Consider the following 72,089-nt stretch of genomic DNA (forward strand, 5'->3'; position numbering starts at 1 on the left):
ATAGAATCAAAGACAAAAAACACATGATTATCTCAACAGATGCAGAGAAGGCCTTAGACAAAATTCAACAGCGTTTTATGCTAAAAAGTCTCAATAAGCTAGGTATCAATGGAACGTATCACAAAATAATAAAAGTTATTTACAACAAACCCACTGCCAACATCATACTGAATGGGCAAAAACTGGAAGCATTCCCTTTAACATCTGGCACTAGACAAGGATGCCCTCTCTCTCCCATCTTATTCACTATAGTATTGGAAGTTTTAGCCAGAGCAATCAGGCAAAAAAAAAGAAGTAAAAGGTATTCAATTAGGAAAGGAGGAAGTCAAATTGTCTCTATATGTAGACGACATGATTGTATATTTAGAAGACCCCATCGTCTCAGCCCAAAATCTCCTTAAGCTGATAAGCAACTTGAACAAAATCTCAGGATACAAAATCAATGTGCAGAAATCACAAGCATTCCTATACACTAATAACAGACAAACGGAGAGTCAAATCAAGAGTGAACTCCCATTCACAATTGCTACAAGAAGAATAAAATACCTAGGAATCCAACTAACAAAGGATGTGAAGGACCTCATCAAAGAACTACAAACCACTACTCAAGGAAGTAAGAGAAGACACAAACAGATGGAAAAACATTCCATGCTCATGGTTAGGAAGAATCAATATTGTGAAAATGGCCATACTGCCCAAAGTAATTTACAGATTTTTTTTTAAGGCTAGTAAACAAAAAGAAATCAGTGGAAGTCAAATCAGGACTGTCACATGGATGCTTCATGATTTACCAATGAAATTCTCACAAAATTGTCCTTGCTGATGGGAGAGGTGAGCAGAGGCATTGTCGTAGAGGAGAAGGACCATCTATCTGGTGAAGCTTTTCTGCTAAATATTTGACTTTCTCAAAATACTCTTATTATTAACAGATGTTATCATTCTTAGGCCCTTCAGAAAGCTATCAAGCAAAATTCCTTGAGCATCCCAAGAAACTGTTGCCATGACCTCTGCTCCCGACTGGTGTGGTTTGCTTGACTGGACCACTTCTGCCCCTTTGTAGCCATGGCTTTCATTGTTGTTTGTCTTGAGGATCATACTGGTAAAGCCATGTTCTATTTCCCATTACAATTACTGAAAGAAATGCCTGAGAGTCTTGTTCTCACTTGTTAAAATGTCCATTGAAAGCTCTTCTCTTGTCTGCAGCTAATCTGGGTGCAATAGTTTTGGCATCTGAGTGGAAAGCTTTCTCAACAGTAATTTTTCAGTCAGAACTGTGTAAGAGGAACCAGTTGAGATATCTGTGGTGTTGGCTGTTACTTGTGCTAATTACTCATCAGTCCTCTTCAATAGAGCATGAACAAGATAAACGTTTTTGTTCACAAATTGATATGGATGGTTTTCCACTGTGGTTTTCATCTTCAACATTGTTGTGTTTTTTTCTTAAAATGAGTTATCAGTTTGTAAACTGCTCACTTCTTTGAGATATCCCCATAAACTTTTCATAAAGCATTAATGATTTTTACCCATCTTCCACCCAAGCATCACCATAATTTTGTTGTTTTCTCTTGGTATAACATTAGCAGAATTTCATATAAATTTGACAAGGGCTCTTTTCAAACTGATGTCTTATCTTTCTTAGTGCCTCAAATTAGATCTTGTTTAGATGTGTTATAAAAAGGTAGTAAGAGTTAATTTTGGTGCAATTTTTTAATATATGCATATAATTTTTTATAGTGAGTATTTTCATAAACTTTTTGAAAACTCCTCATAATTGTCAAAAAAAAAAAAAAATTCAGCAGGCCAGGTTTGTTCTGGTCAAGAGTATTGCCTGAGTCCTCCATTTAACCATTACACCTTGGAGACCAGAAGAAACCACGATAAAAATGGACTCACATTCTCTGGTGTTCGAAATCCCCAGTGGATGAATCACCTTGGGTCATTTAAAGATTTTCCGAAACAGAAAATTTGACATTAGGTCTTGCCAATTTCCAAACTCACAGCACACATGAGAAGAATAAAAAAAAAATTAAACACCTCTAATATTTGAAGTTAATTTTTAGTAGAACAACATCCTATTTCCATTTTCATATTATGATATTCACACAATCTTTAATTCCAGGTATTTCTAGGGATATTCTTTAGAATAAAAGTTCACATAAAGATCTACAATTAGCATTAAAAAAGAAAACTGTAGGTCAATATCTCAGATTAATATTGATGTAAAAATTCTCACAAAATGTTAACAAACTGAATTCAACAATGCACTAGAAAAATTATCCTACACCATCAAGTGGTATCTATCCCAGGGAAGTAAGAATGGTTCAATATATGCAAATCAATCAATGAGATACATTATATCCACAAAATAAAGGAAAATCCATATGATCATTTCAATTGATTCTGAAAAAGCATTTGATAAAATTCCAAACCTCTTCATATTAAAAACCCTCAAAAAACTGGGTATACAATGAACATACCTCAACATAATAAAAGCCATATACAATAGTCCCACAGCTGGCATCCTACTGAATAGGAAAAACTGAAAGCTTTTCCTCTAAGATCTGGAGTGACAAGGATGCCAGCTTTAACCATTGTCATTCAACATAGTAGTGGAAGCCCTAGCTAGAACAATTAGACAAGAGAAAGAAATAAAAGGCATGCAAATTAGAATGGAAGACGTCAAATTATCCTTGTTTGCAGATGATATAATCTTACATTTAGAATAACATAATGACTGCCCCAAAACCTATTAGAAGTGATAAATTCAGTTAAATTGCATGATACAAAATCAGCATACAAAAATCAATGGGATTTCTATATGCCAACAGTGAACAATGTGAATTTTAAAAACACCCATTTACAATAGCTACACATAAAATTAAATACCTAGGAATTAACTAAACCAAATAAATGAAAGATGTCTGTAATAAAAACTGTAAAACACTAATGAAATAAATTGAAGAGAACACCACAAATGGAAAAATATTCCATGTTAATGGATTGGAAGAATCAATAGTGTTAAAGTGTTCATACTATCCAAAGCAATCTACAGATTCAATATAATTTTTATAAAATATCAATGACATTCTTCTCAGAAATAGAAAAAAAGTTCTAAAATTGATATGCAACCAGAATAGTCAAAATTATCCTAAGCAAAATAAAAAAACTAGAAGAATCACATTACCAGATCTCAAATTATACTACAGTGGTGTAGTAAACAAAACAGCATGATAATGTTATAAACCCAGACACATAGACCAATGGAACATACGGGGAACCCAGAAACCAATCCACATGCCTGCAATTAACTAATTTTCAACAGAGGTTCCAAGAACATGCATTAGGAGAAAAGACAGTTTCTTTAATAAATGGTGCTGGGAAAATTAGATACTCATATTCTGAAGAATAAAACTAGACATCTACCTCTCACCATATACAAAAATCATATCAAAGTGGATGACAAACTTAAATCTAAGGCCTCAAACCATGAAACTCCTACAAGAAAACATTATGGAAAATCTCTAGGACATTAGTCTGGTCAAAAACTTCTTGAGCAATACCTCAGGAGCACAGGCAATAAATGCAAGAATGGACAAATGGGATCATATGACATTAAGAAGCTTTTTCACAGCAAAGGAAACAACCAATTGAAGACAACCCACCGAGTGGGAAAAAACATTTTCAAACTATGCAACTGACAAGGGATTAATAACCAGAATATATAAGGAGCATAAATAACTGTATAGGAAAAAATATATAATAATCTCATCAAAAAATGGGCAAAAATTTGAATAGATATTTCTCAAAAGAAGATATACACATAGCAAACAGGCACATGTAAATCTTCTTAACCTCGTTTATTATCAGAGAAATAATACAAATCAAAACTACAGTGAGATATTACCTCACCCCAGTTAAAATGGCTTATATCCAAAAGATTGGCAATAACAAATACTGGTGAGGATGTGGAGAGAATGGTACCCTTGTTCATTGTTGGTGGGAATGTAAATTAGTACACCTAATATGGAGATCAGTTTGGATGTTTCTCAAAAAAAAAAAAAAAAAAAAATAGCTCTACTAGAGTATCCAGCAATTGTATTGCTGGGTATATATCCACAAGAAAGGAAATCGGTATATTGAAGACACATCTGCACTCCTATGTTTGTTGCAGTACTGTTCACAGTATCTAAGCGTTTGAAGCAATCTACATGTCTATCCACAGACTAATGGATAAAGAAAATATGGTACATATGCACAATGAAGTACTATTCAGCTAGAAAAAAATGTATTAGATCCTCTCATTTGCAACAACATGGATGGAACTGGAGATCATTGTGTTAAGTGAAATAAGCCAGGCACATAAAGACAAACCCCACATGTTCTCACTTATTTGTGGTATCTAAAAATCAAACAATTGAACTCATAGGCATAGTAAGTGGAAGGATTGTTACCAGAGGCTAGAAAGAGCATTAGGGGGTTGGAGGGAAGGTGGGGATGGTTAATGGGTACAAAAATGTAATTTAAAAAATGAATAAGGCCTACTATTTGATAGTACAATAGGGTGACTGTAGTTAATAGTAACTTAAATGTACATTTTAGAGTAAGTAAAAGAGTATAACTGGATTGTAACACAAAGGAAAAATTCTTGATGGAAACATCATTATCTATGATGTGATTATTACATATTGCATTTCTGTATCAAAACATCTCCTGTACCTGATATGTATACTACTATATATCCACAGAATTAAACAATTTTTAAAAAGATATACAATAGACAAATCTTTGACACAATTATTAAACTATAAAGCCTAATCCAAATCTCCTTCTAATATTTCCCAAACACAAACAGTGGATCCTAAAACATTTCACTGCTAGAAGAAGCAGGGAAAAAAAAAACAAAAAACAAAAAAACAACATCAATGTTCCAATCTGCTGGCAAGTATGGCCTAATAACTATTGTGAAATCAAATTTGATGTCCTCTGATTTGTAATTCTCTTTCTTAGTGAGGACATAACAGAAAAGGACTCCTTGACAGAAATCTAGTCACAAAAGACAAAAATGAACAGCCTATAACAGTATAAAATAGACAGAGGAGAGTTGGAAGAAAGGCCTGCCAACGGCCCTAAAAACAATAAATTTAGGATTGGGTTCCTGGAACTGTCATGCACTGGTATAAATTCAGAGTGCTTAAGGACGGAACTATAGTGCAGGGTGATTCATCAAATGACACAGTTGAAGGAGAATATCTTTAAATTTCCGTCTAATGCCATATATCTGTGAATCTAGTTTTGTGTCCTGAAGTCCATAGGATGATCTGTCTACAACAATACAGGATCCAATATAGGATATGTTTCTAACAACTATGTGGAGTGCCGTGTTTCAGATGTAAGTGGAAACACAACCGAGAGTATTTTATCAAAATTTTTTCTAGTTCGGTTCTCACAGCACATAGATACTGTAGAGACATTTCAAATGTTGGTGTTATTTCTTACCGTTCCTTGATTTTTGTCATTCCCTGTGCTTACGTGCAACAAAGCCAGAGTGGCAATGACATGTCTTGTCTTTAGAAGTCATCGAATGTCTTATCTCAGGCAATCTAATATGGGATTTATGAATCATGTTTCTTGGCGGTATATTTTAATGGTATCAGTAACTGCTGATAATCCATTAGCATGTGAGCACTTGATTTAAGACAATAATTAACCTATCATTCTTATACTAACATCACATGTGGTTAGCATCTTTATTTGGTGACATTTCCATCTGGTAAATGTAGAGAGAATTTAAACTGAAGTCAAAGAGATTATAAACTGAAATCAATTTCTTTTATTTGAGATGCTGATATATCAGATAGCTTGAAATATGAAGGAAATATTTTTTAATTTAAAATTTACTTTGATGTTAAAAAATGAGTTCAGCTTCAAAATGTATTATAGGTTAAGCTTGTAACACAGGTAAGTGGTAAACCTCTGCTGAATCAGACGCACGGACTTCCCACATGGAAGCCGTTTGGTAAAGTAATCTTCTTGTTGTTCCAAAGATAAAGTTCACACCAGGAAGCCTAAATAAATAATGCCACATTTGTAACATGCATTCCAGAAATTGAACTGCTTTATTATCGACTTCTAATATTTAATAAGCAACAAGGTCTGAATGGCATATTTGAGAAAAAATTCAACGTGGAATTAACAGAGCTGGAACAAATTCCTAGACATTACCTAAGTGTCTTGACAAAACCATCTACTCCTTCTGAATTGACTCTTCTATTAAATAGTAGATATCAATTTAACAATTAAAAATTTTCAATTTATAAAAATTTGTATAACTGTCTCCTACAGAATTTTAGGATTAACCTGTTAACTATAGAAATAAAATAAGGTGACAGTTCATCAGTGTGTTTTATCCTATACTCTGAGAAAGTTTGAAAATGAGTAGAGACTAGAACCATTGTCTGTTAGCAACAGAGTACGTTTCCCAAATAGAATCCAATCCACAAGTTTTGCACTGTTTCATGTAATTTCATGAAATATATAAATTCATTTTCTGCATGACTACAGAAAGAAGACAGTTGCTGAAGCTTCATCAGAGTAAGACTTTGATGAAGATTAAGTTGTAAACTTATACACTTATAAGGTAAAATTTTAAAAATATGGTGCTAAAGGTCAGCATAGTGGCTCACCCCTATAATTCTAGCACTTTGGGAGGCTGAGGCAGGCAGATCATGAGGTCAAAAGATCGAGACCATCCTAGCCAAGATGGTGAAACCCCATCTCTACCAAAAACACAAAAATTAGCTGGGCATGTTGGTATACCCCTGTAGTCCCAGCTACTTGGGAGGCTGAGGCAGGAGAATCACTTGAACCCAGGAGGTAGAAGTTGCAGTGAGCTGAGATCGCACCACTGCCCTCCAGCCTGGTGACAGAGTGAGACTCTGTCTCAAAACATACACACACACATACACAGACACAAAGCAATGCTGTTAAAGGATGGAACCTGGACGCATATTCAAATAAACTTATCCACTTCTTCCAGCTTAGACAACTGAGGAGTGGAGTCACTTTGTAAAGTTATGTGAAAAGAACCAAATAATCTGAAGTTAAATATTCATGGAAGAGAGGAAATATTAAAAAAACAATGGGCTTTGGAATAATTCAAATCTTTGCACATATTCAGACTCTGTAGTTGATTAAATGTGTGAGTTTGGACATCAAACTGATCACTCTGAGCTTGTATCTTCATTTATAAATTGAAAGTCTAGCCTTCATCAAACATACCAGATCTTATGGATCTCATCATTAATTCCTGACCCAAAACTGATTAAAATTTTAATTTAAAAAATCACATTTTAGGAAGACTTATGCTAAAACATTGTGATGCAAAAAAATCTAATTTATCTTTATTGCTTGTTACATATGCAATGTTTTATCTTTTTAGTAATATATTAGTTCAATATTTTATAAAGTAATGGTAATTTATGAGTATTTTTATTTTTTAAATTTTTATTAATTTATTTTTGAGACAATGTCTTGCTCTGTCTCCCAGGCTGGAGTGCAGTGACCATATCATGGCTTAGTGAAGCCTCAACTTCTCAGGCTCAATAAATTCTTCCACCTTAGCCTCTCAAGTGGATGAAACCACAGATACACACCACCATGTCCAGCTAGTTTTTAAAAATTTATTTATTTTGTTTTGTTTTGTTTTTGTAGAAGTGGGGTCTCCCCATGTTGCCCAGGTTGGTCTTGAACTCCTGGGTTCAAATGCTCCTCCTGCCAATGAGTGCATATTTAAACATTTAAAAAGCATTAACAGGGCTAGAACATAAGTTCTAGCCTTGGGTGAAGTTGTCTCTCTCACCCAAAGCAAACATCATTAAAAAGTTTCTTGACAATCTTCCTTCAAAAAAGTAATAGTCCAATGTATGCATGTATATTTTTATTTACATAAATAACAAGGTGTAATGCACACTGTTACGCATCTTACTTTTTATATAAAATGCTTAGAAAATAACTCTCTTCATCAAGATAGTTTTTATAGTATTGGTAATTATTTGTACAATGTTTAATTGGGTCTCTTATTTTAGATATTTTGAAAACAATGGAAACCATTAACAATATGTTTAATCAAAACAAGCGTGAGTCAGTACTCAGTATTTTTTATTTACTCAGAATTATGATGGAAAGTAGGTTCTCCACATCTATTGCTTAATAAAGGACTGCTGGTTAAGGAAGCAAAAAGCACAATAGACTGAATTCAAACCACATCTCTGTCACTTTCTTTTCTTGTATGTTGAGAAGATATTATACCTCCCAGGCCTCAGTTTTCCCATATTTAAGAAACTTGAGAAGACCTACTCAATTTTTGCTTTCAAAGCAAGCTACAGAGTTGGATAATGTATTAGCAAATCACATATCTGCTGAAGTTCTAATGTTTAGAATATACAAAGAACACTCCAAATGGAGTAGCAAAATAAATAAATAATTCAATTCAAAAATGAACAAATGATATGAAAATACATTTCACTGCAGAGAAGGCATAGAAGGGAAATAATCAAATGCAAATATTTTCAGTTTCATCAGCTATTAGGGACATGAAAATCAAAATCACAAAAGTTATCACTACATTCTTACCACAATAGCTAAAATGAAAACAAATTTTAAGTGGCAATCCAAAATGCTGATGAATGTGAACAGAAATTGGACCATTCATATATTGTTGGTGGAAATGTAAAATGATGTAGCCACTCTGGGTGTTTGAAAATTTCTTTTTAACTAACTGTTAAAAAGTTTTGTGTATTAATTGTATGCAACTACCATGTAACTCAACATATCACTAATGGGCATTTATGCCAGAGAAACAAACATGTATGCTTACACCAAAGTGTTTATATGAATGTTTATACATTATCAGCTTTACTCATAATGGCATAGAAATATAAATAACTAAAGTTCTTCAATAGTGAGTAACTCTGACCACACCACAGAACAGTAGTCCGTGATAAAAAGGTACAAACACTATCGATACACTCAACAGCCTGGATGACCTCGAGGAATTATGCTAAGTAGAAAAGGCCAAATCTCAAACCTACTCTGTGTTTCCATTTATGTAACATCTACAAATGACAAAAATACAGAATAAAAGAACAGATTCATGGTTGCTGGAGTTTAATGGGGAGTTAGGTTAGGAGGGAAGTGGGTACAGCTGGAAAAGGACACACAGAGCATCCTTGTGCTGGTGGGAATGTTCTGTATCTTGACTCTCTCAGTGTCAATATGCTAGTGGTGATATTTTACTGTACAGTTGAAACCTGTTGCCATCAGTGAAAAGTGGGTAACAGCAACATGGTTTCCTTAGGATCTTTGTGTACTGTATTCGGCAAGTGATAAAATTACCTCAAAATAAAAAGGTTAATTGTAATAGCATAAACGACTCTGCTGCACTGTCTCATATTTTTTATTTTATTTTATTTCATTTCATTTCGTTTCATTTCATTTCATGGTTTATTTTTTTTGAGACGGAGTCCTGCTCTCTTGCCCAGGCTGGAGTGCAATGTGTGATCTCGACTCACTGCAACCTCTGCCTCCTGAGTTCAAACGATTCTCCTGCCTCAGCCTCGCGAATAGCTGTGGTGTAGCCCACAACCACACCCAGCTAAGTTTTATATTTTTTAGTAGAGATGGGGTTTCGCTATGTTGGCCAGACTGCTCTCAAACTCGCGACCTCAGGTGATCCGCCCGCCTCGGACTCCCAAAGTGCTAGGATTTCAGGTGTGAGCCACCGCGCCGGGCGTTCCTATTCCTTACTCCATTGTTTTTTGATGAGAAATCTATAGTATACATATCACTGTTTCCTTATATAAAATATGTTGCTTTTCTCTGGCTGTTTTCCGTACTTTTTCCTTTAATATTTTGGTTTTCAGCAGTTTTGTTATGTGTGTAAGCTTGGTTTACTTTACATTTACATCTACTCTGCTGGTCAATTTTCCAGCTGCCTGCCCCCCACCATCAACTGATCTGCCTGCTGTTGTATTTTTCTCAGAGTCCTTAGGTATTTTATTGGTATATTGCTCAGTGTTTGTGGTTGGAATCAGAATTGTTTTGAAGGGAAACTGAGCACTATTCTGATAAAATATGTTTGAACTGTTATTTTAATAATTTTGTACCACAAGTCATGTTATAACAATATTCTTATTAACCTAATTTAATATATATATATTTATGTAATGGACAAAAGCTACATTCTTATCAGAATGAATATATGTTATTTACATAACATATAAATTATATATAATATTTATATAAAGCATATATATAATGCATTACAATATTATCTATAACTAATTATAAACATATTGTTTATGTAAATATATAAACATATAAATATAAAAAAATTTATGTAACTATATTCATTCCTTCTCTTCATGTACCTTACACAATAAAATGCAAATAAAAGAATATAGTTCAGAAGAGTAGTGGAGCTGCATTTAATTGGGAATTTTTATCATACTTATCTATTTTAGTCAACTAGGGAAGAGTAATAGCAAGTATTTCAGACTCATTTTCTCTAGAAAATCTTATTTGCCAAACCCTTATTTTGAGATGGAGTCTTGCTTTTGTCATCCAGGCTAGAGTGCAAAGGCACAATCTCCGTTCACTGCACCCTCTGCCTCCTGAATTCAAGCTATTCTCCTGCCTCAGCTTCTCGAGTAGTTGGGAATACAGAAGCCCACCACCACACCCAGCTAATTTTTTTGTATATTTAGTCAAGACAGAGCTTCACCACCTTGGCCGGGCTGGTCTCAAACTCCTGATCTTAGGTTATCTGCCCACCTCTGCCTTCCAAAGTGCTGAGATTACAGGTGTGAGCCACCACGCCCAGCCGCCAAACCCTGTTTTTTAAGACCATCATGAGACTAAAGATTCTAATAATCTTTAATTAGTCTTTATTGGAATTATAGAGAGGGACTTTATTTGTGGCTTTTTGGCTTTGAGGCATAGGAGTTGTATGAATATAAGAAAATTATTTACACCTTGCTGGAAATGAACAGCATTATCAGATGATCTTTAGGTGACCCCAAGCACCCAAAAAGCAACAATGCATGTGATTCCTTTCAAGCTAATTCCAAAGCTCTGCTTTCTGTCATTTGCAATCCAATATTCCCTAGTTCCTCTTTGCACCTCATTATGGTGCCTGTGAGTTCCAAGAAGCAGATTTGCTTACCAAAAAAGAGGGCACAGACCGTAGCCTACCCTCTGATCAGAGCATAAGCAAAGTCTCCTAATTGACTAATCAAAATCTACTATGGCTGTGCTACTGAAGTCTCAAGTGCAGACTTGGTAATACAGCACAGCAGTGTTGTACTTTCTCACTGCTTCTGAATTTCCAAGGAACTATCTTCATCTTGCATGATTTGCTACCATTCCTGGCATGTCTTGCTCTTTTATGCCCCTGTGCCTTTGCAGCAAATTATTCTTTCTATGTGAGCTTCCTTTACCACCTTTCACCATCTCTGAGATTTGCCTTTGTATAATACCACTGATAACTAGTATTGCATATCAATGAAAACTGCATAGATCTAAAGGATAGCTGATATTGTCCTATCATGGTTTACTTCAATTGTTGAACTCAGTGCAACTTTTCTGAATAACTACCATAACCAGGTGCTATGATAATTTCTGTACCTGTGACTCTTTCATTTATCTATTTTACAAATATGCATTATTGCCTACTATGGGCCAAGAAAACTTCTAGATTCTGGGAATATGGCAGAAAACAGAGAGACAGTCACCCTGCTAACATGAAGTAAACATCATTTTCAGAAGGTACATACAAAACATATAAGCCAAATTAAAATATTACAGATAATGCATGCATTGAAGAAGTAAAGAAAAGGTGAGTCAATAGTATTTATCTCTTAAAGAGCTCACATTCCAATAGATAAATAGATTTAAGAAAATTAAATAATACAAAGAAGTATGGCAAGTGTTATTGGAAAGTAACCATAAATAATACAGAATAGCAGACGAGAAGAACTATAGACTGATCATGGAGTGAAAAGTCTATGAATGAGATTAAAGGAGAAAATGGCTTACGAAGATGTGAAGATGTAGAATTGGGAGAAATGAGAGAGGAGAGACACTCAGCCCATGAGGCCAGCTTAGGAAAGGTCCTGGGAGTATCCCTCTGCATAGAGCAACACACTGTCAGCCCAATTCTATTAAGAAAGCATTATTCATGAGATGAGATATAGGACCTCTGCAAATCAATGATATGAATACTTTTTGGTAGGATTGGCTTAATTTTCAGGATATGTTGTTGCAACCTGCCCTACACTGCACATGTAAACTATTGCACATCTAAACCTGGGACTTATAAATCATTTCCACTTGTTTTTTCTATTTATTAAACCTACTTCAATCTGGGAGATATGGATTCTCTTTCGTTTTGAACATGTCACAGTCTATCTCAGGGCCTTCATGTGAGAATTTATCTTGCCACAAGAATTTATCGAAATGTCCACTGTTATTTGATTATAAGATTTTATAAATATATCTAGATAAGTAATATATTTTCATCTCTATCTGTTCAAAGCTAGATTGAGCATTCTTATCACTTAGAATGCATAACATGCATATTATTTGTTGTTTACTCCAACCTTATGTATCATTTTTCAAATTTAACTAATGAGGACACAGGCTCAGAGAAAATAATCACAGTTATAATTATAGGAATAACAGCTACTGTTTATGGAATGATTAGTACGTATCATTCACTCTTCTGAGTACTTCATAAATATCATCTTATTTAATGCTTACCACAATCACATCAGGCAAACATTATTATGTCTATTTATAGATGAGGCTGCTGAGTATGTAACTTGTGTAGGGAGGTAGAGCTAGCAAACAGTGGCATCCAACTCAGGTTTCTCTAGTTCCAAAAGCCATACCTTTTCCAGTACAAAATAGTACCTTCCTGATGCTGCAAGAAGAGAGGGATGGATAACATGATTATGCATGTCTTCATATCAATGCTAGTTCTCACATAGATAAAGTACAGGGACATTTCTCCATCTTCAATAAAATAATTAAGGTAAGTCTTCAACATCAAGAGTACAACGTGTGGGGGGCTTGTTGGACAAGACTATCATGCCTCAATCTTCGTAGATTTATCAATGTTTTGTAATCATGTCCTGGTTGTTGCCATCATGACATATTAGGTCTGGAAGAGTCTATTCTTTCATTTTTCTCTTTCTCTTTCTCTCATCTTTCCTTGTCTCTGACCCAGATCTTTCTATTCAGATAGGATACATGTGCTAGATCAGAGCATAAACGTAAAATTTGTCTGAAACGTGGAGGATAATAAAAGAATGATGGACAGCTTTTAGCCAAGTTTCTGTTCTGTCCTCTGAGTTATATATAATAACTTTGCCTGAGAAAAACACTAAGTGAATCCTTCTTCAACCAAACACGGAAAAAAAGGAGGTTGATTTTTTTTTTTAATTTATTTCAGTATGCAATCACAGCTTGGTGAGTGGACTAGTTTCTATGTAGTGTAATTATTACCAAGGATGATTTTACTATTCTATTAGTTTCTTTCCTTCTTCCTTACATTTTGTGTTATTCATTTATATCTTATGGGACTTAAATTTAATAAACGAATGGAAAAATTCTTATTACTAAGTTTCCATTAAACACCCAGATAATAATAACTACAATATCCACAAAAATCATCCCATAATAAAAACAATGTTTTCATTAGAGCATGTAATAATATTGGAATGAAGGAATGATAAATGGATGAATAAAGGAAAGAATGCATTGATGGCTAAATGAATGAATAGCAGCTTTCTTGGCAGTCAGAAGTACTGAAGAAGTTACTGCTGCTGAATTGAAACTCATTCCTGACACATATGCACCCTATCCAACCACCTGGGTCACATCTCTGTGCCAAGAGTCAGCCACAGGTGGTGCTGGCTTTCTCGTACCATCTTTCTAAATGCTTCCTCATCTGCCATAGCCTGTGCTTGCTCCTGGTGTGAGCAGCCTCACCCTCTGGCTGTGATCATTTGCTTCTGGACATGCTGTTTTTCTGCTTGTCAAATAGACCAACATTACTACACTTGCATAAAATGAATAATCAGCACTTTGAGGAGCCATTTTTTGCTCCTAAAATGAGTTTATTACGGGTTTATTTTTCATTGCCTATCAAACAGATGTTGCCTGCTCTCAAAGGAATTTTCTGCGCTTCCCAGTCACTCTGGCTGGGTGGGTTGCCAGATGCTCCGGCACTCTGTAGAGCTCCTCATGAATGTCAGGGAGGTGAGCAGATCTGCCTCAGCCATAGGAATGGAAATCAAAGTGTTGCTGAGCATGGTGGGACACGGGGTGGCTGCTGCTTCAAAATGGGAAAATGCAAACAAGTATAGAACAGATGCAGACAAGTTCCAACTGCTGTGGAAGCAGCTTGATTCAGTAGAAAGAGCATCAGATTTGGAATCAGACCAACCTGGGTTGAAATCCCAAATGTGCCACTTTCAGGCTCTGTGAATTGAACTCTTTGCCTCAACTCTAAATCGTAGATTTTTAACACTTATATTACAGAGTTGTTATATGGATTAATTATGTCCCTAGTGTATAATAGATGATCAGTAGATAGTAGCTGATCCACTATTTTCTTAACCAATGTTAAGCTGAATGATTGGAGCAAACCATTTTATAATCATCCCTTTTGTGAATTATATATCTCAGATATATCTATCATCTATGTATCAATCTGTGTATCTGTCTAATCTCTCTACCAATCTACCTACTCATCCATCTGTAAAATTTCACTGTTATTTAAAGTGGTTACATTTTATGTATGCACTATAATTAACATTGATTTTCAATTAATAAACAAATTAGGTTTTTGTTTAAAAAACATTGTCACAATGAACATTTTCTCACACATGCACGCTCACATAGCCTGGTGTACTTATCTAATAACTACTTTAGGAGAACTGTTTAAAACTGGATTTGCTCAAAGTTTGTAAATTTACACTCTGTTTCACATAGGCATTTATTTTTCTAAAAGATGTATTCATTTGCATTCTCACCAATGATATCTGAAAACTGTTTTCCCGCATTCTAGTAACCACCGGATATTGACGTTAATTTTAAATACATCACCACATAATTTTATTAGGTGTAAGAATAAATATCTTTTATGTACCCATTGGTGATTTGTCTTATTTCCTTTGTGAATTGCCTCCAAAAAGGTTTTCAAGTACATCTTTTCTTTTAGTTTGCAAAGGGTGAAGTGGTTTCAGAACTAAGTTGGGAAGATGAAAGCTGTGGCAGAGAAAAGTTACTGCTCCCCAAAAACCTGTGTGAAGCTATCTTTCCCTACCTCCCTTGTAACTGCATGGACTTTGAATGAGAAATGATCACACTATGTTAAACAACTGAGAGGAGTGGCAGCTAGAATTAATTACACTCATTTAAATCAATGTCAAAGTGAGGCTGCTAAACCCATGATTTAATAAGAGATTATCTTAGCTTAACCAAAAGCAAAATAATGGTGTGCATATATGTACTTATGCATATGTACATGATATGTGGTATGCAATGTAAAACATTATTTATTCTAAAATTTCAGTCTAACATTTTCGTTGTATGGTTGAACACAGGTACTGATACTGCTCAAAGCAAAACTGCAGATGAAAGGGGACTACTGTATGCAAAATTGTTTCACTGTAGTCTACAGCATAAGCTAAAAAGTAAAATAAAGCCTCATGCTTCACAGCTTATTGCATCCTCAATATTACCAATTTATGAAATCAAAGAAGAATCTTAGCTATGATTCCTAATTATATTAATAATAACCAGTACACTTACCCCTTACTGCTTATTCTCAGCACTTTACATATGTTAGCTATTTTATCCTTGAAGGTGCCCTATGAGGTCGGAACTGCAATGCAAGTTTTTTAAAGTATGACAGGTAAGTATTAGAGAGGTTCTATTTTTGAAGCCAGAATTTAGACACAGGCGATCTGGCTTCAGGGTTGAGGCTTGCTACTTCCTGAAAGACAGGTTATGTATTGCTTAGAAACACTGCTGTGTCTTTTCTCTTTTAGATTCAATCCAGTCTCTTTCTGGATGTGATGTCTTTGCCAGATTGTTCTTTTCTTCAGTTTCCTCATCTTTAAATTTGGACAATAGCAGTTACCATTACAGCAGATCATATAGGTAAAATACTTAGTACATGTCCTAGCACAAATCAAATATTTGACAAATGATAACAGTTAGTATTATTATTACTTTTATTATTGTTATTGTGATAAGATAGTTTGGGAATAATAAAGCTGATAAATAACCTGACTTTATTAGGAGGGATTTTAGAACTGAGAGTCTTTCCCATCATTGTAAAAGAGGAAGTAATGTTCTTAGAGAACACAATGGAGGTTGAAATTAAATAATACAGAGGTATATCTATTATTCTAGATAAAGTTAAAGGCAGTCGTAGAACATATCCACACATAAGTCATGCAGCATTGGGGAAGGTTTTCATGGGTGTTGTCTTTGGATAGAATAACTTCAACAAAAGAAGGTCTTGTCTCTAGAAATTCAGTCCGTCCTTTAAAGGAGGATGATATTTTGCTGGCATTCATGTGTTGATGCAAATGAATGTTCAAAGTTTACTAAAGTTGATATGGTATGTGGATACAGCAAAAAATAAAAACTATGGTATGTGGATACAGCAAAAAATAAATGTTCTTGTCTCCTCCGGGTATACACAGATTTGAGAAGTTACTAAACAATAGAAATTACATCATTAGAGACAGCATAGGCTTTTTCTCTTTACCAACTTTCTGCTACCACATTAAGTAAAAGTAGTAACATCTGTTCTCCATTCAGGTAGCTAGCACTTCCCGTGTAGGGCAATTGGATCCCCACCAAGTGAACAACTCAGCTGTCTAGTATTTCCTTTAAGTGCATCTTTGTTAAAATCTTGAGCTGTAATAATAAATTTGCTTATTTTCTATTCCCTACAGGTAGGATATATGTCTATTTTTCAGGCCTAACATGGGTTAATAAATATGTAGTATTTCCAAATCATTATTTCATTGATTCTTTCTCTATATGGTGGAGAAAACTTTATTGAAATGTTCTGATCAACAGAAATCTATAAAACATATTTAATATAATCATAGATTCATTGTTATTTCATAAGAACATAATTTTATAGATGTATTGTATGCTCAGTATAATGCTCACAACCTCATGTATTTATTGATATATAATGTCCATAGGTTAACATTATTCCTCATAGAAATGAAGGGTTATTCCTCTTGTCCAAAGTAATACAGCTTATTTCTCACTGACCTTTTTTGTTTCAATGTGCTCCTATTCAATATATTCACCAGTAGTTTCAGAGATAATCCTGTGTTATTTGTTCCTTTGGAAGGTAGTTTACCACATGCTTGTTTTAAAGATTTCAGATGTACAAGTCTTAATTTGTACACAGGGCTGTATCTAGAGCTTCTTATAGAAGATGGGGTCTTCATAGGTTTTCTTTTTATTTTCTTTGTTCTTCTTGGAGTCCTCATCATCTCTAGCCTGAAGTCCTTCCAGCAGGACAGAAAAATTCTAATTTTAACATCTGATGCAGTTAGAAAGGTTGGTTCTAAGAGGCCTAAAATTTTCTTCCAAAGGGGAAAAAAATACTATTTTGGGTAGTTTGTGTTTTAGAGTGAATTCAGGAAGTTGGAGGACCTGGCTTTATCTAAGAAATTACACTGATACAGTGTTCCAATTGGCCTCTCATCTCATCTCAATGGCCCTCCCACAAGGTACACAATGGCTAAATTAAATTTGGTGAAGCATGACTCTTGGCTCTCGATAGAATAATTTTGGCTACAGTATAAATTTCAGCCACCTAAGGCTCATTTTAAAGCCATTTATTATCTAAACTTCTAACCCTATCTCCCTTTTCCTAAATACTGTATACTTAGAAAACTTGACTATGTTAGCATCTATGTCCATATTCAAAATTACCTTTTTCTCATAGATACTTGATGCTTTGGTGATACTAATGAGTTTATACTTTACATTTTTGAAAATTTTGATTGTAGCTTATCCTCCCCTCTCACATCAAAGCCTGTGACCATGGGTTATCTCTTTTCATCCCCATGATTAACATGCATTAGTAGAGGGCAAGCAGCTGACTGGTTTTGGGTATGACTACATATGAATTATATTTTAAGCCCCCAAAACACCTATGATGCAGTTATTAGCTCTATTTTATAGTAAGAACATGGAGTCTCTGAGATTCAGAAATTGATTACAGATAATCCATTCCTTTTGAAGTTTATTACATATTTGTTTTAAAGAATACAGATATACAAGTCTTAATATTTACACAGGGCCCAATCCTAACATAACATAATGTTATGTTATTATAATCATAACAATATCATAATAGTATGCTATCATAATACTAACATAACATTATGTCATAGTGCCAGTAATAGTCACTTGGATATAGTAGATGATCAACTAAAATGTATTTAATCAATGAAATAATGGGATTAATATAGTAGTATACTGTTTATTTCTCACTAATAATTCCCTCATAAGTTTCAAGTATAAAGTTTGTCCAAAATATACCAATTTTGGAGATGAAAGAGGCTATTCCCAGTATTTCATAATCATTTATGTCAATATAACTTTCTCCATTACTGAGCCAACTTGCTGTTACAAAATAAATGCAAGTGATAAAATCAGACTTCTGCTAAAGTGAGGCTGCCTCCCTAATTGCAAATGTAAATGTTGCCAGGTGTTCAACTCCCTTGTCCTAATAAATAAATAATTAGAAAACATGACTAATATGAAGTCCTGCTGCCTAGCTGTGTAGAGTGTTCTTAGAGAGCAATGTTGGGAATTGGACTTGGAGGGCAGAATGTATGCCTGATGGGATGCTTCCAAGTCATCCTGGCAAGAAAGCATCACATGAGTATGCAGATTGTGAGTGCTCTACTTGGGGCAAGAACAGAATTATAGACTTGCGAGAAACAGAGGCCCCCTTGGCTGCTAGAAGTGGGAGATAGAAGAAGCATCATCTTTAATTCTGTTGTGTCCTGAGTCAGACCATATTTTTTACCCAAATCTATCAGTTTCAAGAAATGTGGAATTTAGCAAGTTAACTAGCTTTTCTTGTGTTTCGTTTCATCAGTTTTCTAATGACTATAATAACACCTGTCTCAATTGTAAATATTGAATTAGTTAGTGAACATGCAAATGCCAAAAACAAAAGTCTTTTTCAAATGACAGTTATGTAGCCCTCATTTTCGTCATCTGCAAAATGGAAATCATGCTTAGAAAACAATTCATATTATGTTTTCTCACTGGAAAAGTATAATGCTCATTGCCATATTAAAATTTCTTAATTCTACAATAAAGAAGCTACATAATTTTAACTTAGTAATTCATATACTTATGTAACCACAAGAATTTAATCATTCACTTTGCTAAATGCATTTTTGGAAATATAGTCTTAAGAAAGGTTGTGATGAATAATTAAAATATTATACCTGCAGATAAGCAATTATAACATTGTCAAAAATACACTATGAGCATCTTTCCTCTTCTATTGATCCAGAAATTTGAGGAAAAATATCAGGATAATTAGAGAACCAAAAGCTATTAATACAGAATTCTGAAAACTCAAATTGGGTTTGAATACTTGTTGCACTCAGAATCTTCTCTTTAGGGTCCCTGGTTTATACTAGATTGTGAATTTTTAGAATGAGAAGATATTTTCAAATTGAAATTCGAATTGACAAGGGATTTTATCAATGGAGCAACATAGAAGATTTTGTTTTTAAAAATGATCAAGTATTTCTTTCTGTCCCTTGAAGCATTGCTGTTCCTTTCATGCGGAGTTGGAATCTATTTCTCTAACTCTTGAAATTGTTCTTTACTGTGTGACTTGCACTGGCCAATGGAGTATTTACAAATAAAGTGCAAGCAAAAAATTCCAAAATTTTCGTTTATTGAAACTTCTCTCTCTGGCTTTTGTATGGAAATCCTCTGCAACCTTGTTCACAAGCCTAGTCTGACTTGCTGCTGAAGGAGAAATTATGCAAGGACAGGCTGCAGCCGTCCCAATCATCCCAAGAGTTCCAGCACAGGATTCATAAGCAAGTCTAACTCCAGTAAAGCCACAATAGACCTTTCAAAGTTTCCTTGTGTCTCTTCCCCACCTTTATTTGTGATCAGAAGACTTACAAAATATGTACCCACTTACTCCATTTTTAAACACAGTATATTGTAACGTTAAATATAAGAACTATTATGTACAACAAACATATGGAACTATTCAACTAGTATAACTGAAACTAAATATCCATTGAACAACCCTTCATTGCCCCCATCCCTCAGCATCTGGCAATCACTATTGTATTTTCTATTGTAATTTTCTTTTTTTCTTCCCTGAAACTGTAGGGGTTTCTTATATATATAAAAAATTAACCCCTTATCAAACATGTGACTTGCAAATATTTTCTCCCACTCCACAGGCTGCCTTTTCAGCTTGTTAATTGTTTCCTTTGCTGTTCAGAAACTGTTTAGTTTGATGTAGTCCCGCTTGTCTACATTTGCTTTTGTTGCCTGCGCTTTTTGTGTCATATCCAAAGAATAATTGCCAATAAGATTTTATGCACTAATAATGGCCACCTAAAAATAAAATTTAGAAAACAATCCAATTACAAGAGCATCAATAAAACCCTAAAATATTTAGGAATAAACTTAACTAAAAAGATAAAAAACTTGTACAGTTAAAACTAGAAAACATTGATGAATGAAATTAAAGATACATGGAAAGATACCCTGCCTTCATAAATTAATACTTAGTGTTTCCTAAATGTCCATTTCGACCAAAACAATCTAAAAATTCAATCATAGTCCTTTTAAAATCCCAATGGATTTTGTTTTGCAAAATAAAAAAGAAAACCTTAACATTTATATGGCATCCCAAAATAACTAGAATAGTTAAAGTAAAACAATCTTGAGAGAGAATAAAGCTTGAGGCATAACATTTCTGATTTTTAAATATACTGCAAAATAATCAAAAGTAATCAAAAGGTTACTGGTTTAAAGCACTATAGTACTAACGTAAAGGCATAGAGGCCACTGAATCAAAATGTAGACCCCAGAAATAAATCTACACATCTATGGTTAGCAGATATTCAGAAAGGATGACAATGGGGAAAGGATAATCTCTTCATCATGTGTTTTAAAAAACTGAATATCCACCTGCAAAACAAAAGAAAAAAAGAAAGAAAGAAATTGGGCCATTTCTTTGTACCATACACACAATAAACTCAAAATAGAATCAGAACCTAAACATAAGTCCTGAAACCATAAAATTCCTAGAGTAAAACATTGGAATAGTTTTAATGCCAGGATAGTTAACTAGTATATGCAAAAATAAGAATTCCAAGGCAATTTACTGGTTTATAGCATCAAACATTTCCAGAATAAAGCATGTCAAGGTTTTACTGCCAAATAATTGCATCTTCAATCTTCTATAACCAGATTCTCTCCTATTAATGTTGTTAACTATCATAAGACTCATTTAGAATAATAGCTTAATTTATATACACTCATGAAAGTTTATTCTTATACTAAAATATATTTATTGTTGGCTTCTTGTTGCCAGTACAAACATTTTCTCTTTTCCTCAACAAATACCAGTATGTTTTCATCTTCATTCATGTTATCACTTTGCATTGTTTGCTTGTTCACTCTAAATAGGATGAGAAAAATAATTATGGTAAAGAGAAACCTTAGAAAAAGGAATCAGAATTTAGAGACGAAAGGATTATTTAGACATTATATGTTGAAGTGAGCCTTGAGGCAAAAGCACATAAAATTGATCAATATGGATGTTGTAAATTTCTGGGCAGAAAAATTGTTGAGGAACCCAACTTTCAATATATGGCTCAGTGCGATGGAAGTAAGAGATTTCTCTTCTCTCTGGTTCCCAGGGTTTTGGAAATTTTGGAGCATCTAGAGAGATCTCATTTGCATCAGAACAGAGCCACTCTCACAATCAGCAGTTACTGCCCTCCAAGTAGTTTTATAGTCAGCAAATGTAGGAACTGGCAAACAGAGAAGTAATTTTGAAAAGATAGCATTGACACCATCTTCAATATACTTGAAAGACTTTTTAAGTGTCATGTGCATGCAACCATTTTGATGAGTGGGTTAACTAAGAGTGGAAGTACAAAAAAAATTTAGGGAATACAGATAAATGAGTAAATAAGAGATGCTGGAGTTTCTGAGCAGGGAAAATAATTTCCTTTTTTTGAAATAAATTAAATATTCATTACAATCCAGGCTTGCTGTGTACACCAAACATGTACAAAGAAACTCATGGCTTCTATTACTATTAAAAAACATATTATAAACATGAGTGAAGACCAGCCAAATAATTAAATAGCCACTCTAAGAGTAAAAAGCTCTAAGGGAACTAGCATATTGAAGAAATGTAAAATCATTGCCTTCAGCTCCCCTGAAGCCTGTACCATCTCTGAATGTCTTCATATATATGCTTAAATATACTTGGTTATTCAATTATTTGGTTTGCATTTGTTGACACTTACATCTGGAGAAAATACCAAATGATTGAGTTCCCTTACAGGAATATCATTATTTATTTCGATTTGTATGTATGTTTTTCTCCCAGTAGGTTGAAGTTTTTTGAAGACATGTACTAAGTCTAGCATACCTTCCTAATGCCAGAGCCTGGTTATAGAGCCTAGCAAAAAGTCCTATCTCAATATATATAAATTTATGTTTTGCCTTTATTTGTAGATATCTAAATTGTGGCTCAAAATATTAACTAATTTCATGAATATCACATAACTCAAAAGTACCAATCACCAATGTAGCTGTAGTCTCATCAGACCTAAAGAATTTTTTTCTACATTGTGACATTTTACTTTCTAACTCTGTCTGTGATGCTATAGCTTGTGTGCAGCTTTTCCCTGCACTGTAATCCTGATCTCATACCCTCAATATCTAGTATGTAGTCTACAATAAATAATAACAAATGTTTCACAAGTTGAGGCAAATCAAGTTGCATTTTTAGATGATTGCTTTAGAAGTGCTTGGAGGGATGACTATTCAGTTATAAATAATTCAAAGCACCCAATATCTATTACACAGCAGACAGTGTGTTGGATGGGTAATTTAAATTGGTTCAATGGAATTATCTCTTCAGAAAATCTTGCTTGCTTTCATTCAATATGTGGATGCTATCTATGTATTTGTGCAGCAAATAATTGATTTATAAACAAATTTCACATCATTCTTATTGAATTTTGCCTCTTCAAATAAAAGTATAGATAATATAGTAGGCAAAATTTCCCTTATCTGTTGGTCTTTTTCTTAAAGGATATATAAATTACGGTAATAAATATGTTCATCCTCACCAACATCTTTGTTATACAGTATGTGCCACCAAGAGACCCAGTGGATTGAAAGTTTGTTTTCATGTTTGTTTTCAATATTACTTGTATTTCCAGAGACAGTGAAGGATAGGTACAGAGTATTCAATGAATGAGTAAAACATATTAATATCACATAACCACATTATAGTGTTTTAATGATTAAAATTCACATAATTCAGTTTGATCTGACAAAAAAGAGCCCTAGAGAAATTTTTATTCAAGCAGTAATAAAATAAATGTAGCATACAAGATATATCAGCCTCAGATAAGTTAAGCAATTTCCCCAAAATTATCTAATTTACAATTACAGAGGGAGAGCATAGACCCAGATTTTTTCATTTATGTTCACAGATTCATAGAAACAACATATTTGCAATTGTTAAGCCAAATGCAGTAATTTTTTAATGCAGAATATTGAAGCCAAGAGAGGATAACTGTCAGGGAAGAAACTCATTGATCTAGGAATAGAACCTAAAAGATTCAAAGTTATTCATGAAAACAGGAAAGGTAGTTTTTCAGATAGAAAAAAATTTCATTGTGGAGATAAATTGAGACAGAGTAAATTAGTTTAAATCTGCAAAAATTTAGTATAAATAAAAATGCTTGTTTGGTTTAAAGAAGAGATGAAATTCAATAAAATATAATGAACGATTTTAATATGTTCAATTAGCTGGCAATTAGTAGATTAACAATGTTGAGTAACACCACCACTATTAAATGATTCAGAAAACATTTTCATTGTCTCAAAATAAGTACTTATTGAAATATCATTCTTCTTCTTTACTTCAGCTCTTTATTCACAGTTTCTTTTAGCTCTTTCAACTTTTTTAAGAAACGATACAAAGTCTTTTTTGTGTAGTAAGTCTAATGCTTGGCCTCCTCAGGGGCAATTCCTATTTATTTCTCTTTTTTGTTGGAGAAATTTTATTGGGGCATGTTTTCTTCTTTCTTTACATGCCTTATAATTTGCCTTTGAAAATTTGACAATGTAAATATAATTTCTAACTATAGAAATTGTATGATTCTCCCTTATTTAGATCTTTAGATTTTCTTTTGTGGTTGCTGTTGGTTGTATTTTTAAAATGACTTTCCTATTTTTGTTTCTACTGTCTGTATTCTTTGCTGTGGGTGGTCTCTGAAGTATACGCATCTTTATCTCATACCTAGCAGTATTTTCTCATAAAATTCCTTGAAATCCTGGAGGAAAAGGAAAAAAAAAAAAAAAGCAATGGAGAAAAGATAGATTGAAAAGACAGGTGATAGATAGATAGATTAGATAGATAGATAGATAGATAGATAGATAGATAGATAGATAGATAGATAGATAGATAGATAGATTCATATATACTTACATATATACACATATCTCTCCTAATCTTTGTACATTGATGTTGTACTGGGACAGTTCTTCAATGCTTAGAAGACCATTTACAACTCTGTCTTAGTCTTCTCTTCCTGCTTATGCAGAGCTTAAAGATAAATCACTAGGAAAGCTTAGGGTCATCTCAGGTCTTTTTGGAGCATATGTGTAGCCAAGGGAATAAATGTTGCCTTCTAATTTCTTTGGTATATGGATGTGCTTTTCAATAACCTCATTTCTAAAAAACAACTCTCTCCATCTTTCAGTGTGGCTATAATTTATCTCAGTTGTAATATTTTACACCAAGTTTCAGTGGGTTGTTAATTTACTTTACAATGTTTTCAAAGACTTTCCTCTGCCTAGCTCCTTTTAAGCCAGAAAAATATATAAATGAGGCAAAAAAAAAAAAAAAAAGGCACTTACTTTGTAGAAGTCCTTTAGGAAATTCCCAGACAGGTTGAAATAGAAAAACACAATTTCTTTTGTGTCAAGAACTGGGGTGAGAGTACCACACAATTCAGGATGCCATCTTCAAGATTACTGCTGAAAGGAGTAGGACTAGGGCAAGTAAACTGCTGCAAAGATTTTGAAGAATTTTTAAGTTGCCTTGTTTTTGGCTCAGTGTTTGTTTTCTGTAAATGGTTAACTATTTTTCAGCTTTCTGGCAAAGTTGATTGGCTTTTTGTTTCAATTTTTAGTGTGTTTGTGAAAAGATGAATACTTTCATCTGCTAATTTTATCTTTTTTTTTTTTTTTGGCTGACATCACACTCCACAATGACTTCTTGATCAGAAAGCCCAAGTTACATATATGTTCACAGTCCTTAAACTTTGCAAATAGCTGAAAAATAAACTTTTAGAAGTCTAGTTATATAGATTTTTTTCTATTAAGAATATGTTTGTTTGAAAGCAAGAAAGGGCTGATCAGCAAAGTTTAAATATAGAAGTCATTAATTATCCTGCATGTGAGTGTGTGCACATTTTCATGTACACACATGTACAGACTCAGGACATATTATGTGTTCTGCAGTTTCTTAAGGAAGTTATTAAAAAACTGGACTCTATCTTCTGGCTTTGCCACATGCTGCATCCACTTTCCAAACAGTTAAATTATGTTGTCTCTTTCCACTTAAAAATGTTATTTCATCATTTCAAAATGGTTCCTGCAGCTTCTTACACAACTGGTTATAAGAAGCAATAAAGAGGAAAAGATAAAAAGTTTTCACTTAATAAAATTCTTTTATACAGGAATTTAAAATAATATTGAAGCATGAAACTAGATTTCCATTTATGACTTACTGGCCAGAAATTGATTTCATGCTCATTCTCAATATAATCTCAAGGACTAGGGAGACAATGTAGTTATGATGACCAGTTTTTGTCACTAATGAGTTATCTAATGTACAGTCAGGAAAGATTGATTTATTTGGAAATGACTGGGAATGTGTAAGAGAAATAATTTCTAGAGCAGAATGGCAGATGAAAATATAATAATGCCCAACCCAGAAAGTGTTTAAGACACATACATTTGCATATAAGATGGCAAAGATTACAGTTCACAGAATCCTTAGTTTTTAATTGATATATAAATTACCTAGTATTTTTCATTTATAGAGAAAGTACCATTTAGATGCAACTACGTTTTTCAGAAAAAATTGCAAATTAGAATATATTTTAAAATACATGGATGTTCAAAAAACGTAAAATGCATTCTGTAGTTGATATATACAAGAAGAAAAGCAATATAAAAAATAGTCCACTTAAGAAGAAAATAAAACAAGGAAATAAATGTGGCACAAAGAAAATTAAAAACATGTAAAAATGAGTAAAATAATGAATTGTTAAAGTAATTGTAAATGGATTAGAATTACATATCAAAAGCCACAAATATTGGTGTTAATTTTTTTTTATAATTCAGAAATCCTTCAAGTTAAACAATGATAAATTTCGATGGATAGAATAATATATCCAGGCAAACAAACAAAGCTAATTTAGTTTTATAAAATTAATTTAATATTCAAGTTAAAAATCTAGAAAAATAATTTGGAAAATTCAAATAATTGAGAATAAAGAGTTAAGGATAATTAGAGCAGAAATTAATACAATGAAAATAAAAATATAAAAACAGACAACATACAATCCAGTTCTTCCCCAAAAATAAAAATATACATTTTACTTGAATTTATTTGAAGTAAACAGTAACCTTCAAATAAAATTCCTATTTTAACAAAAAATGAGATATTATTTTACATCCTACATGTTAATTAAAAATAGAAGCCTGAAAATACAAAATAATGTGGGAAATTTTACTTACTCTTTATGAGAGTATAAACTAAGGCAACTATTTTGGAGAGATATTTGAATCTAACACATGAAAGAGAAGATATTTAACATTCTTAATACCCATAAAATAAGAAAAAGTAACTTAAATGCTCATTAATAAACACATCAATATATTCTGTGTGTGCGTATATGTGTGTGTTTTCTTGTCATCGACCATATTAAAGTATCTATGTAAACTAACAGTGCCATAGTCCTTATATATTACTACTTTTATTTTATGCAACATCTCTTCAAAACATTAGACTAAGTAATATAATCCAGACACAAAAAATATAATTTGTATGATCACACATGTGAAATATCTAGAATACTCAAGTTCATAGAATCAGAATGTAGAATAAATTGACCAGAGACTGAGAAGAAAGTGGAATGAGGAAAATTGCTTAATGGCTACAGAGCTTCTCTTTGATTGATTATGAATTTTGTAAGCTGATGGTAATGATGATTGCACAATAATGTAAATATAATTAATGTCACTATAGTCAAAAATCATTAATTTGAAAATTTTATATTTTACCACAATTGAAAAAAAGTCACTCAATGTGAACAATTTTGGCCATTTGGATAAATTTGGCAATTCTAGAGACATTGTTGATTTAAATAATTGAGGAGGTGCCGTGTTTCTGAAATAATATACATATGTGCTATTTTATATATAAGTACATTAAAATATGTGTATCTAAGAGTGGCCCCTGACTTACGGTGGTTTGACATACTAACTTTTCTACTTTATCATGGTGCAAAAGCCATATGCATTCAGTAGAAACCATACTTTGGGTATCCATACAACAAACACATTGACTCATTGGCATATAATAAGACAAATGTATTACTGAGTTATAGATCTGAAGGTCAACTAGTATGGTTAGTTCCATGTACCTAATTCTGAGGCTTAGATTGGAGGAACAGCAGCTACTCATGATATGTTTTAAGGCAGTGGAAAAGGCTCAAGAGAGTAAGCCAAAATGCACAGTTTTCATATTTTTGTTAACATTCCATTGACTTAAGTCACATGGTCAAACACAGTCTCCCAGGCTGGCTGGTATACTCTTTGCACCATAAGGCCATGTCAAGGATGTTGATTTATAGTATTACCAAGGAAGATGAAATAATTGGGTGCAATAATTAAATCTATTGTGTACAAAGAAGGGATACTAGTATCATGCACTTTTTTGTAGATTATATTTAAGGTCCAACTCTAAAACTTTGTCAATGAACAGTTTCAGATGAAATATTGCTTAAGACATAAATATTAATGTGCCTCATAAAGAAAACTAATATTCATTGAGTACTTACTATGTTCTCATTAATGTAAATGACATTTATCATAGATTTGTATGCTTTCCAATAACTCTGCAGGCAGGTCTTTTATTGTCTTTTTTGAGATGAGAAAATAGACAATATAATTTTAAGTGACCGATTTAGAGAAAGAGAATGTCTCAACACGTGCCAGGCAATGGTCTCAATTTTTTTTTACATGGACTAACTCATTTAATATGTATTAAACATTTCTGAGGCAAGTGTCATTATCCCTCTCTCTTTGGTTCATAAATAAACTGAGGCATAGAGAAGTTAAATGTCTTCTGAAGGTTACTGAGGTAGCAAATCACTGAGTCAGGATTTAACTACAGGCAACGTGGCTACTGAATATAGGTTTGAAGACATAATGCAGAAAGTAGACTGGTCAAGATTCAAATACATAATCATCTTAAAGCAAAGAGCAACAAATTGACAAGGACTCGAGGTAATTTTAATTTTGTTGAGTTTTTGTATGGATGAAAAGCAAATATTATGCCTCCTAAAGTATCCAACTCTTTTGAGGAATTTAAAAAGTTTTGATGATGATGATTGTAAAGGAAAGCAGTCAGCACAGTTGGAATTATTATACCTTTCTTTCTGTCTCTTTGTGTCAAAATAATAAAGTTGATTTTTGCTTTTATATTTAAAAAAAATAGAGGGACGTGTAGTTTCTTGCTATGTGCTCTAATGATGAGACTGTATGAAAGTATAAATTGTTGATCTCTATATCCTGAGTAGGAAATCCCTCACTTCACTTGATGTCTGGGATCAATGCCTAATTTTGAAGGTGGACACCTGCTGTGATTGATACCTGGAGGTATGAAGTACAGATGTATTGTAGCCTATATAAGGGGTGCAGAAGCCCTGAGCAATGTCATCCAACTTCTCACAGGTTCACAGTTCGATAGTATATATTTTACATATATACACACGCACACAAACACACACATATAAAAATCACAATTTATGTATGTATATATTTATAAGCTTACATAGATACATACACACACACACACACACACACACACATGCATATAGTGTCACATTGATGAATGAGTTGCCATAGGAATAAAATGTGAAATGTTAATTCAATATGGAGGGTTCGTATGTAACCCATTCCCTGTCAAATGTTATAATTCCCTGAATAATAATAATAATAAGCTAACAGCAGCAATGTTAATGACAAAATAACAGTAATAGCTAACATTATACTAAGCATACTATTTGAAATATCACTTTTAATAGCTCAACAACTCTTTAATTTACTATTGATATACTTTTTTCACTGATGAGAAACCTATATCTAAAAATTGCATTATCAAGAACATGCAGCTAGTAGATATTGACAAAGGTCTGGAAAAACAAGTTTAAGTAGCCTTGTGCATGGTAGACATAGCTGACAATAATAACTTAACTTAAGCAGACTCTGTAAGAATAACCCTGAGTGGCAGATGCACCTGAATATTGTGTGCTCAAACTTCCAAACTAAGAAATCTGGGAGTAGCCAACCCAGAGATTCATTCCTTATCTATGAGGATCATCTGAGCTCATGGCCTAGCCTGTGAATGGTGGGACATACAAGAGAGCCAAGCAGAGTTTGGGTTGAATGAAGGTTGCCAGGTGGAAGTTGTTAGGGGAGAGTGCTAAGTGAAAATGCTACATAAAGCACAGGCTTTTTGCAAGCAATTGTGGTACTCTTGCCCCACCAGTCACCACTGGGCTATGTGGTTCCCCTGTCCAGCCTGCCCGCACTGGATCTCCCTATTTGTAAGTTTTCTGCTAATAAAACCTCACGTCTCCCTTATGGCTCTGGGTCTTTTCTTAGGCCTCCTGGGCCTGGTGTTATCCCTGTCAGAGTTAACAGGGGGCACTACACCTTTTATGCTATGCTATGCCGCACCGTATGAATATAGGTGAACCATATTCTGTTATCTCTTGGTGTTAGCAAACAACGTTTCTCTAGCGGTTAATCTCTCCTTTTATCTCCCATTACCTCTTTATCAGGAGCAATTTAACACTACCTCTAATAGGCATTTCAACTTACTGTTAAGAGTGGGTTACCTGTTTCTTTTACCTGTTAATATTCCTTAGCTTCCCTGCAAGAAATAAGTTCCTTGAGGGCAGGCACTGTGTCAACATTGTAAGTTCTGTGCACTGTAAGTAGTGGCTTAACTGGTACATTATAAATACATTACTACCATGGAATTACAATGACAGCTATTACATAAATCCTTGCCATGATCCATGTCAGTTACATACTTGTCTCTAATTCTCATAACAGTCCTGCAAAGGAAGCATTTTTTAACATTATTTTACTACTACTGTGATGACTATTATTATTTATATCGGTACTTTACAAATGAGAGTGAAGAAGCTCAGAGAGGTTAAGTAAGCAATTCTCATTCACAGTACTCATAAATGAAAAAGCTAAACACATTTTGTAACTCTGACTGCTATTGAAATGGCCTTTGGATTTGCCATACTAATGTCAAGTGATTTAACCATGATGCTTTTAATTTTGCTTCAATTGCTTCCATTGCCATCCGTTTTAGCCCTAAGTTGGTGCTACTGGGAGAGAGAAGAGAGAAAGTCTGTTACAAGAGCCTTTGTGAAAGCAATCTAATCTTTTATGTCTTCCTGCAGTTTCCTATATTTGCATAATTATTTTGGCTCTGCTGTCCCTATTGAATATCTCTCCCTCTCTCTTTCCAAAGTTCAAGAACAGGGGCAGATGCCCATGTGCACACTCCATTCAGGAGTAGTCCTTGGCCACTTTATTTCTGGGTAGCTTTTGTTGTGCTCATCTGTTCAGGAAGCCTGACTGTACAAGGGCTCATTTGCTGGTTAATTGCATTCTCAGATCCTCTAAGAATGTCAGCACACCTGCTCTCCACTTCACTGTCTCTTTTGATCTCTCTTGAAATACCCAACTTTGATTATGTGAAAATCTTCTGTAACTGTAATGTGTGCCTGAAAAGCAACTAAAACCTTCCATTGTGACTACTTTGACCTGAAAAAGAGGCTATTTTAGGGCTTGTGTGTGGTGACAAGAAAACACAAAACAAATCAAAAGAATGAATCTTATTCTCTGTAGTCTAGTTCAGGACTACAGGATTTGATTCATCTGTTTGGTAAATTTTAAACAGATGTGAGTTACAGAGTAAACACATCTTTAACAGGTTTGTAAACACTGGTCTGCTATAAATTTCTATTTTCTAAAAAATATTTTATTTACTTATTTTTATTTTATGAAATATTTCTTTAAGAGACAAGGTCTTCCTCTGTCACACAGGCTAGAGTGCAGTAATGCCATCCTAGTTCATTTTATTCTGGAATTCCTGGGCTCAAAATCTCCCACCTCAGCTTCCTGAGAAGCTGTGATTAAAAATGTGTGCCATCATGACTGGTTAATTTATTTTGTGAAGATGGGGTCTCACTATATGGCCCAGGCTGGTCTTGAACTCCTGGCCTCCCAAAGTGCTGAGATTGTGGGCATAAGCCACCACATCCATGCTAAGCAATAATTTATTACTACTAGGAAATTGAGGAAAACACAAATATAACTTTATTTCTAAATAAATAATACAGGTAAAAAAACAAAATGGAAAAAAAAAATCATAAACCAATCAACACTGTCCTCAGAATGATCCTATGACACTAAATAACCCAATGCTGAAATTGTCATCTATTTGTGACCTTGATATAAACTTTTCTAATATCACTAACTCCATTTGTATTCTCAATTGTTGATGTTTGGGTTCTCTCACCTTATTCTACTTTTCTCCACACGCCCACTAGACAAGTATTCCTTTTACAGAAAAGCATTGTATTAGTCTCTATTATACATTTTTAAAATCATTCAATGATCCCTCCATCACAGGGCTTCGTACAAAGTAGAACCTCAATAATTGTTTTAGGAACAAATGAAAAGATACTCAATTGCCAAGGATTCAGTTCATATTATTTCATTTATTTATCAAGATACCTTGAATATCTATTATGCATGAGGCACTATGATCAATGCTAAAATGGAAATTTAGGGCAATTTAAAAAGTCACTAAACGTTGTCGAAAAGCCTTTACATTGCTATTGCTTAAATTTCTTATTATGTATTCATGTCCAGTTATGAAGACAATATACTTATATGTAAATACACGTTGCTTTCTAAATTACGATTAATCAGTGGTGATGACTGGAGCATGCAAAAGGACATTTCTGTGAGGATTGTCATAGCACTTGGCAAGGATCCTATGAAAAATATCCTTCTTATTCATGAGGTGGATCAGATGGGTTAGGGAAGGTAAATTGTTTTATGTGTACCATCTGAGGAATACTTACAAAATGAAATAATTGTGATAGTTTATGTTATTATCTTCCTTTGGCAAAGAGAGTTCAATACATTCATCAAATCATTAAATCCTGGGATCAGAAAGAATATTGGAAAGCTGTGAGTTCAATTGCTCTCTGATATTTGAATCTCAACCACACCCATATTTGAATAGTCTGGTGACAGTCAAAACCAACTAACTTGTAATTCAGCCTGTTCTACTTTGTCTCAGTTTACTTGAGAAGTTTTGATTTCTTCCTTTTATTGCCAGTTCTAACTCTTAAGATGACATTGTTTACATATGAAGATAATGTAAATATTTCATAAGACTTTGGATATCATGGTCATTCTAGAAGCTCTAAGATTGTACTTCAACCCCCAAATAAATGTGGCTAAATTTGATTCAAGTTCTTTTAAAAAGGAAATAGTTTTCTGGCTGCTAACATACCTTTCATTGTTTAAACTCCTTTACAATTTACTGAAATAATTTAACCATCAATGGGAATTTACATTTTCAATTTTAGATTAACAATATTTTTTATAAGGTGACTATCCAAAGTCATTAAAGTAATAGTTGTTATATCTCTAACACAAACCTCCCAGAGGTAATGCATCCTATTTCCCTTTGGCACATGGTTCTCTCTCATTCTTTCAGAGTTTCTAATTAGGCCATCTGTTTCAAAATTAGTCAACCATTGGGAATGGATTTAGTTTTGTTTGTATTTGCTTGTTGTTGCATTTTCATCAATGACATTTTCAAGATGGCTTTCTGCTTCTAGTAATCCGAGATCATTCATTGCTCTTTTGGACAAAGAGAAAGATCTTTCTCAATCACTATTCTCTTCTACAGACATCAAGTGAAATGTGGCTCAGCCCATTTTTCATTCCAGGAAAACTTTTTACAGGAGTGTCTAAAATGTTATATGGAAAAAGAAAAAGAATCAAGAGGCCTCACATAACGTCAGCTGGGTACACAGGAGAGAACAGAGTAAATCTTAGTCATCTTTGAGAAGACAATTATTTAACTTGTTTAAAAAATAATATGACCTTTTCTCCTCTTTAAATATCACAAAGCTGAAAAGTTCTTTAATATGGCTATATATTTGTACCTAATCACGTGCAGTGGAAAGAGGTAGAGATTGAAATTCATAATGCTGACTGGGCAGTTTCATAGTATCTGTCTGAACTTGGTCAGGTTATTTCAACTCTTGGCTCCCGAATTTCTCTATAAGGAGAGATGAGGGGTGCATGGGTTTTCTCTGAGCTCATCTGAAGGTACCCCTCACTATCTCTCAGTGTCAATTTAATAATTATATAAGTTTAATTTTTTGTTAAATGTTGCTGTCAGGTTCCAACCTGAACTGGGGTCCAACAGGAGTTGGTGGATGGGTGGCAAGTAGCTGAAAGGCAATTGGGACATGGCTTTATTCTCCCTCCTACAGAGTCAACAGTGCAGTTACATTACTCACAGACAATAGTGACACAAAGCCAGGAATGAGCTCACACAAACAGGTCACATTTAATTGCTACATATATGTGATTGCATAATGCACAGGGTTGTGTGCCTTCACTTCAAACCCACTGTATCATACTGGACCAAATGGATACCTCAGCCTACTCCTGATGGAAGCACAGCCATTTTCCTTATAATTGCCTTCATGGAATTTTAACAGTTAAAAACAGGAGTTTGTTTCGTATATCACAACTCAAACACATTTCGTGTATCTTTCCAGTGTGTCTAAGAAGGAATAGTGTCTTATTTGGCATCCTGGGAAAGACCAGGCTTTTCTGCCCACTTAGCTAGTATTAAAACTATAAGTAGTCACTAGATTTAGTGTTGGAGGCTTACGGATTAAAAGGCCTGTAGTCTATAACCATTTGCTATTTTTTAACTTCATGTCTTCTTTCTTTCTCAGACAATGAACATCAAATAGTCTTTCTGTTGGAAGAGACTTTCTGGTCATTGTGATACCTGGACTATCATTTGCTTTAAAACCTGGATTGACCTGAATGAATGAATCTGTCTTTGCCAATGAAACAAATATTAAACTTTAAAAAGCCTTTTCAGCTATAAGCTTTTCATAGAATAAGCTACTTCTATCAGGAATTCTTCTCTCACTATCACATATTACAGTATTTTCTCTAGTCACAGGCTCTCTACTTTGTAGATGTAAGTATGCCCACTCCCCAAAATTCCATTGGTGAAACATTTTAGTTAATTTGCGGAGGGATTTTTATAAGCAAGTGCTAAGAAAATGAAAACATTTTACTCATACACAAAGGTAGACAAAAAGGCTCAGAGAAAACCTGTTTTTCTCTTGCAGTGTTGGTAGTTAAGAATATTTTAGCAATCCAAGTCATATTTTGCTTCTTATTTCCAGAAAGAATGTGCTTTTCTATTTTCTAGCCCTTTGAGGCTTCTTATTTTATGAGGAAAGGAAGGACATAAAATGACAGGAAATTGGTACTGGATGTTATCAGGCTAATCTAATAATAATGCACTTCTGAATGGGAATAGTGGTGATAATAAAACTACATGAATTTTTCAAATATGAATTCATCCTTTTTGTACACTGAAAAGGGTGAATTTACTGAAAAGGTAAATTACATCCCAACAACCTATTTTAAAATAAAGTTAAATAAGGAAGATTAGAGGCTGTGATGAGTGGCACCAATGTGTATGTAGGTGAGAAGACCGTTAATTTAATTGCATTGACTTGAGTAGTGCCCAATTAGGTCCTACTTGACATGTTCTTTGGGCTACTGTTTACTCTTGGAACTACTAAGACAGGCAGCTTTCCTCAGATGTAACCTGGCAGTACCTTAGATATACCAGGGCTTTCTTCTCCAGAGTTTCTTTGGTAAAGTAGTTTTGGACACATGTAGGCTCTCAGTTAGCACTGGAGCACTCAATAATCTGGAAACACAGAAAATTTAACAACTTACTCAGCAATGCTGAGCTAAAGGGGGGATGAAAGCTATAGAATCAATGCACATTATTTCCATCTCTCAGGAAGACAATTTTGAAGCTCATACTACTCATTCTCATTTATCCTCCAAGGCTTTAGGGAAATGTGATCCCCAATGGCTAAATGCACTACACATCTCCACAAAGCTCATTATAAAATGGTTCTTCTTCTTTCCTACCTCACCCTGTCCAGTCACCTCCTTTCTTTCCCTGGCATAGGTTTCCACATCAACACTGTTTCTGAAAGCTCTGACTTAGGTTCTGCTTCCTGAGGAGTAACCCAGTCTATGGCAGAACAAGAAGGCTATTAACATGCATTGCAAGCTGATTACATCCTGATATGTTTTGTGAAATTCATATACATTACTTAATCAATTTCCACAGTGTTATGGGGGTAATATTATTCCTTCTTATCAAATTTAGCAATTGAAATTTAAAGAAGAAAATACTTATCAATGGCTAAGTAATATATATATATTTTAATTTTAAGCACAGTTTTTTTTTTTTTCCAAAAAAGCTCACTTTTTTTCACAAAACTGTTTCCTATTAATGTAGACCTTTCACTCAGTCATTAGGTTACTCTTAACCTGGAAATTATATATCTTTCTTAAAAGAAAAACAACAGGTACACATAGTAGGGATTAATTTCAAAAAGTAATTAAATGAATTACCCCCTCTCCCAGATAAAATTCAGCATGCATAATTGCCTCACAATTTCCCATATTGGTGGGAATGGTTTAAATTTGTTATTACTCCCAATAGCTCTGGCAACTTGCCTTAATACATATTAAGTTATGTATTCTCAGTTAGATTCCTACTTTTGGCTTATCACTGAACAATATTAATAATATATATCAGCAGACAGCCTAACAGCTTATAAAAACGTTAAAATCCCAATTACTATATAAGGCATACTAAGACTGAGGGAAGTTAAGTAATTTATTGAAGACCTTCATTGCTAATAAGTTGCAGAATGAGGTATTAATGCCAAAGTCTCTCTTGCCCAAATACTGTGTTCTTTCTAAGCTTTGAAAATTTGCTTAATTTGAATCAACTATGACAGCATTTGGAGCTGACTATTAGAGAAGCTATCCTTAATACAGAAATACAGAAATACACACACACACATATACACACACATGTTAAAAATCCTGTAATATTATAAAAGGTAAGGACTTGCAGAAACAATATTCTAAATTTTTGGATTCTAAAATAAATTTAATCCATTATATTTACTTCCAAATTATCTTATTTCTGGTTTGTTCATTAGTATTGCGAAACGAAACTACTTGTGATGCACATAAAAACCTTATTGTAGCTAAAAATATTCCTGTTTGGAGTTTATAAAAGTAGTAATGAGAGCTAGGGTTTATCTTTTCTTAGTAAGTGGGTCACTTAAGAGCCTCCTCAAACTTCTACAGTTTTTTAGGAATTTCAAAGAACTTTTGAGTAATAATTTGAGTCTCATAATAATCCTGTGTTGTTGATGAATAATTATTTCCATTTTACAGATGAAGAAATGGGGCTGGGCATTGTGGCTCACACCTGTAATCCCAGCACTTTGGGAGGCCGAGGCTGGTGGATCACCTGAGGTCAGGAGTTGGAGATCAGCCTGGGCAACGTGCTAATATCCTATGTCTATTGAAAATACAAAAATTATCCAGTCATGGTGGCAGGCACCTGTATTCCCAGCTACTTGGGAGGCTGAGGCAGGAGCATCCCTCGAACCTATGAGGCAGAGGTTGCAGTGAGCCAAGATTGTGCCATTGAACTCCAGCCTGGGTGACAGAGTGACACTCTGTCTCAAAAAAAAAAAAAAAAAAAGAAATGGATTCTCAAATAATTTGAAGGATTAGAAATTTTGCATTAAACAAATTTAAACATTAGAAATTTTGTTCAATTTGTTCAAAATAACAATTGTATTAACTACCTTCATATGTAGAATATTAGGAAATTGGTCAGTTAATTACCTGTTATTGATGTAGGTATGGCTGGCTTTTTGTATCTATGACAAATTGTTTTATTTCTAATGCCATTTATCTGGCATAGATAGATGTATTTTCACCAGCACAGTGCAATGGGTAAGGGAAAGGTGTAAGAATTGTGGATGACAGTAAGAATTTTTAAAAATGCAAATCTTTGGGATCCTAAGGGAAATGGCTAGTATATGTAACTTACAAATGTCTAATCTAGCAGGTTGAACAGGATCAACTGCATTCAATCAAACAGGCAAAAGTATAATGGTTACAAGAAGATAAATTACAATATTAGGGGAAAGGGGGCATATTCCAACTTTTCTTTTATAAGAAAACAGAGTATCAGGCTAATAGCCAGGTAGACTTGATGTTAATTCCAAGAATATCATTCAAACTATGATAATCATGAATAATTGAATACTTATTTTGAATTAGGTAAATCACTGAGCAATTGTATATATCTGACACATTAAGGCTCATAGACACCTATACACATTAACTTCTTTCATAGCATATGTTTTGCACTTTCAATGTGACAGACCCCTTGAGGCAAGTAATTCTTGTTGTCATCACCAAACTATAAGTAAGTCAATAGAAGCTAATAATTGCTATGGAACGTTTAAAGTTTATTCAGTTTCTAAAAGGCAAACCAAGATTCAAAACTATGATCTTAACTTTATACCATGCTTCCTTTTGATGCGGGGAACTAGAGAATTCCATTACAAACAAAAGCAGTACCACCCTAACCTTGAAAACTGAGTCTTTATGATTCAGGTACACCACGGGTTATGTAATTAATTGTGCATTTGTGGTAGCTAGTCTCACATTAGAATACCAGATGCTATACATAAGATAATGAGACCAATTACAGATCCACTTCTCTTAAATTCACTCACTCCCAACATGAAACAATATAGATGGAATTACTAAAATATTCCTTACACTTGTCACAATTCCTTTAGAATTTAATATGACTAAAGTTTTGGAGCAGATCATTAATATCTACACTCTAGTAAATCTGAGTGAACCAATTGCTCTAAATATGATAGGCTTTCAAATAGTGACGAAGTACAGCAATTTCTCTGGTTATTCTCTAAGCTTCTCAATTGAGTAGGCAAAGTGAGAAATTAAAGCTCGGGCTATTTAGTCTCTTTTATGTAGTATTCATTAAGATTTTAAGTGCCTATGATAGATTTGTTATAATTTTTCATTATCTTTTCTTTATGGTCATTCTTCATTCAATGTTTAATCTATGTGACAGTACTTGAAGCTAAGGTAATTTGAATTAACTTTTCAAGCAAGATCTTTTTTTGTGTTTGTGTTTGCGAATTGCTATCAACTTGTTTTATTATAATCAAGATATTTTATATCCACTCTATTCCTTTATCCACTAATTTACTGAGTTTATCGAAAAAGCAATCAAGTTTGTCTGGCATAACATGTTCTTTATAAATTTAGCATGGCCCCAGAGAATGTAATCTGCTATTCATTAACAAAGCAAGCAACAGAAGCACAGGCTTCTTCTTTTTTTCCATACTCCTCCAGGGGACTATTGCAGACACTGATTTCTGGTTTATAAGAGGAATTCACAGTCTGATCTCTGTAAAGGGGTAGGACTCCCGAGGCAAAGGGTGAGTCTCTTTAAGCTCATATAGAAATCTCTCTCTCTCTCTCTTTTTTTTTTTGAAATGAAGCAGATTTATAAGGGACTATCCCTCAGGTAAAATCAAGGGCCTTGAAGTGTCATAGATGTGGCATCTGAAATCTGAAAGCTGGTCATAGCTGAAGCTCACAGTCAGATCTCAAGCTCAAAGTCAGCCTTGTTGGAACTCTAGGGGATCAGAAAGGGCCTGCCATCTGTCACACATTTTACATATTAACCTTTTAATTGGTTTCATTGTATTCATACACCCTGGAACTATTTAGCTCAATTTCCTCTAAGAAACCAAACAAACAAACAAAACTCATTTTTGTTAAATGAATTTTTTAAATCCTCCTATATTTTCTTTGTTTGCATTAGTCTAAGGAAGAACATAATTAAATAAATGCACAAATAAAATGTCTTAAACTCCTAGTAAAACAGGAAGGTTTATAAGTAGATTAAATGAATGGGTAATATGAAAAAGCCTGTAAAGTTAGGTACCATTTCTCTAATTTTGGCCTATAGAGTGATTATTTGTTTAAAATGCAAACATCTGGGTTCCATTCACATAGACTCTGATTCAGCAGGTTAAAAAAACGGAAATATGACTTAGAAAACTTGAGGTGAATCTGATGATGGTGATCCAACTCTTAAACTTTTAGAAAAAGAAAAATAAAAGTTATAAAGTGCTATTGAATTGGAAAAAATCTTATGTTAATCAGTTAATTTTAATTTTAAAATTGCCAATTCTATATATATCTATTGTGTTCACTTAGATACACACACACACACACACACACACACAGACCATATGCTGCTTCCTGCTGTGAGAGTGTAATTGTTAATATTTTTAAGGAGTCTTGGAGTCTTGGGATACCCTATAATGGGTGTGGCATGCCTGAAAGTGATGCATAATATTTCTGCTATCCTTCTTTGTCTAGAGCCTAATCATATGGCTCCCGCCTAATTATAATGGAAAAACTGGATATATAATCTTCCTCTGAGCCTGGGAGGAAGATTGGTAAATAATTTGTCCCTGTTTCTACCAACATCCTGATATGAACTAGATCCACATATTTCTATAACTAAGATTTAGCTCACATTCTGAATATAAAAGTAAATATAGAATGACTACAGAATCACGAAATATTGGCCTTGTAATATCTTTAGAGATGATCTAGTCCGATATCATCATTTTAACAATGAGATTCTACTCCTATACTCAGGAGCCCAAGTGGGGAAAAATAATTAATATCAAAGTAAAAAAAAAAAAAAGCTGAAAAAATACAAGACCTTTGACTAAAGTTATTATTTCAGAAAAAAAGACATAATTTTATATCCATTTAAAGTAAGTAACTTGAATAAGTTAAATTTTGCATTTTATGTTTCAAATGTTTAGATTACTGTGTAAATTATCAAAAGCTTATGTTCATATAACAAAAAGAATTTAATTGCATAAACTCTTTATGGTAGTTTGAACTCCATAAAGTGATAGGTATTTTCCAGTGGAGAACTAGAAAATAATGACATAGACCAGGTGTCTGTTACTTTTATACTTCACTTAGAGGTTATAATGAGAAGGCTACATTGTATAGTAAAAAATATAATGAATTTTAGGTTACAGCTTCAATATGTGAAGAGCTGTCCATCTTTACAACAACAACAAAAAACTGGACAAGTTGAAAATAGACTTTTCTCAGACACACCAGGGAAGTAAGTTCTCAGGGAGAACTGCCACAGTGTAATCTGGAGAAAGAAACACAGCCAGAGAGATATTGGATCTCCTCACCAGAGGTAGAAGCTACTAGATCCACAAACTGCTAGCAACCAATCAATTCTAATGTCAATTAATTTCTAGGGTGAAGGGTGAACTAGTCTGAAAGTGAGAATCTCCCAGGGCTGTGTGGGTGGGCAGTCTGAGGAGGGCCTCCATACCTTCCTGCACTCTATCACCAGAAACTTCACCAGATTTTCACAGTGGATAATTCACAAAAATCCCCTCCAGTCTCTAATAACAAAAAAGGAACAGTAATCACTGTGAAAATACACTTATAACCTTCTCCTTAACAAATGCATACTCTCCAGAAGAAAGTTCCTTCCATAAAATCATCCAACCTAGGAGAAGGGAATCCCACTCCAACGGCTTCCAGCTTTCCTGTCTTACCTAAGGGAAGGGGGCTAAGTCACAGTCAAAAGGGATCTTAGTTTCAAAGATAATTTATTGAGAATGCTACAATCAGAGAAAGGGGTAGATAATGGGAGCAAAAAATAAACCACACCACTAGAGAGAACCTTGTGAAGGTCACACTGAAGACACAGGTTCACTAAAAGCTTAAGATTTAATCAGAAGATTGGGGGATACTCTCCCACCCCCACATCTTGCTTCTATGCTAATAGGACTCCAATATGATTATGGTGGATTACAGATAGAAAAGCTTCAAGCTACAGACTGTCTCTAAGAAGGAGAACTTAGGAAACTCCAAAGGCAACAGGGAAGACAAAAAAAAGAATGGAAGGAAGAAAAGAAAGGAGAAGGAAGGGAAAAATAAAAGAATAAAAGAACAAATTATGAAAATTTGAATCCTCTGACAACTACAGCTACATCAGACTTGAAATACAGTGCAAGTCCTTACGGTCTGTTCTTTTCATCTATCTCTTCTTTCACCAGTACCGCCTGTCTTACTCTGTAAGTCTTGTGGGGGTGTAATGTGAATTTTCCAACTTAAACATTAATCAGTACAAATTTGCATATTTTGCCTTCTTATATAAATTTTCAAATTATTTATTAAATGTCTATAAAATTATTTGCTGGTATTTTAATTGAGATTGAAAACTGACATCTTAACAGTATTGTGTCTTCCAGTGCATGCACATGGGATATTTGTCCATTTACTTAGAACTTACTTGCTTGCTTTCATCTGAGTCATGTATTTTTCCTCATATAGATTATGTACATATTTTGTCAGATTTAAATATTTCTGTTAAAAAAATTGAATTCTAATCATTTATTGGTAATGTACAGGAAAACAATTGACATTTGCTTATTGATTTTGGATCCCACAACCTTGCTATTACTCACTTACTTGCAGGAGATACTTCTAGAATGTTTGGCTTTTTACTTAGACAATCATACCATCTATGAAAAAAGACAATTTTATTTATGTCTTCCTATTTGGTATATCTTTTTTTTTTCTTTCTTTTTCTTGAGCTATTTTTTTTTTTTTTTTTAATTTCTAGCACAGTGTTGTATAGCACTTGGGAATGAGGGCATTCTGGCATATGTGGAATGAATTCTACTTAGATGTGGTAGATTATTCTTTTGTATACATATTTGAATTTTAGTTGCTAATTTTTTTCAAAAACTTTTATATCCATGTTCTTGGGAGTTACTTATCTGTAGTTTTCTTTTCTTATCATGTCTTTATCTCGTTTTGACATTAGGCAATGCTGCACTCACACTCCAGGAAATGTTCCCTCTTGGTATTATATTTCCTTAAATGTTTTGCTGAATTAGTAACAACATCTGGGCTTGGTACTGCTTTTTTCTAAAGGATAAGTTTTGAGCCAATTTTTTTATTAAGAGACCAAGTCAAGTTTCAGAGCAGGAGTGAAGGTTTATTAAAAAGCTTAAGAGCAGAACTAAAAGAAAGGAAATAAAATACACTTGGAAGAGGGCCAAGTGGTCAGCTTGAGAGATAAAGTGCCAAATCCATTTCCTTACTAGATAATGACTATTTGGGTTATCTGTATCTCCATTATGTGAGTTTTGAAGATTGTCTCAAGAATTTGAACCATTTCATCTGAATTTTAAAATACGTGGGCAAAGAGTCATTTATAGCATTTCTTTACCCATTTAATGTCTAAGAAATCACAAGTGATGATACCTCTTATTTTAATATTAGTCATTAGGTGTTTTTTCTCTCTGTTATTACTAGCTTGGGTAGAGGTTTATCTTGTTTTTTAATACTATTCTTCAGGTTGAGAAACCCAGTATTCATTTGGAAAAATAAATGATTCTAGGACTGGTACAGGAAAGGTATTTGTGAGCCTGGATTGTCTTGTTATACTAGAAAGTTAGGCAGTGCTTAAAAAGCAAAATGAAAACAAACAAGAAAGTTTTGGTTACATCAAAAGGACAGAGGAGCACATTAGAAGAGTCCTCAATGATCAGAGACAGACTAATATAAGCAACAACATAAATAAGATAGCATTAGATTGCAAGGCAAAGTATAAAATGAATCTCTATTATGTTGAGATAAATAAGGTGTCGAGCGAATAAATAAATGAAGGGAGGGGGAGAAGAGACAAATCATGGAGAATAATTTACAATAATATGTGGAAACACCAGATCCTCAGGGAAGAGGAGCGTAATTCCTGACTCCTTAAGCATGTTGCACATCCTGACTTCCTTCCAGTGAACAGATGGAAATGGGGATAAAAGAATAACTTGATAAATGAAGAAACGTCACAAACACTATATCAACCAGATTGTAATGTCAACATCAACAATGTTAAATCATGGTAAATGTATGTACCTTTGACATGATGCAGTGAAAATGGAGCATTGCTTCTGTTGTCTTCCTCCACAAAAACCTCCATTCCCAGTCTACCCATAGGAAAATTATCAGACGAATCCCAGTTGGAAGACATTCTAAAAGATAATGACTGATACTACTTAAACAATTTAGAGTTATCAAAGCAAGGAAAGTCTGCAAAAGTATCACAGTAAATAAGTACCCAATAAGACATGATGACTTATGGTACACAATGTGGTACCCTAAATAGGATTCTAGAACAGTAAAAAAGACATTTAGAAAAAACTAAGGAAATCTTCACAAAGTATCAGCCTTTATAATTTATGAGTATGGGCTTTAATAATTATGAAAAAACATTGTAATGTATGATATTAATAACAATGGAAGTTGGGTGTGGAAAATGTGGTTACAGGTTGAATTAGAGAAAGAGAGAAAGAGAGAACATTAATATAAAATCTTCTAAAAGGTTAGAAAAAAAATAGAGCAAATTGTGTACCCTCTCTAGAGCATATTTACGTTTCTGTAAATCTAGAGCTATCCTGAACTTAATCTTAGCCAAAAGGCTGAGAATAAATCTAGACCTTTTCTGAAAGTAAAGTATATTAAAATGAACTTACTTTATTTCATTCTCTTTAGGGCATTTATAGCATACCTTGCTGCAACTAATTTTTTCCAGCCTTCTAGGGCATTTCTTACTAGTGTTCTCTTTCTTTTTCTCTGTCTTAGACATTTTTACCCTCGAATTCAACCTGCAAATACCCTCTTGAAGGCATACAGATAATTTTTTAAATCTTAGATTTAGGCTAGAACTTAAAATTCGGTCCTTAGCCACTGCCCAGTGTTTTCCAGTGGTTCCTGGGAGTTCCTTCTACAGAGAAAGGTGAGAAAGATGGGCACATATAAGAACATAATCACAGCTAAATGTGCCTTAAGGGTAGTTCTTCTGTCACTGATGTTCTGCAATAGCTCATCAGCACCTAAAGGAGCAGGGTCCATTGTGAACCCATTGAACCCATCATCAAAAGTCCCTGTTATAGTACCCAAGCAGTATTCAAAGCTCATCTGTGTTCTTGAGAATTGATTCTTCAAAGAATTCTGCCTGATTCTCAGATGGCCAACTTAACATTAAGAACGGAGATCAGATGATTGTTCTCATTGCTGTACTTCCCCCTGTGATCATTTGAAAACAAACATCAAAAAAGTGTTACTTCCCAAATGGAAATTTGTTTTCTACAACTCTGTACATGTAAGCCAGCTCACAGGCCATGCTTCTGCTAACATTTGGCATTTTATATTAAAGTTGGCACTTCTAGACCCTCAAAGCCTTCCAAGATTCAAAATATGGCTAGATAATATATTACAGTTTCAATATCCTTACCTGGGAAATGAGATAGAATGAGTGTTTATGTGGAATAGCTGAGATATTATATGTGAATAGATTACACCAGCACTAAGCACTTTATGAGAATGTAATATATTAGGTTGGTGCAAAATTAATTGTGGTTTTGAATCATCATTTTTAAATTATTATAACTAGGCTCAAACACATCTTTATTAATCAAAATAGGAACCATTACAACCAACACATTTTTGCCAACAAGAAATAAGTTTATTTATTCCTGTAGCCCCTGCAAAAGTTGTCAAGATGCTTAAAGTGGTAATCAGTCGGTGAGTGGTCGAGTGAGTATGGTAGATGAGGTGAAATTTTATAACCCAATTCATTCAACTTTTGTAGCATTGATTTTGCAGTGTGCAGTTGGTCATTGTCATGGACAATTGGGCCCTTTCTGTTAGTTGACCAATGCCAGCAGCAGGCATAGCAGTTTTTGGTGCATCTTATCTATTTGCCAAACATAGTTCTCAGATGTAATGGTTTCACAGGGATTCAGAAAGCTGTAGTGGATCAGAGCAGCAGCAGACCACCAAACAGTGACCATGGCCTTCTTTTGAGGCAGATTTGGCTTTGGGAAGTGCTTTGGAGCTTCCCCTGGGTCCAACCACTGAGCTGGTCATTGCCAATTGTCACATAAAATCCACTTTTTATCACACCTCAAAATCTGCTTAGAATAAGAGAAGACACTTCAAAACGATTATTTTTTTAAAATTTTTCCCTCAGCTCATGAGGCACCCACTTATCGAGCATTCCAATCTGCTTCAAATGCCCAACGAACTTAGAATGGTCGACCTTGAGTTCTTCAGCAACTTCTCGTGTAATTGTTAGAGGATCAGCATCAATAATCGCTCTTGATTGGTCCTTGTCAACTTCCCATGGCCGGCCACTATGCTCCTCATCTTCAAGGCTCTTGTCTCCTTTGTAAAACTTGAACAACCTCTGCACTGTACATTCGCTAGCAGCTCCTGGGCCAAATGCGTTGTTGATATTGACAGTTGTCTCAGCTGCTTTACAATCCATTTTGAACACAAATAAGAAAATCACTAGAATTTGCTTTTTGTCTAACATCATTTCCATCATCTAAAATAAACATAAAATAAGCAGCAAGTAAGAAGCCATTAACAATAAAAAAAAAAAAGCGAAAAAGTCCCATTAAAATGATGTATAACATAGCCACATTTATTTGAGAATGTATTCCAGCATAAAATGGCAAATTCAATCAATGCAAAAACCGCAATTACATTTGCACCAACCGGACAGCTATTAGTTTTCAAATAACTTGATACAATTGCTCATGCTTCTGTGTTACACTGGCCAAACATCTTCTATTCCAGCTTCTGCCCAAATTCTGCTTCTCATCTCTCCAAATGTAAGTATGGATATATTTGGTTTATATGACATTCAAAATTAAAATAGACTACTCACATATTTAGTGGGAAGTTAACCTAATTTTTTTGGATATCGGTTACAGGTCTTTTAGGCAGAGCCATATCTGAACCATAGTGGAAAACTGGATGTAGTCATCCTCCTGGTGTGTCTTGAATGCCACAGTTGCAGAGGCATGCACTGAAGAAAGTTTATTACTGTAGTAATAAACATGCAGTGTTTGATTCACTGTTCTTCACTGAGTTTGCTGAGAATGATGGTTTCCAGATTCATCCATGTCCCTACAAAGGACATAAATTCATCATTTTTTATGGCTGCATAGTAGTATTCCATGGTGTATATGTGCCACATTTTCCTTGTTCAGTCTATCATCTATGGGCATTTGGGTTGGTTCCAGGTCTTTGCTATTGTAAACAGTGCCACAATGAACATACATGTGCATGTGTCTTTATAATAGAACAATTTATAATGCTTTGGGTATATACCCAGTAATAGGATTGCTGGGTCAAATGGAATTTCTATTTCTAGGTCCTTGCGGAAGTGCCACACTGTCTTCCACAATGGCTAAACTAATTTACACTCCCACTGACAGTGTAAAAGCATTCCTATTTCTCCACATCCTCTCCAGCATCTGTTGTCTGCAGATTTTTGAATGATCGCCATTCTAACTGGTGTGAGATGGTATCTCAGTGTGGTTTTGATTTGCATTTCTGTAATGATCAGTGATAATGAGCATTTTTTCATATGTTTGCTGGCCTCATATATATCTTCTTTTGAAAAGGTCTGTTCATATCCTTCACCTACTTTTGAATGGGTTTGTTTGCTTTATTCTTGTAAATCTGTTTTAGTTTTTGTAGATTCTGTATATTAACCCTTTGTCAGATGGGCAGATTGCAAAAATTTTTTCCCATTCTGTTGGTTGCTGTTTCACTCTAATGATTATTTCTTTCACTGTACAGAAGCTCTGGAGTTTAATTAGCTCCCATTTGTCTATTTTGGCTTTTGTTGCCAATGCTTTTGGTGTTTTAGTCATGAAGTACTTGCCTATGCCTACGTCCTGAATGGTTTTTCCTAGGTTTTCTTCTAGGGTTTTTATGGTGTTAGGTCTTATGTTTAAGTCTTTAATCCATCTGGAGTTAATTTTAGTGTTAGATATCAGTAAGGAGTTCAGTTTCTGCTTTCTGCACACTGCTAGCCAGTTTTCCCAACACCATTTATTAAACAGGGAATCCTTTCCCCATTGCTTGTTTTTGTCAGATTTGTCAAAGATCAGATGACTGTAGATGTGTGGCCTTGCCTCCAGGGTCTCTGTTCTGTTCCATTGGTCTATATCTCTGTTTTGGTACCTATACCATGCTATTTTGAATTCTGTAGCCTTGTAGTATAGTTTGAAATCAGGTAGCATGATGCCTCCATCTTTGTTCTTTTTGCTTAGGATTGCCTCGGCTCTGTGGGCTCTTTTTTGGTTCCATATGAAGTTTAAGGTGTTTTTTTCCAGTTCTATGAAGAAGGTCATTGGTAGCTTGTTGGTGATAGTGTTGAATCTATAAATTGCTTGGGGCAGTATGGCCATTTTCATGATATTGATTCTTCCTTACCATGAGCATGGAATGTTTTTCCATCTGTTTGTGTCCTCTCTTACTTCCTTGAGTGGTGGTTTGTAGTTCTCCTTGAAGAGGTCCTTTACATCCTTTGTTAGTTGTATTCCTAGGTATTTTATTCTCTTTGTAGCAATTTTGAAAGGGAGTTCGCTCTTGACTTGGCTCTCTGTTAATCTGTTATTGGTGTATAGGAATACTTGTGATTTCTGCACATTGATTTTGTATCCTGAGACTTTGCTGAAGTTGCTTATCAGTTTCAGGAGATTTTGGGCTGAGACAATGGGGTCTTCCAGATATACAACCATGTCATCCACAAATAGAGACAACTTGACTTCCTCCTTTCCTAATTGAATACCCTTTATTTCTTTCTCTTGCCTGATTGTTCTGGCTAGAACTTGCAGTACTATATTGAATAGGAGTGGTAAGAGTGGGCATCCTTGTCTAGTGCCAGATTTCAAAGGGAATGCTTCCAGTTTTTGCCCATTCAGTATGATATTCTTTATTTATTTCTGAGGTAATTCCTGTAATCTTTTTTTATTCCTTCCTTTCTTTCTTTTGTCTTGATCGTGTATCTCTTTTAAATTTTTCATACTATATACAAATATTTTTAAATTACTCCTATTAGTTTTACTTCTACTACCACCATGGCTGTTGTTACTACTTTTAAGTAATCTAAATGTGAAGAAATTTAAAATGAATATAATTATGATTTTTTTGCTTAGGAAATGCATATTTTATAAATGAAACAATGTATAAATTTTTATGAGTTTTCAGCTATAAAAAAATGGAAAGTGTTATTTTACATAATCAAATCTAAAACAATTAATTGCAGGTAGCAGAAAACTGGTTTCAATTTTCCACCTATTATACTACCATTGAAAATGTTACTATATTTATGTTTAAGCACTATGAGAGTAACACAATAGGGCATAGTTTGGTTGAATAAATATTTGTTGAATAAAACAATAAAAAATAATAATTAAAAATGTTTAGAATTAATTTAGCTTATCAGTTATGCATGGTTATCTCACCTTCTTACCCTACTTTAAGAATACACAGTGTTCATCTACAATTTATATTTGCAGCCTTTTAGAAGTTTTAGTTAACACTAAGATACCATAGTTTTATGACTACGTAATGTTTTGCATTTTATTATCTTTCTCATTATTCAGTTTCTCTAATAATTATTTTAATATATTGTGTCATTATCTCTTTCTCTAGTTTACAGATATCTAAAGCTCAAAGGAGTTAAGAACAGTCTTCAAAGACAAAAAGCTGCATTCCATCAAGATTAGATTTACATCTTCTAACTTTACTGCTGAGCGTTTTAGGCTGAGCCATGATATGGAATATTCTAACTAAGTATGAAGATATTTCCTTGGTTAGAATGGTAAACATCTGTACAAGAAAGACCAAACAAATCATTTAAACTTTCAAATGACAAGCTGGTTTACATCCTGAATTAGGTTTACATCAAATGCATCATGAGAAGATTATTTGTCCTTTCATCTGAATTCAGAAAGCGTTCTCTATCACCTGCTATTTTGCATGGATGAGTGATTTCCAAAGAATATACTGTATCATTCACACGTAGCACTTTTTATAGGCTGCTTGAGCTATTCAGCACTCTAATGACTTTAGACCAAATGAAAAACAGACGTAATAACATTAGAGACAGATGTTTTGCTATATGATCCTTTGATTAAATCAAAGAAAATGGTATTATCATGCTTAAAAAAATTAACTTGACTTATTTTCTAAAAGAAATCCCACTCTAATACCAAATTACTTTTGTCATTTCCAATGAACTCTCTAGTACCAGTTGTATCACCGTACCTGCATTACTTTTGGTTTCTATTATGTTACACAAGTGATTTAAATCCAGTTATTTTATGTTAGACTAATTATTAAAATTAACTGAGCAACATGTAACACCATAATGTATTTTATGTATGTCAGTAGAAAGGAATGACATAAAACAGCAAGTGAGGATATATATATTTTTACATAATGCTTCAACAACTCCAGATGTTGTATTCTCAAAGGCAGTCACAGAGATTTTCAAATAAATACAATATAAAATTTGAGTATCCTTCGTGGAGTTGTAGGCACTGGAGTGGTACAGATCATGTGGAACATTGGGGAAATAAAAAAACACACACTGACTGATTTTAAACAGTCCTCCCTCTTTCCAGAATTTACTCAAATCCCTGAGCACACACATAGAGATATGTTTTTTTTTTTTTTCCTCAATATATTCAGTATGTAGTCCTATGAACCAGTGGGCTTTTTGAGAAATATCAAAGGGACCATTATCTCGCTGAGTTTAAGTGCTATCAATAAAATCATCTCAACTTACATGACAGAAAAGAGAAAGAGAGAAAGAAGCAGTGAGGGTGTGGGGAGGCCAGCTTTCCCAAAGGCAAACTTAGAGTCAAATATGTTTAGAATATCTTTTCTGTTAGAGCTACAACCAACCCCCATGTGCCTACTTAAAACCTTAGTTACTCCAAAATTGTAAAGTGAAATTTTACACATCACAACTCAAAAGTGAAAAAAAAAAATATAATTGCTCTCATCTTGTTCATGTCCCTATTTTCTAATCACACAAGACAGGAAAGGTACAGGTATATTTAAAATTGCAGGTTATTTTAGCCCTTCCAGTTTACTCTGTTTCTTTTTTATTTCTTCTTAAGTCATTTATGTCTTTTTCAATTTTTAAACATTACTTATTCACTCATGTATTTATATCGGTTGTCTTAAATGTAATTATTTATTCTCTAGTCATAATCGAATACTTTTATTATTTATTTTATTGTTCACTGCCCCGTCATACTCCCTGTGCTTGTTGGAAAGCATTTTAGTTTCTGGAAGTACAAGAAAATCCAGGATCAAGTTCCATTTGTGGTTTCCCTTGCCAAACTTCAGAATGAATGTTTCTGCAAGGGGTCTTTTATTTTTGTTCCCTTTTATTAGAGGATGGTATTTAGAAGCCATGATCTATGTACTAAGTATGCTCATTAGTATTGCTGCATTACTGCTTCTAGGCTTTCTAAGAGAAGAGAATTAGAAAAAATATGTATGTAAATACATACACATATATATTAATATTTGTTTTTATCTATGTAGTTACAAAATAAATGATTTTTTACTAACAGATCTGATTCTGTTTCAGCACCACATGATTTATTCTGGCATTCTCCTTACTTACTTTTTGAGTCTTTCTCTGACAGTGAGAAATCCAGCACTCAGTAACTATACTGTATTTACTTATTATTTGAACATCAGGATAAATGTAGTTATTTCATCATGGATAAATATTACCCATTTGATAAACAAACATATAAGTATATTAGAGTGTTATGTGCAGTTCATTTTGCTGTTAGTCTTCCATATTTTGAAAAAAACACTTTTCTGAAATTATTTAGGCTAGTTCCTATCTTTATTACCTTTTTCAAAGTGCCATTTACCATTAATACAGTTAGATATATTTGTTACAGATAGATATATATTGTGCATTGCACCCCAATAACATGGTAGACTTTATTATTATTTTTTAGCTTGAGGAGCATTTTCTGGAGACTGAAGGAGGGATATATTTTCTGCATAAACGCACATGTGATCTGCAAATTGAGACAGTTTTCATTAGTGTTTTCCAATTTGTTTGTTTGGTTTTTTTCTTTTCTTTATTTCTAGCCATCTTGCACTTGCTAGGATTTCCAGTGTGGTATGGAAAAGAAAAAGTGAGAAAATTGTTTAATCTTATTACTAGATTTAGAAGCAAACAGCCAGTCTGTTGCCATTAAATATGAACTTTGTTACAGATGCCCTTTGTTGGGATTCTCATATGTTTATGTGCTTTGTAATCTTTTTTGCTTTACTGTTGTACATTTGGTATAGGGCAATTGATACTATGTAAATATTGTTATTTTTGAAATCTTTACATATGAGCACATTTTCCCTCTGCTTTTCCATGGGTCTTTGTGTTAATTTTCTCAGGAGTCAGAGTATGTGAGATGCTTTTGGTGCATCGGGAGGTGGGAGGAGCCTGTTGCCTGATTGTTCTCTTTTAAGTTCTAGCTGATTCCACCAAAACAGCCTAATGGGACATGGAAAAAAAAATGGCTATAATAGTTTTGAATTTTTTCAGTAAGATATGGAATCTGTTTTTCTAAAACTTGGATTTGGGCTGGGCTTGCTACTTTTTTTGTTGTTGTTAATAGAAAGAGAAAATGATGGTCTTAGGACTTAAGAGACCTTTTAATTTCCACTCTTACTGCTTCACGGGAGCTCTGCCACCACCACTATGTGCATGAGTGCAGGCTAGTCTGCTCTATGATTTCAGACATATGGCCTAGTTTCTCTGTCCCTTGGCCAACAGTCAGCAAATTACCAGCAAACTGTCAGATATATGAATGAAGCCTTCAACCGCTGGCTGAAGGCAAATGTATGAGTGAAACTAGCCAAAACCAGCAGAAAAACTGCCCAATGAGCACCAGCCAAATTGGCAATCCATGGAACTGATCGCAGGGTGGATCGATAAAGATGAATCACAGTAGCTGCAATAGACCCTTCCATTTCTTCATTTCTCTTCTATTTTCAACATCCAGAACTGGAAAGGACTTCCTCTCTCTATTTAATTATAAATCCTCTTATGTTATATTTGTTTTACTGTGGCTTATAGCTCTTGTCTCTCAATTATTGAAAAATATTTTATAATATTGAAAACCCTTACATTTCTCCACAGAGCCTGCTTTCAAGGCGATTGATTCACTGTAGACAAATCTGACTATAAAGTTCAAAATTCAGACATAAGCAATGGATCATTTATCTGAGCCTGATGCCCCAAAGCCGTGGAAACATTGATTTCAATGGGTGTAGAAAGCTGAAAATATGTGAATTAATGATCCAAGGAGCATTGGTTCAATATCACGTAAGTATTATCCATATTGTAATTTACTAGCCACAGTGATTTCTTTCATTCCTTTCCAGATATATTCATCACTAATTCATGATTTTCCATTTTGTTCTCTCCTAACTTGATCTTAACTTAGGCTGTTGTAGATATTTGTTCACATAAAGTCTTAGTTGTTCAATATCTAAAATAATCAGTATTATTCAGTAGTTACCAGTGTATTTGCTGCCAGTTTTATTTTATCAGTTTGTAATGGATACTTTCTTCCACCAAATATTTGGAATCATTTCTTGCTGCTTTTGTTCAACTTGGTAGAAAGTCCTTAAGTAGAATATATTTTGTTATATCTACGTAAGTGTCAGTAACAGAGCATGGGGTTTTCAGCTGTTCATTAATTTATCAAGGGAATGTATTTTACAATATCTACTCAATTTCTGTTATGAAAAACATGTTTCTTTCAAAAGTCCCATACCAATGTCAGGGTAAATGCCACACTGTATTGTATGAGACTCCATAGTATCTGGCTGCTGAGAAAGTTAGTGAGCTTACTACCAGTCACATCCCATTACACTAATCCCGCAAATACACATTCCCTCCTACACACGTACAAAGAGTGATTTTATGTATTCATTTTGTTGTGGTGCTATTCTCTGCCTTGTCTTATTTAGCAAAGTCTACAATGCCTTTTCACAATAGGGTTTTCCATTATCCTCTTTGACCTCCACAAATCCACATTAAAGTATTTTTTTCTCTGTGAAAATCAGAACATTTGTCCATAATTCTAGAAACTTATGCTGTGTAGCATTTTAATTGTCCATCCACATGTTAGATTATTTCAAAGAAAGAGCCCTAGTCATATTATTCTTCATTTAGGGAGTACCTGGAACATTGTAGTGCTGTTATTTATAAAGTTACAAAAACCAAAGTTACGCCTACTTTGCTTTTGGCTTTCCCCCTATCATCCAACATTGGTCTTGACATATAATTATAAAATCAATGAATAGCTGAGGAGTGAGTCAGTTTGTGTATTATGTATTACAGAAATGAGCAAAATATAACAAATACTAGAACCTGCTTCATGGAACTTATGGATCATTGATGAAGAATAGACATCAAAATAGAGCATTTGATTACAAAATAAAACAGAACTGAAATTAGAAAGCTATAGGGAAAAATTATTGAGAGCTCTTGTTTCAAAAAGGACTAACTAAACATGGTGGATGAAAGCTTAATCATGTATTGGGCCTCTATATCCACGGCTTCTACATTCGTGGATTCAACCAACCACGAATTGAAAATATTTTTTAAAAATCGCATCTGTTCCAAATATCCACAGAATTTTATTCTTTTCATTTTCCCATAAACAATAAAGTACAACTATTCACATACATTTACTAAATACCTAATAATTTAGATATTTAGTAATACCTAAATTACTCTTAGGTATTAAGGGTAATTTAGAGATGGTTTAAAGTACGCAGAAGGGTGTGCACTGATTATAGGCAATACTGTGTTATTTAATATCAGATACTTAAGAATCTATGGATTTGGTATCCAGAGAGGTCCTGGAACAAATCACCTGTGGATACCAAGAGATGACTATAATTTGAGTAGTATCAAATATAGTCTGCCAAGGAAGTAAAGGAAAAATTAAAATACAGAAACACATATCACTTTAGATATAAATATATCTCATAGGAATAAGATATATCACCTTAAGCACTGTTCATTAAAAAATAATACATATTGAAGTCACATTAATTGCTGAATTCATTTTTCAAATGAAGTAGATTTTAGCATCTATCTTCTCTCACTCCATGTGCATTATGGTGAAAGGCTAAAGAGGGTATGCTGTCTATAGCAGTGAAAGATTATGGTGAGTTCATGGACAGAATCATTGTTTATAGTTCTAAACCTTTTGTTAAGTCAAATCTCAGACCTTTCTTGGATACTTGCTATGAAGAATACACAGTTGTAAGTGATAGCAATTTAGTTGATTTTAGGATTAGAGAAATAGAGACTAAACTTTCTCTCCAGCTCAGGTATGAGAGACCTGAAAGATTCTAGACATGGGCCTAAAATTGCAAGTGTACTGAAAGAATCTATGCTCTCTTCCCTTCAAAATGTCAGCACTACCTATGAACTAATTTTAGATGTAGATTATCATGTCTCCAAAGCCAAGTGCAGATCAGCATAGACCTAAATTCAAACCTAGTTGATAGTAAGACACACAAACAAGTGGGAATTTAAAAGTCAGAGACCTAGAACCATCTGACATATATAGTACAGTGTAGCAAGGAAGCCAGACAAAATAAAATATAGAATATATGTTAGGTTTCAGGTAAGAAGCACAATCTCTTTAAGAAGTACTAGAGAAGCTCAACCTTGCGAATGGTCTCCCAATTTGTTATTAAATGAGTAACTGCTATAGACAGCATACTCTGTTTAACCTTTGGCCATAATGTATATGAAGTGAGGAAGAGAGATGCTAAAATCTCTTCATTTTAAAAATGAATTTAGCAATTAATGTGACCTCAATATTTTGTCTGGATGTATTATTTTAATGAAAATTATTTAGGGTAATATAGCTTATCCATATGAGATATATTTCTATCTAATGTGATATGTGTTTCTGTACTTGCTTTTTTTCATTAGCTCCTTGGCGTATTACATGTGATACTACCCTAAGATTTGATATTACCCTAAGATTTACTATTTATTTAAAATTTTTCATATTAAAAAAAATTTTTTTTTATTATACTTTTTGGGGTACAAGTGCAGATCTTGCAGGATTGTTACATAGGTATACACTTGCCACAGTGATTTGCTTCCTCCATCCTCCTGTCCCCTACATTTGGCATTTCTCCCATTGGTATCCCTCCACAATCTCCCCACCCCCGCTATCCCTCCCCTAGCACCCAACTCCCCAATAGACCCCATTGTGTGATTTTCCCCTCCCTGTGTCCATGTGTTCTCATCGTTCAACAACCTCCTATGAGTGAGAACATGCGGCGTTTGGTTTTCTGTTCTTGAGTCAGTTTGCTGATAAGGATGGTTTCCAGATTTATCTATGTCTCTGCAAAGGACATGAACTCATCCCTATTTATGGCTGTATAGTATTCCATGGTGTATATGCGCCACATTTTCTTTATCCAGTCTATCATTGATGGGCATTTGGGTTGGTTCCAGGTCTTTGCTGTTGTAAACAGTGCCACAATGAATATAAGTGTGCATGTGTCTTTATAATAGAACTATTTATAATGCTTTGGGTATATACCCAGTAATGGGATTGCTGGGTCACATGATATTTCTATTTCTAGATCCCTGAGGAATCACCACACTGTCTTCCACAATGGTTGAACTAAATTACACTCCCACCAACAGTATAAAAGTGTTCCTATTTCTCCACATCCTCTCTAGCATCTGTTGTCTTCAGATTTTTTAATGATCGCCATTCTAACTGGCATGAGATGGTATCTCAATGTGGTTTTGATTTGCATTTCTCTAACGACAAGTGACAATGAGCATTTTTTCATATGTTTGTTGGCTGCATAAATTTCTTCTTTTGGAAAATGTCTGTTCATATTCTTTGCCCACTTTTTGATGGGGTTGCTTGTTTTTTTCTTGTGAATCTGTTTCAGTTCTTTGTAGATTCTGTATTGTTAGCCCTTTGTCAGATGGGTAGATTGCAAAAATTTTTTCCCATTCTGTTGGTTGCTGTTTCACTCTAATGATTGTTTCTTTTGCTGTGCAGAAGCTCTTAGGTTTAATTAGATCCCATTTGTCTATTTTGGCTCTTGGTGCCATTGCTTTTGGTGTTTTTGTCATGAAGTCCTTGTCTATGCCTACATTCTGAATGGTAGTGCTTAGGTTTTCTTCTAGGGTATTTATGGTTTTAGGTCTTATGCTTAAATCTTTAATTAATCTGAAGTTTGTTTTTGTATAGGTGTAAGAAAGGGGTCCAGTTTCAGCTTCCTGCACATGGCTAGCCAGTTTTCCCAACACCATTTATTAAACAGAGAATCCTTTCCCCATTGCTTATTTTTGCCATGTTTGTCAAGATCAGATGGTTGTAGATGGGTGGTGTTACTTCCAAGGCCTCTGTTCTGTTTCATTGGTCTATATCTCTGTTTTGGTACCAGTACCATGCTGTTTTGATTACTGTAGCCTTGTAGTATAGTTTGAAGTCAGGTAACATGATGCCCCCAGCTTTGTTCTTTTTGCTTAGGATTGCCTTGGCTATGTGGACTATTTTTTGATTCCAAGATTTGCTATTTATGAATGTAAAGCAAAGAGAATACTTAGGTCATACAAAATTGTAATTAAAAATGTCAACACAGAGACGAGCACAGTGGCTCACACCTGTAATCACAGCACTTTGGGAGGATGAGGTAGGAGGATTTCTTGATCCCAGGAGTTTTGAGATCAGTCTGGGAAACATTTCAAGATAAAATATCTACCAAAAAAAAAAAAAATTACAACTATCCAGGAGTGGTGGTATGCACTTGTAGTCCCAGCTACTTGGGAGGCTAAGGTGGGAGGATCACTTGAGCCAGGGAGGTTGATGGTGCAGTGAGTAATAGTCATGCTACAAAGGAAAGAAAGAAAGAAAAAAAGAAAGAAAAGAAACAGAGAAAGAGAGAGAGAAAGAAAGAAAAAGAAAGAAAGAAAGTCAATGTAGAATCTTAAGAATCTCAAAACAATCTCCTACTTATAGGTTGCTTCTATCTTTCTCACCAAGTGAATCGAGGATTAGAAATAAGCTGACATCAAAAGCACAGAAATAAGAATTTCTCCACTAGATTACTTGGTAGATATGTTTTATTTGCCTATATGGTTGTCATCATTCTATATCTGAGGGAAGAAACCCTAAGTTTTTTTTAAAGATCTAATACCTTATGTATTCTGAATCCATGGAATTTGAGTTAGGATCACTCCCCAAGCTCACCCCTATTTCATCTAAAGTAAGTGCATGACCCAGACTTCAGGAATAAAAGTCTGACTCAAACATAAACATTGGGGCTGAAATGGGCTAATAAAACTAATCTCTGGAATGTTGTAGGAGTGGAAATAAATCCTAAGAAAATAAGTCTTTCCTTTCTAGAGAAATACTAGAAAGCAATTTCTCTTTTCCACTCTATTCTGAGATGAGAAAAATCACAGCCTGAATTTCAAAATCCAATTGAACATTGTTGGAGGAATGCACAGAAGTTGCCAGGAATATTATTTAGAGATTGAGAAAGCAACAGTAATGATTTAATTTGGATAAGTGGCTAAAATTATGTCCATCCCTATATCTATTTTTCTTTTTAATGTCATGTTGCAGCTCCCACTATAAACTTAACTTCCCCTACCCCTTAATTAGATTTGTGACTTTTCTTTTTTTGTTTTGTTTTGTTTTGTTTTTTGAGCCAGAGTCTTGCACTGTTGCCCAGGCTGGAATGCAGTGGTGCCATCTCTGCTTACTGGAACCTCCACCTTCTATATTCAAGAAATTCTCCTGCCTCAGCCTCCCAAGTAGCTGGGATTATAGGCACCCACTACCACGGCTGGCTATTTTTTCATATTTTTAGTAGAGATGTGGTTTCACTAGTTGGGCAGGCTGGTCTTTGACTCCTGATCTCTTTAGCCACCCACCTCAGCCTCCCAAAGTGCTGGGATTACAGGTGTGAGCCACCATGCCCGACCAGATTTGTAACTTTCTTTAAGCAATAAAATGTGGCATGAGTGTCATTGGACCAGTTTCATGCCTAAAACTAGGCCTCAAGGTGCCTTGTGTTCTTCTGCTCTTGCTTTTTTAACTCTGGCAGTCATGTACTCAAATCCAGGCTTATCTTGTTGATTTATAAAAAGACATATAGCCCAGTCATTCCTGCAGCCTCAGCTGACGATCAGCAAAGCCATCTAGCTGACTGGCAACAAACCATGAACAAAAGATGAGGTCAGCTGAGATGAGAACTACCCAGTGAGCCAGGCCAAATTACTGAACTACACAATCACCAGTTGCATAAATGTTTGCTCTTTTAGCCACTGAATTCTGAGGTGGTTTGTTATGCAACAAAACTGATATGTTAACATATATATAAAAAGATCAAACACATTATAATACTATTGCTAGTATTTGAATTCAGCAGCCTTTCAAGCTTTTAGTTTCATTAATGAACACACTTCTTTTCTTTCCTCTTAATTTGGTACAGATCGGAATTTTCTGACAGTTGCAACAGAAGAAAGATTTTTTTGTTGATTCACCTACTAAAAACCGTGTGTGCCCCTTTCAATCTATTTTACCCACTGCAGATACGGACATATTTTCCTGCTTCATAACATGTTCGTGTGACTCCCCAACTGCCTTTCAGTATATAGAAAAGTCCTTGTATGGTCCTTCTTAATGTATTTCCTATATAATTCTTGACACTCACTGTCAACCCTAAGCTAGTTACACATCGCAAACACTAGGAAAGCCATCTTCACTGCTGTCATTAAAAACATCAAAAACTCTACAAGATGACCATATTATGCATGATATTCTCTCTGCCAGAATTCCCTTTGCTCAGTTGCCTTTCTTCCTAAGTCCTGTTTTTCAAGACTCACTTTCTTTAGCAACATTTAATCTTCATCACAGGCTTTGTAAGAGGATCACTCTCTGTATTCTACTTTTGGTGACATAGCTTTGGAGTTGTCTAATGTTGGTATAATTACAGGAGACTGTGCTTGATGGATTTTTTTTCTCCCCAGGATTTGGACCAGGTTTGTCATATAGTAGGTGTTAAAAGTACTTTGATGAACACACATACACTTATGATGTAAAGGCTTTTTTCTATGGATTTAGAATGCACTCCTTATGAAATTTAAACTTTTTAAGGTGCAATTTTAGCCAATTATTCAATCATCCTCATTTCCTTTTTAATTAAATGAATAAACAATTAATAAATTTACCTAGAAATGAAACTTCAGAATTGCATGAAAAGTTTAATCCAGATTAAATGATACTTGGAGAATAGTCAAAGACACATATCTATGAATCATAGATTACCGCCAGGCACCTTTATTATATTGCAGATATTTAAATATATCACAAAATCCCAATAAACTGCAAACAAAAAAAAAGGGGTTAATTTTTCTTTACCCATGGTTCTTTGCATTGTTCTCTTCATAATTGTGCTAGATGTTCCTCATTTGGTATTCTTATTTTTATAGAAAAACATCTGTCCTTCTTTAATTAGGACACTGTACATTCCTCACACTTGTGGTTTTTAGTAATTTTACCCAATTCTCTACGTGGATTACATTTTTCAGCTCCACAAAATTAGACTTTACTAAACTCTATTATCCTTATAGTGTTATGTCCCTGAAAAATTTTCCTTTTATATGAAATTTGAGAAGATTTTTGAGATGGTTGAACTGATGTTATGTGGAGGTAGTACACATTCAAAAAATCATCAAGGGGAAATTTCTATGTGGCATGTTGGGAAAAAGAAACAAAGGAAGAAGAAAAAGTGGTACTTTTAATTCATATAATGAAGTTGACAACCATTAGTAGAAAATAATATTTTCAGCATTAGGATACAAATTACATTCTGAATTTTGTACTATCTGAGTATTAAGCATACTTTTTACAATAGGCTGTATCTATTTTAAATTTTTGAATTTTTAACACTATTTATAAAATTAAAACATTAAATATATATGTGTGTATATATATGTGTGTGTATATATGTGTATGTGTATATATATAAATGTGTGTGCGTGTATCATAAAGCAGAGCTTCCCATTGCCTGACTTTATTTTTTCAGACTTTTCAACATTTCTTTGTTGTAGGTGGACACAAACTTTGGAGAATACCATCAAAAGCCAGCAAACTAATAGTCTGCACTTAAAACAAAATGTATGAATGTGGTTAACTTGCAGTTACTGATGACTTATTGGACACATTAGTTTAATCCTATTTTTTTATTCCATAGTTTGGAATTATCAAGACAGCTCTTATCTCTCTTAGATTGCGAGAGCTATTTCATATTAAATTACAAGTTTTCAAAATATTAGTTTTTTATTTTATCAATATGTCTCTCAATGTGCCTTACATAGTACAGGTATCTGAAAATGCAAGCTGAATAACACTAAATGTATTGTTTTCTTCCAATTTGAAATTGCTTCATAAGAAGTGAGCAGCACACTGGAGTAAGATAAGGTTTGGACCCAGTAACCCTGGGTCTATTTCCAGCAACCTAGGGAAAGTCTGTTATCTCTGAGTCTGCTTCCTCAACTACAAACTGAATTCAATGGCAAGAGCGTTGCTCCCAGTATAAGGTTACTTTAAAGATATACAAGGTCAACACTTTGAAATATTCAATCTCTTATGATATAAAAAAGATATGCTAAAATTGAAATATTTGATAGCCTTTTTGTCTATCTAAAATCTGGGAGTCATGAGATAATATTTCTCATGACAATGGTTAAAAAAAAAAAAGACTCAAATGTTAATGCCAGGCACATGGAGCAGACTATGATCTTGTTCATTAGTTATATTATTAATTTCTGATTGCATACATACACACTCACAGAAATCTATATTCTTTTTTTTTTTGAGACGGCGTTTCGCTCTTGTTACCCAGGCTGGAGTGCAATGGCGCGATCTCGGCTCACCGCAACCTCTGCCTCCTGGGTTCAGGTAATTCTCCTGCCTCAGCCTCCTGAGTAGCTGGGATTACAGGCACGCGCCACCATGCCCAGCTAATTTTTTGTATTTTTAGTAGAGATGGGGTTTCACCATGTTGACCAGGATGGTCTCGATCTCTTGACCTCATGATCCACCCGCCTCAGCCCAGAAATCTATATTTTAAGAGAATGTGGATCTATCTGTCTATATATCAAGAACATGTACAGTTTTTTGTTTATAATTTTAGAGGACTATTTTAAGAATCACAATTACATTTATATAGGTTTTAGCAACTTAACACATGCTGAATGTACATAGTTATCATCAATATAATTATTATTTCTATTAATTAGAAAGTTGGCACTTGGTGCATAAAGGAAATAAGAAAAATAATCAAATATAGGAGAATTAACACTGAAGTTTTCTGTCACAAGAAGTAACCTAAAAATGTTAAATCTAATAAGACGAAAAGTAAAAGTTGGATGTGGAATCATGTCACAAGAGCATTAATGATGAAAATCGCAGAATTGCATCATATTGAAATAAATATTTGGCTTCTGGTTAAATAATGTGCATGATTAACTACCTGCAATGTGCTCTCAAATTCTCATAAAAGGCAAATAGACAAATATTCATAGAAATAAAACATACAAATTTGAAAAACAAGAACCAATGTCCCAGAGCAAGCAATAGTCATGTAATGCCAAAACTAGAAAGGATCCTATATAATAGGCACATCATTTTAAACATTACTCAGATACTGCCACATGAAACCGAAGCCTGCCCAAAACATGAAGGTAATGTAGTCTATACTTCCTCTATCACTTTCCCCTGCCAAAAGCTAACAGAAAAGTAGATCGTTATCTATCTCCTCAGAGGGCTATTATGTATGTTGCTAGAATCCTATCATGTCTTCTTGTTCAGTCTGTGCTAACCTGTTTAAAGACAAGTTAATTGAGAGGGAAGAGACCTACATAGTTTTTCAAAATGATTTTATAGAAAAGCTGAATCTAAAATCTATGTCTTACCCATAAGAAACAAAACAAAACAAAAACCAAGAAATAAAATCTATGTCTTCTTTATTCCTGACACTGCTTAAAAATATTTCCCTTTGGTAACTGGCTAATAATAATGATTAATAATATTAAAAATATGAAATCAAATTTTCATCCAAAACATATTTAGAAAAATAATAGGTACCTATATGCTACCTTGATCTTATTTCTCATGATAGAATTAAGCCCATTATCTTCTTGATAAAAAATGGTTTACTCATATAGGAAATGATCAGAAATGCCCATGAACCAAATTATTCCTTACAGACATGCCAATTTCCAGCTTATTAAATTAATATTTCATTCTTTCCCAGCATTCTAGCACAGAATCTCCTACCCAACTGCAAGCAACATTTAAGAATTTAAGACTAGTGCAGAAAGTATATAACAGATGACATTTAGAAACCCGCTTCAAAGTAGATACTTCTTTCGAAAAGAAAAACAGAGAGGAAGTAGAGACACAGATGAATGATAGTTTAAACACACTCCCATGGCCACAGAGGTCATCAGTGATGCCATCCATAATTGTTGAAAGTAAAATACATATTTATCTGTCTCCTTTCTATGACTTGAAAGCTCTTAAAACCATATACTGAGCACTTTGAATTCTTTGGAGCATAGACTAACTAAAAGGCAGTCTCTGCATTCTGACTTGCAAATCCTGGGTCCTCTCTTTTGAACTCATGAAGCCCTGGGAATATTCTGTAACCTCACCTGTGCCTTGCCTTTTCTCATCTAGGCAATGGGGATACAGAGAAATGCCACCTTATAGAGCTGTTGTGAAGGTTTAAGGGCTTAGTTAAGTCACTTACAGTCATGCCTGAAGATGCATACTGAGATCTTTATAAAAGTTATCTATTCTTTTATCTTCCCAGAGCCCAGAGCAATAACTGGCCTAGCATATATTTTCTTTATTTATCTTTCTCCAAAGTCAATGGTTTGCTTTTTGAGTTCTTTTTATCATCTTGAATTTTCCCCATTAACCTGAGAAAGATAGAGGGCTATGACACTGTAAAAGAGATGCCATGAGTAAGGACACTGTCTCCTCCTTTATGCTAGAGTTCAGGAAGCGATCAAAGTAAGAGTATTGTTGGAAAAACTAATTATAAAACCAGACTAACCAGACTGTCTCTTCAATCTGAATGTGTCATGCAGATGAGCTTTTCATTTCTAAAGATCTATCCATTTTAGGAATTTACCAATGTAGTAAAATTTGGTGAAAGCAACAAACACGTAACTATGCTACTTCTTTATACGAGTCCAGCAAAAGGAAGGCAACAACGTGAGGGTGGTCTCTGAAATGCTACCTGTGTGACTCTGGAGCAGATATTTTCTCTCCATTGCTAGTCACTCAATACATGCTGAACAGAACAGACTTTGGAGTTGGTTGGGCATGAGCAATGTCAGGGCCAACCATGAGTGTCCTTCCTATCTAAATACATTGTTTGACACTTGGTAAATAGCCCAACATATGTTAGGAGCTCTGTAAATACAAACGCTGTGAGCTTCCACAATATATGATGTGTATTACAGAAATGCCAATTTTCAGTGTATTGCACATCCTACATTGACCAATACTGAGCTCCCAATATTTTGACTAACCTACAAGTTGGTGTAAACTCAAAGTACTGAGTGCAAAATTTAGCTTCCTGTGGTATCAAAAGTACCTGCCCAATATCCAGTCCCATTTCCTACTATCTCTGGTTTTCCAAAATCACACATCTTTCTTCTAAGTAGGTTTATTATTACTCTAATTGTTCAACAATTCAGGCCTCCAGCAAAAAGGAGTAAACAATTTCAGCAGCAGTAATCTTTTCCAGACCCTAGTGTCATACTTTCTACTGAAACTGAGTTCAAATTCTTTTTTTTACAGTTTTCTTGAGGTATAATGGATATAAAAAACAACTACATATATTTAATGTATACCATTTGATGAGTTTGGACATACGTATACACCCTTGATATTCTTACCGCAATGAAGAAGATATATATATATCCACTATGTACAAACATTTCTGTGTGTATATTACTTTGCTTTGTGTGTTTGTGTGCACATGTGATGACAACACTTAACATAAGAGCTACTCTTATAAAATATTTTTAAGCACAATGCCATATTGTTAACCCCTGCTGAATCTGCAAAAACAGGCTACTAAGTCTCATTTTGATGTCATTTTTAGTTTCCTCCATTAGATTTTAAGCCTTTTGATAGCAGTGTTTAAGGTATTCATCAGCACATGCTATACCGAGCAATTGTCCTGTAAAATTGCAGGTTCACTAATTTACTCAGCAAATAATTTTGAGCTATAGCCACAAACGTGGTCAGGATAGAGATGCATGTGAGAAAAACAATACACAAAGCCCTGCCCTAGTGGAGCATACCTGCTGGAAGGGGGCTGGTTATATGTGAAGAAATGTCTAAATAATAAGCATGTTAAATTAATTATTGTGTGACAAAGCTGTGTTATAGGAAAAATGTTTAAATGTAAATTAGAGTAATATGGATCAGAAAAGGAGAAGAGAGGTGAGCTTATAAAATTGAAAAGATGTCAAGGTGGACTTCGTAGAGAAGTGACAAATGAGCAAATATTTGCAGGAGATATTAACCAAGGAGGTTGGGAGGGTGGAAGAGATTCTATCCACATAGTGATATTTCTCAGTGTAAAGACTCTAAGGATAGGGAATGACTGAAATGTTTGTGTAACATTAGAAAGGTCAATGTAGCTGAAGTCGAGTTAGCAATAGTGAGAAATAAGTTTAGAAAGAAAATGATAGAGGAAATCTCCATAGGCATGTAGTCCATTATTAGTAGAAACTTGTTTTTATCTTTGAAGGAAGTGGAAGTCATTGCTGCATTTTGAGCAATGTATTACTGTCATAATTATTTTAAGGGTACTATTGGCAATATTATTTTTAGGTGAAGAAAAAGAGCCATTTTTACCTTTTTCTCCCAACATAAAATGTAAATATATGTGCAGATTGAGTATCCCTAAACAAAAATTCTAAAACCCCAAATGTTTCAAAATCTGAAATTTTTTGAGCACTGACATAACATCACAAGTGGAAAATTCCACACCTGGCCTCCTGTGATGGGTCGCAGTCAAAACATAAGCTTATAACATGCTGTTTATGACATGGGGGGTGGAAACAGACCTTCCACAACCTTTCAGCTGGGTATGTCTTTGACGTACACCATAAGTTTCCCCCATGCAAGCATGCCCACAAAGGCTAATAAAATATATGTTCGGACAGAGCAGCTAATGGCATGTCCCTCACAAAGATGCACAGGGGACAAGATCTAAATCCATTGCCCACTTTGCTCTGTGGTGTAAAGATACTGCTGTTTATGGGTAACAGTGATAAGAAAAATAGGAAGCATTTATATTTATCTATAACACAGAAGGTAACACTGTTGGAAAACTAGACAGCAATATAAGTGTAAAACATCCTACAGAAGGATATGGTTTTGCAATGACCACCATATAGGATCTGAAGAAATAAGAGGTATACACTTGAAATTCTATGCTAAAAGTGATAAACATAGGGCCAGGCATGGTGGCTCACGCCTGTAATCCTAGCACTTTGGGAGGACTAGGCAGGCAGGTCACCTGAGGTTGGGAGTTTGAGACCAGCCTGACCATGGAGAAACCCCATCTCTACTAAAAATACAAAATTAAACAGTGTGGTGGCCAGGATGTAATCCCAGCTATTCGGGAGGCTGAGGCAGGAAATCGCTTGAACCATAAAGAGGTGGAATTTGCAGTGAGACAAGATCAAGCCATTGAGTTCTAGCCTGAGCATCAAGAGCAAAACTCAACCTAAAAAAACAAAAAAAAAATGATAAACATAATTTAATAAAAAGTAGAAAAGTACTGAATAAAGCTAAAAATGAAGATCATCATGTATTGAAAGAGTGAATTTATTAACATCACAGTGAACACATGCCACCTAATGGTATGCTGATAATGAAGTAAGCAAAGATCTATTAAAATAAATTAAAAATTGAAGGGAACTGTGAATATTCAATGGGCTGGTTTCAGAAATTTAGGAAAAGAAAGAAAATTGCATTTGTAAAAATGTGTGGTAATAAAGTGTCAGCTGACCACAAAATGGTACTGAAATTCATTTATGAGCTTGCCAAAGTCATCGCTGAATAAAATCTGATACCATGCTGGGTGCAGGGGCTCACATCTATAATTCCAGTACTTTGGGAGGTCAAGGTGGGTGGATCACTTGAGGCCAAGAATTTGATAATTGCCTGGCCTACATGGGAAAACCCCATCTCTACTAAAAAATACAATAAATATGTGTGTGCAAGGGTCTTTATAGTAGAATGCAGCACTGTTCTCAACAGCAAAGACTTGGAACCAACCCAAATATCCATCAATGATAGACTGGATAAAGTGTGGCACATATACCCCGTGGAATACTATGCAGCCGTAAAAAAGATGAGTTCATGTCCTTTGCAGGGACATGGATGAATTGGAAACCATCATTCTCAGCAAACTAATACAGAAACAGAAAACCAAACACCTCATGTTCTTACTCATAAGTGGGAGTTGAACAATGAGAACACATGGACACAGGGAGGGGAACATCACACACTGGGGTCTGTCGAGGAGTGGGGTGCTAGGGGAGAGATAGCATTAAAATAAATATCTAATGTAGATGACAGGTTGATGGGTGCAGCAAACCACCATGGCACGTGTATACCTATATAACAAACCTGCACATTCTGCACATGTATCCCAGAACTTAAAGTGTAATAAAAACAAAAAAATAAATAAATAAAAGAAAAAAAGAAGAAGAAAAAGTACCAAAAAAATAGCAAGGTGTGGTGGTACACACCTGTAATCCCATCTACTTGGAAGGCTGAGGTGGAAGGATTGTTGAACCCAGGAGGTGGAGATTACAGTGAGTTGAGATCATGCTACTGCATTCTATCCAAGCTTATAGAGCAATACTCTGTCTCAAAAAAAAAAAAAAAAGAAATAAAAGAGAGACTCTGACACCAGAACAAGTCTATAATGCTCATAAAACATCACTGTTTTGCTCTTATTGCTCCAGAAAGGTACTGACTACAGCCGATGAGACAGCCCCTACAGGAATTAACAATGCCAAGGACAGAACATCTGTGTTGGGATTTGTTTCGCAGACATTTTTACTAGCAGCTCATGCTTACTGAAGGGAAGCTGGACTGGATGATAACTCATCAGTCAGCTGAAATTCTCATCAAAAATAATAGTTAAGCCATGTGGTTTCTCCCAAACATGACTTCTTTGATTCAGCCATGTGGTCGTGGTATACTTACATCAATGAAGAGTAAATATAAAAACACTTTTTTGAACAGCATCCTGCGTCAGTGAACAGAGGCATGGATGTGGAAGAGTTTCAAAAGGAGCTTAGCATGAAGGATGTTATGTATACTGTTGCTAGAACATGGAACACAATGGATACAGACAGTTGCATACACCAGGCATAACTTCTGGCCTGCAACCAAGTTCAATGATGATGTGGACAAGAAGGTGACTTTGAAGGATTACATATGTCCAGTGAGAAAAGAAAAAAATGTCTGACTTCCTTACATGTGCAAAAAATTATACCTTCAGGATGTCTGTAAGCTGGAAGAAGTTGATATCAAAGAAGATTTTAATGTTGATAATGAGGCTCTATTTGTTCATTTATTGACTAATGGTGAAATAGCAGAGGTGGTTCTGAATCAAGGTGAATGTGGTAAAAGTGACTATAAAGATGACATTGTTTAATTCTGTAGAAAAAAATGCCTCATGATAAAAATTTGTGATGGGTTTATTGAAGGACTATAGCAATGTGCATTCATAAGAGAACAATAAATCATGTCAATTTATAAAATCAAAGAGTGATGTCTAAGACAAACATGTTAATGAAGTAGATGATTCATATATGACTCTGGAGGAAGCATTTAAAAAAGCCATCCAGTAGAATTCCTTCTCATCCTTAAAGCACCCACTTCCTTGTCTCTCAACTGTTTCTGATGTTTCTTATTACAAAAACAATAAAGAATAAAATACAGAGTACAACAATCTTTCAATCAAAGCACAGCCTTGGCTGTGGAGATTGAAAGCCTGCCACTGTCTATTGTTGCTATTGTTTGATAGCAGATTCAGATATTTTCATGATGTTACTATGCTACTAAGTAAACTTGAACACATCATTTTTCACTATATTAATAATATGTCATGTTTTTTACTGTTAAATATTTAGGTGTGAATAATTAAAAAATTATTGCTCATCAGTAGCATATAAATTCACAGTCAGGAATGTTGGTAATGCCAAAAACAACAGATTGTCCACATTATTAATGAAGATAATGACACCTTTGCTTTCTGATTGTTCGATGTACACAACATCGTTTCATGCCAAAAATTGATAAAAACATATTTTACAAGATTATCTTCAGGTTATATGCACAGGGAGCATATGAAATATAAAATTTTTGTGTCTTGACTCGGGTCCAATCCCCATGATATCTCATTATGCATATGCAATATCCAAAATTTAAAAAGATGCAAAATTCCAAACTATTCTGGTATCAAATATTTCAGATACAAGATACCCATACTGTATATATGAATCAATAAATATCAAACCCAAAACACCAGGCAATAAAGAACAGTAATCACTCAGAGATGAAATACAAATGAGGCAAGTCCAACCATGTTAACCAGCTTACTGCATATATGTGTGTGTGTGTGTGTGCATATATATATATATGAACTCTCAAAACTTAACAAGAAAATAATCTAATAAAAAAGGCAAAAATTTCAGAAGAGCCTTCTCGAAGGAACATATGTGAATATCAAATAAGCACATGAGAATGTTCTCAACACTTCTAGTCATTATGGAAATGCAAATTCTTTTTTTAATTGACACATAATAATTGTACATATTTATTGAGTAATATTTCAATACATATAATGTATAATGATTAGATTCATCAGGGTGATTAGCATATCTCTTGTCTCCAACATTTATCATTTCTTTGATTAGGAATATTCAATATCCTCCCTCTAGCTATTTCAAACCATATAATATATTACTGCTAACTATATTTATGCTACAGTGTTGTAGAACCATATAACTTTTTCCTACTATTTAGCTGTAACTTTTCAACTTTTAACAAATCTCTGCCTATTGCTTCTTTCCCTCAATCCTTCCTACCCTCTAGTATCTTCTGCTCTATTTACTTCTTTTGGAATCACCCTTTTTAAGGGATTGTAGATTTTAATCACAATGAAATAAAACTGCAAACAGGGTAGAATGGCTAAAATTGAAAAGACTGAGCATATCAACTGTATTAGTTCATCCCCACACTGCTATAAAGAACTGCCTGAGACTGGATAATTTATAAAGGAAAGAGATTTAATTGACACAGTTCAGTAGGGCTGAAAGGCTTCAGGAAACTTACAATCATGGTGGAAAGGGAAGCAAACTTATCCTTCCACACAAGGTGACAGGAAAGAGAAGAATGAGAGCCAAGTAAAGGGGGAATCCCCTTATAAAACCATCAGATCTCCTGAGAACTTACTCACTATCATGAGAATAGCATGGGAAAAACTGCCCCCAGGATTCAATTATCTCCCACCTGGTCCCTCCCACCACATGTGGGGATTATGGGAACTACAATTCAAGATGATATTTGTGTGGGGACACACCAAATTTTGGCTAAGTTAATGAACAATTAGAATTCTCAAATGCTGCTAGTGGGCATAAAGTAATGGTATCACCACTTTGGAAAGCCATTCAGGAGTTCCTAAAAAGTTATACATACACTCCTATACAATCCAGCCTTACTACTTATTCTATTATTCAGAATAACAATGTATGAAGTAAATAAATCAATTTGTTTGTTGGCTTTGAGGGAGGGAGGGATGAATGAGGAACCAGATTACAAAGGGGTAGAAGAAAACTTCTGAGGGTGATAATATCATTATTTTGATTGTGGTGATTACGAATGTATATTTCTTGCAGATGTATATTTGTTAAAACATCTAATTATACAGTTTTATTATGTGTAGTTTATTATATATAAACTAATATTTGGCAGAGTTGGTAAAATTAAACAAAACAAATCAAAATATATTTAGTTGATATGTTAAAGTAAACAAAGGCCAAATCAAGAAGACCAGTCATAAAAGCAAAATCAATAGCCCAGGTTAGAAATTACAGTGGTTCAGATCAAAGTGGTTTTCATGCAATTCGGAGTATAGTACCATGTAAGATCTTAGATATGTTTGTTAGAATAACCAGTATGATTTTTCAATAGATTGGGTAACAGGTTTGAGAGAAAGAAATAAGTACGTCAAGTTTGTGGAACTATTTTAAATATATGTTCATAGTATTTAATGGAGACAGAATGAAAACAAGTTCTTTTTTTTTTTAGGGAAATTGTCAGGAGTTCCAATATTGAGAGGTGAATTTTAGATATCTATTAAATAACGGAATGGAGTTGCTTAGAAGACAATTGGATGCATAAGTTTCAAGTTGAAGAGTGACGTCTAGATGACAGATACAAAATTGGTAGTTGGCATATAAAGATACAATGGTAATAATAATAGTTATGATAGCTACTAACATGTATTGAGTGTTTGCTGGGTTCCAGGTGAAATGCTTTAAACACATTTAAATCAATCTTCTCTGCAGCCATGAAAGTCAGTGTGCAGAATTTGGCCCAAATGTTGCAGATGAGTAAACTACTGAAGCAGTTAAATCGTTCAGATTGGTACATGAAAGAGAAAGAGCTCGTGGCACATCTCTCTAAAATCAAAGGCTGAGGTCATAATCCTTAGACTGTTCTGTTACCCACAGTAAAGCAAATATTTATTTCAACACCAGATGTGATTGAGTGTATGGATTTATGGATGAATGCAATGTACAGATAGAGTCATTTGTATACATCTAAGTAAAACAATTATTAGTGAAAAGCACCAAGTGTTCTAAGATAAGAGAAAGAACAATTAAATCTGACTGAAGAAATTTGAGAAGTCAACACGAAAGAGTTAGAGTTAGCATGAGCACTGCAGATAATAGGATGTTGTATAAAAAGAGGAGAATAGCAGTATAGTGACAGGACAGCAAGAGCAATGACTTGAGATTGGCC

The sequence above is a fragment of the Aotus nancymaae genome, unplaced genomic scaffold, assembly GCF_030222135.1.
Source record: "Aotus nancymaae isolate 86718 unplaced genomic scaffold, 86718_ANA_hifiasm-v0.15.2.pri h1tg000030l, whole genome shotgun sequence".
NCBI lineage: Eukaryota > Metazoa > Chordata > Mammalia > Primates > Aotidae > Aotus > Aotus nancymaae.